General features: G+C 43.5%; 1 protein-coding gene across 2 annotated transcripts; it reads right to left on the bottom strand.

The window, feature by feature from the left end:
* Positions 1-21,004: 21,004 nt before the first annotated feature.
* On the bottom strand, positions 21,005-64,836 carry LOC134607943 (proto-oncogene Mas-like). 2 transcript variants are annotated; one of them, XM_063450540.1, is made up of 3 exons: positions 64,773-64,836; positions 64,576-64,681; positions 21,005-22,858 (listed from the first exon to the last, which is right to left on the bottom strand). In XM_063450540.1, the coding sequence occupies exon 3, from the start codon at positions 22,804-22,806 to the stop codon at positions 21,823-21,825; it is 984 nt and encodes a 327-aa protein (XP_063306610.1). In that variant the 5' UTR covers positions 22,807-22,858; positions 64,576-64,681; positions 64,773-64,836; the 3' UTR covers positions 21,005-21,822. The 2 variants fall into 2 exon arrangements, with proteins under 2 accessions (XP_063306610.1, XP_063306611.1); XM_063450541.1 differs by lacking the exons at positions 64,576-64,681; positions 64,773-64,836 and adding an exon at positions 62,760-62,775.
* Positions 64,837-72,089: the final 7,253 nt, after the last annotated feature.

Genomic DNA, 72,089 nt, shown 5'->3' with positions numbered 1-72,089 from the left:
CCCTAAGAAGGAGCCTGGATCCTTTTGTCTCATTCACCACCTGTCCTACCCGTCAGGTGGATCGGTGAATGATGACATTGACAGGGAGGTGTCGCATGTTCGCTATGCCTCCTTTGATCGGGCTCTGGAGTTGGTCCGGGAGGCAGGGATCGGTGCTCAGTTGGCTAAGTCGGACATCAAGTCCGCTTTTCGACTGCTCCCGGTCCACCCGGACTGCTTTCACCTGTTGGGTTGCCGGTTTCAGGGTTCCTTCTTCGTAGATATGTGTTTGCCAATGGGCTGCGCCATCTCCTGTTCTTATTTTGAGATGTTCGCGTCCTTTTTGGAATGGGTGGTTGCTCAGGTATCCGGGTTGGCGTCGCTGACGCACTATTTGGACGATTTTTTGTTTGTGGGCCCACGGAAGTCGGATGACTGCGTGGGGCTCTTAGATTCATTCCGAGCTGTTGCGTCGGATTTTGGTGTGCCCATAGCAGAGGAAAAGATGGTTGGGCCGGTGGGGGTTCTCTCCTACCTGGGGATTGAGGTGGACTCGCTGTGTATGGTTTTCCGGTTGCCGGAAGAGAAACTGCATCACCTGCTGGGTCTGGTGGATTCGGTTAAGGGTGCAAAGAAGGTACAACTCCGGGAATTACAGGCACTACTAGGGCATTTGAACTTTGCCTGCCGGGTGCTGCCGATGGGTAGAGCTTTTAGCCGGCGCCTTTCCTTAGCGACGGTCGGAGTCAAACAGCCGTTTCACTTTATTCGGATCACCCACAGACATCGGGAGGATCTGCAAGTGTGGAGCTCATTCTTGGGTAGGTACAACGGTCAATCTTGCTGGTTGCGCCCGGCGGCTTCCAACATGGATTTGGAATGGAACACCGACGCGTCAGGGGCAGTAGGCTTTGGGGCCTACTTTCAAGGTCGATGGTGAACGAAGACTTGGCCCCGCCACTGGTTGGAGACCGAATTGGCAGGCAACCTAACGTTCCTGGAGCTCTTTCCAATAGTCGTGGCAGTGGAACTATGGGGTTCAGAACTGGCAAATCGGAAGGTGGTGGTGCACACGGACAACGTGAGTGTTGTCCATGTGATCAACCGGTCGTCATCTTCATCCCCTCTGGTCTTATCGCTGCTTCGGCGCCTAGACTTGCTTAGCTTAGAGTGTAATTTGTGGTTGGTTGCGCGGCACATGCCTGGGGAGCGGAACGTTATAGCCGACTCTCTCTCTCGGTTTCAGTGGGACCGGTTTCGAGAGGCGGCTCCCGAGGCGGACCGGACTGGAACCTCATGCCCGGCGGGCGTCTGGGACCTGGTTTCCACAATCTGAGCCGGTTGGTGAGGGGGTCGTTGGCAGCATCCACTTGGAGATCGTACTCGGCAGTGTGGCAGAGATGGTCGGATGTTTGCAAGGGTAGGGAAGTGTCCTCGGAGGAAGGTAGGTTGTCGGCTACGCTGGCTTTGTTGGAGTTGCTATGTGAGGAGGGTAAGTCAGCTGCGGCGGCCGAGAAGACGTTGGCGGCCTTGTCCTTCCTGTTCCAGTGGTGTGGGTGGCAGGATGCTACTAAGGCGTTCTGCGTGGCGCGGGTCATGAAGGGATGGAAGAGAGATCGCAGGCTGGACGCGCAGCGTCCTATTTCTTATGAGATCCTGTGCAAACTATTGGAGCGGTTGCCACAGATCTGCGTGTCGCACTACGAGGTGCTCCTGTTTCGGGCCACGTTTGCTATTTGTTTTTTTTGCCGCCCTGCGGGTCGGTGAGTTGGTGGCCCTAAGTACCAGGGCGCCAGCTGCCTTACAAATGGCGGATATTCAGGTTTCTACGGGGGACGTCGTGTTGTGCATCCGGAGGTCGAAGACGGACCAGATGGGGGTTGGCGCTTCGGTTCGGATTCAGGCTACTGGTCAGCGGTTTTGCCCGGTCAGGTTGTTGCAGGAGTTCTTGGAGGTACGTGGGAGGACGGCAGGGTCGTTGTTTAGGCACCAGGATGGGTCCGCGCTCAGTCGATTTCAATTCGCCAGAGTGCTTCGGACGAGCGTGCTAAACATTGGCTTGTCTCCCGGATGTTACACTACGCACTCCTTCAGGATTGGGGCGGCTACGCAGGCTCGTATGCTGGGTCTTCCATCAGAGGCTCTCAAGAGGTTGGGCCGATGGCAATCGGGCCGGTTCCAGCTCTATGTGCGCCCTCACTCGCTTTAGGCCAGCGGCGCAGCGTAGTTATGGTTTTGTTTTTCGTTGTAGGTTCTTCCCCGCGTTTCGTATGGATCATTGGACATTCTTTTGTGTATTGGGCAGCTAGACGGGCAGAGAATAAACCCTATGGCCGGAACCTTGGTTTTCCATACGAAATAGCGAGGGTACGTTGGAGGGGTATTTGGGGGCTGTCTTGGGACGGGTTATATGCTGCGCTGGTTCAGCTCAGGCGCTACGTGTCAGGGCCGATTACCCTGGTTGTTCACGTGGGCGGGAACGATGTTGGGCGGCGACGGTCGGTGGACCTGGTGCACGCGATGCGGCATGACGTGGCCCGCTGTGTCGCGTTGTTCAGGGACCTGACCCTCGTCTGGTCCGAGATTGTGCCCCGCCCGGTCTGGCGAGCCGAGGGAAAGGGCAAGGCATTGGAGCGCTATAGGCGGAAGGTCAATATGACCATGGCCCGGTTCGTACGCCGCCTGGGTGGGTTTGTAGTGAGGCACGTTGAATTGGAAGGGGACAATGATTCACTCATGAGGCGGGATGGGGTGCATATGTCCCCCATTGGGCTGGACATTTTTAACACGGGCCTGCAAACAGGAATTGAGGAGGCGCTGTCGGCAGGGGGGCGCGATGCCCGTGCAGTGTAGTGCGCGAGGAGGGGCATCGCGGTGGTGGTTTCCCTGGACAGTGCAGAGGAAAAAAGGACATTGGGGAGACGACAGCCGGCACGGAGCTGATGGCGAGGAGCTGGCTGTCGAGGCTCATGGTATCGAAGGTGTGAGAACTGCCTGTTGGGCAAACACCCAACAGCTGGCAGGTTTTGGACTGAGCAAATTGTTAAGTAAAATAAAGCTGTGGCCGTTGCCCTTATCCACAAGAATCAGGTGTCACGTGTGTTATTGGGGGGCAACGGGTTGATGGTTTGGTATGGTTGGGTCAGCAGCAGAGGCGGCTCTAGACTTTTTGAGGCCTTAGGCGAAAATCAAATATGAGCCCCCCCCCCCCCCCCGCCGCCACGCACGCTAAAAATAAAAAATAAGCAGCCGATATTAAAATTAACTGTATAAATTGCATATTTTAAGGCAAACATTAATAAACCTCATAATCTCACTATTCACAAACTTATTTTTGTTAATAAATTATTCTACAAAATACCTATACACAAACATTGGGTATAGATAAAAGGTTTGTGGCTGACTACTTAGTTATTCTTGTTGATGTCTCCTAAAACTGAAATAAAGTTGTCAACAGTGTATTAAAAGAACACTACAGTATCAGGAGCACAAATGTGTATTCCTGACCCTATCGTGTTTAACTATTTAGCCCCCACCCCCCCCAATTAAGTAAAAACTTACCTAATTTCTATAGCTGCACAAGTCCGTCAGCGCCGGATCCGCCCAATTGGCTAACATAATCTAAACTGATGATCTCAGTCAATCACAATGCTTTCCCATAGAAAAGCATCGTATTGGCTGAGATCTTCAATTTTGATGTCAGCCAAGGAGTCAATACTATACTATAATACTATACTGTAATTATAACATATTACATATTATCATAATATTATTGTTAATATTAACATATTAACAATTAATATATTATTAAAGGGACACTCCAGGCACCCAAACCACTTCTGCTCATTGGAGTGGTCTGGGTGCCAACTCCCACTACTCTTAACCCTGCAAGTGTAATTATTGCAGTTTTTTATAAACTGCAATAATTACCTTGCAGGGTTAACTCCACCTCTAGTGGCTGTCTCCAAGACAGCCACTAGAGGTCACTTCCTCCTTCATAGCACAGATTATCTGTGCTAGAGCGTCGCTGGATGTCCTCATGCTGTGTGAGGACCTCCAGCGTCACTCATTTCCTCATAGGAAAGCATTGAAAATCTTTTTCAATGCTTTCCTATGGGGAGCGCTAATTCGCATGCGTGGCATTGCCGCGCATGCGCATTAGGTCTCCTCGGCCGGTGGGCGGGATCAGTCTCGCCCACCGGCCGATGGAGACAGTAGGAGGAGCGGCACGGAGGAGGAGACAGCGACGAGGGACATCGTCGCTGCCTCAGGTAAGTGACTGAAGGGGTTTTCACCCCTTCAGTAACCGGGTATTGGGGGGTGGGAGGGAGAGGGTACCTCCAGTGCCAGGAAAACTGATTGTTTTCCTGGCACTGGAGTTTTCCTTTAATGATAATAATTAATATAATTATGATAATATATTATAATTAATTATTATATTATTAATAATATTTAAAATTGTTAAGTAATATTGTCATGATATATCACCATTATTCTGGTACAGCTCTCCTGCTTTTTTTTCTCTCTTCTGCTCTGCTCTCCTTCCCTTTTATTTATTTTCCTTTTCTCTTCCCCTTTTATTTATCTTTCTTTTCTCTTCCCCTTTTATTTTCCTTTTCTCCTCCCCTTTTATTTATTTTCCTTTTCTCTTCCCCTTTTATTTATTTTCCTTTTCCCCTTTTATTTATTTTCCTTTTCTCTTCCCCTTTTATTTATTTTCCTTTTCTCTTCCCCTTTTATTTATCTTTCTTTTCTCTTCCCCTTTTATTTATCTTTCTTTTCTCTTCCCCTTTTATTTATTTTCCTTTTCTCTTCCCCTTTTCTTTATTTTCCTTTTCTCTTCCCCTTTTATTTATTTTCCTTTTCTCTTCCCCTTTTATTTATCTTTCTTTTCTCTTCCCCTTTTATTCATTTTAATTTTCTCTTCCCCTTTTATTTATTTCCCTTTCTCTTCCCCTTTTATTTATTTTCCTTTTCTCTTCCCCTTTTATTCATTTTCCTTTTCTCTTCCCCTTTTATTTATTTTCCTTTTCCCCTTTTATTTATTTTCCTTTTCCCCTTTTATTTATTTTCCTTTGCTCTTCCCCTTTTATTTATTTTCCTTTTCTCTTCCCCTTTTATTTATTTTCCTTTTCTCCTTCCCTTTTATTTATTTCCCTTTGCTCTTCCCTTTTATTTATTTCCCTTTTATTTATTTTCCTTTGCTCTCCTTACCTTTTTCTCTCTTCTCCTCTGCTCTCCTGAGTCCTTCCGTTTTCTCTCTTCTCCTCTGCTCTCTTTTCCTCAGCAGCAGCTACTCTTCTGTCTTCTTCTTGGTACCGCAGGCGAGGGAATGCAGGGAGGGGTTACGTCGTGACGTCGTCGCGTCGTGACGTCATCGGCATTGCGGATTGGCCGATAACCAGGAAGTGTGCAGGAGGAGGGGAGGGGACTCACTCCTGCACGGAAACCCATGTGAGAGGGTTTCATCTTTTAATAGCGCCGGCGCCGCGGCATTCTAAATCCGGCCGGCTTTAAAGTATTTATTATTTATTTTTTTACTGGGAAAGAAAGCTCTGCAGCGGCTCTCTAATTATACGGTTTAGGCGGCCGCGAGGCCCCTTCTAGCGCGAGGCCTTAGGCGGCCGCCTAAACCGCCTAATTAGAGAGCCGCCTCTGGTCAGCAGTCAAGATTCCCCCTGGGATAATAAGGAAGGGGGAACATGACTGCTGCCCAAGATTGTGGGATGGATTAATAAAAGATACAATGTTGCTAAAACTGGGGGTTTCTTAAGGAAGGGGAGAGGGAGGGGACTTACCAGTCGGCAGGATCAGTTGAGGGCTCCTGACTGTTTTCCCACCCCCCCTCCCTGTTTCTGGTGTTGTGGTTTGTGTCTCGTGCTGTTGTTTTGTGTTGTCACAGCTTGGCGGTTTCCCTGGACAGCGCAGAGGAAGAAAGGGGAGACATTGGGGAGACGACAGCCGGCACGGAGCTGATGGCGAGGAGCTGGCTGTCGAGGCTCATGGTTTCGAAGGTGTGAGAACTGCCTGTTGGGCAAACACCCAACAGCTGGCAGGTTTTGGACTGAGCAAATTGTTAAGTAAAATAAAGCTGTGGCCGTTGCCCTTAGCCACAAGAATCAGGTGTCACGTGTGTTATTGGGGGGCAACGGGTTGATGGTTTGGTATGGTTGGGTCAGCAGTCAAGCATTCAAAATCTTGGAATGCTCTAAGCATAACATTAGCAATAACCATTTATTAACTAATAGAAATTATATTTTGTAATAGAAAATATTATTTGCTTGTTATCATATTATTTTTAAGATTATATATGTTTTTTTATGTAAACACGTGTTAAAAATAATTTGTATAGAAAATACAATACAGTCCATATAAATATTTTTTTTGCATGTACTGCAGGAAACAATCAAAATTCTCAACACGTAAAACAGGAAAGACAAGTAGAATGTATAATGATATTAAAGGAAGACTTCCCTAATCTTATATAATACTTGGAATTAGAGTTACTGCTATAAGGAATCTAGAGTTATTTAGAGCACATATAGTGCAAGCTGGTCTAGCTAATGGCCCAACTTCTGTATGTTGCTGAACTGCCATTCCCATCACAAACTGCCAAAGAGTTGCTCCACAAGAAAATAGGGGATCTGTGATAATCTAACGTTCGTCAGAAATGGGGAGCCCAACTTTGGGCTTGCCAACATCAACAAAAAAGAAAAGGAGCAGCTGAATTTAAATACACATATTATACAGTGAATATTTCTCACACAGTGATGAATAAATTAACATTATACAAATATTTTCTGGGGACACGTGTTGAACAAGTACACAAATAGGTTCATATTATCCTCACTGGGAAATGCTCCTTACTGACATAAAGGTAACACAGGAAACAATAAAAGATATCTGGAACCCAAAGATGTATTGATTGTTATGTGGAAAGCATGCAAAGGAAAAAAAAGGCAAATATAACAAGGTTATCAATAATAAAACCATTAAAGCCTATTCACTAAAATTTAAGTTCTGGAGACTCGAAAACAGACTTGACAAACATATGCCATAAAAACTAATCTGTAAAGTAAATCTAAAGCTGCATTAAAGATTTTTTCCTGTTTTGCTTGTTTTCTTTTTTTTTTTTTTACCACACTGTGAATTACTTTTGTGTAGAATGCACAATAGATGAAACATTTGCATAAGTAATTAAAAAAAAAATACTTCTATATATACTAATATATTTTCAAAGCTGACCATTATTTAGATCCATTTTCCTACTGCAATTCAAATCACATAAGAATCCTCCTTTAATTTTTTTTAAAATAAAATATAAGCATAGACTGTATTTTACATAGCTCATGAACTCAAAAGGCTTAACAACATTAAGCTTAAGTATGTTTGATATAAACGTCCACGCAGCTAGCAGGGCACAATCCTTTCTGTTAAGGTTATGGATGCTCTTAAGATATGCCTATAATGGTAGCCTAGGATTGGAGGTAGCTTCCACTCTCCTACAGCGTTATTTATTGAAAATTAGAATTTTAGGGAATTCAAAGTGAATTCAAAGTAAAATTTAAATTTAAGGCTTAAGCACTGCTGAATTGGAGGATATTTGCAGTTTGGCTGTTTCGGCTTTGAATTTGAAATTCATTTTTAATTTCCAACATTTCTTACTTTAGTGACTAACCCCAATATTATGGATGTTTCAAGACTTCACCACATTATGATGTCAGCACAGTGTGATGTCACTCTCTCTCTCTCTCTGAGCACCTTGTGAGAAACTCAGTTTAATATTATTTTGAAGTACTTGTGACTTATCTCACAAGATCTGATATTTTCAACTTGCACAAAACATGGTTATTCACTCAAGTTAATTTACAATTAGTTATGCTTTTAGTTTGGCTACTCTGGCTTCAAATTTGAAATTAACTTTAAATTCTCACTTTAGTAAATAACTCTGTAAGTCTCTCCACGACTAGAAAAAGTGGTGGCAACATATTCTGCATCATCTTGAAAAATGTATATTAGGAGAATCCTGAGCCATAAATAATTCAGAATATGATGAACTATTACTACCGTTACATCAACTTATATTAGAATTTTAAAATTGTACTTAGTTGAAAAATAGGTTTATGACAGCACAGTTACAATTGCAATTTAACAACAATAACATATTTGCTCTATTTTAACGATGGCATATAACTTTGTTTTAATGCTCTCTTTCCTGTAGTGAGGCATGCCATATGTCACAAATAAATGTAGAAGATAGAAAGATAATTTACTTTTCAATGAAAATCCTTACCTTTTGTCTGTAGCAGAAGAAGTAGCAGTTGTGCTTGCCTGTGGACAATTTCTAGTTAATGAAATAAATGTGCGTTTTAGTTTTTAGCAGCTTATCAATATTGCATGCTAATTGCAAGTGATAAAAAAAGGTTAGGAGGTTTAATCTGCAAATTTCTGGTAAAATCTCAATCATGGCAGTATCCGGAGTTCCTGTATTTACACATTTTGTGATTTTCCTGGAAACAAATCAAACCATTTCAAATAAATCAGATTTGCAATCCCTTCATTGGAACAAAGCACTAGTAGGGCATATCCATTGCAGAATAACATCAGTGTAGTACCACTCAGATTATATGCAGGTTTGACTGTGAGTGCATTGTATTTCTACCTAGCTCTTGCCATGATAGAATTTGTCTTTATCCAGGAAGTCTTGCATAAGTTGCATTAGAATGTTTATATATGTCATTTTTTTTTTTTTGTACTCAACTAATTGGCACTCTACAGTTGTGCATCTGATACTTCTTAATTGAGAAATAAATAGCATTTTTATAGATTCTATTAATTTTTCAAATATAGATTGATGACTATCATTACATAATACCTTCATCAGGCTAAAACTTGTTTAAAGTTGTTTGTCAAGCATTTTTCTTTAATAATTTTATTTTAGAGAAATGTTTGTATTACAAAACATATTGTTATAGCATTTAACACATCAAAATGTGATCCTTATTTTGTCATCATACCTGGCTTGTCCTCTAAGGAAGCATCCATGAGGTAACACATAAGAGTCCATTTTAGGGGTCTTGGTCCCTTGTTCTTTTTCTTTTTCACCTGTGGCATATCTGTTTCAATAAAGTAGTACTTAAAATTTCCACTCACCCAATAGCCATTTGCGAGTGAAAATTTAACCTTGGCAAGTAGAAATTCACCCCTAACGAGTTTGTTATGCACCTTCAAGGCTTTCATTGGTGAGTAACTGTTAGCCTGGTTTAGTTGCATAGATTTGACATTTTGAGCCCTGACTAAAATAATTATTTATGTGATCCTGCAATTGCTTGTATGTTTTCTTCTGACACCAGCGACTCTTGTCCTCTACTCCTGAAAATTAAGAGTGGCACATAACTTCACTATTACACGCCCTGGCTTAATGTCAAAACAGGAAACCACCACTTTTGTTTAAGTATAACTAATTTCAGTTTGTTAGGGCAGTATTCAAACATTGATGAATTACACCTTTTGCTTTTGCCCACGACCACCTTTTCTTTACACAAGTCAAGAAGGTAAGTTTCATTTTTGTACACACAGTATATCACAGAAACAAAGAATAGTGAATTAATATCAAGAATTTAATACTTTACATCACTCCTTCAGAGAATTAATTTTTGACATTCTTTATTTATTGCATGCAGGGGTAAGCATACATGCACAAAATGACATGTCAGCAAGAAGAAAAAAGACATATAGTATAAGGGAGATATAGCATGACATGTTGAGATCACTGCATTTTTTAGACAGAAGTAGAAGCTGGTATGCAGCCCATCAATATTGATCTAAAACACATAGCAATACAACATGAAAAAGAAAATGGTCTACATAAATGAAAAGAGATAGTAACCACTGGATTACCTGTTAATACATCAATGCCAGCATATTGAGTAAGTACGGCAAACATTGCACGCGCACTGTGAACTTTTCTGAGGGCTGCTTAGTTTATGCCGAGAGATGGGAGGCTGCAGGCACATAATAGCAAGAGAACATCTAGCCTTGTGTCAATGCGCTCCTGTGGCTTCCTGCCAGGACTCTGATAGTGACCATCGCCTGGCTCAGTGTCTCTGGCCCTTTTCAGTGCACGTGGCTGGCCTTGCTGAGCGGGAACCCTCCGACGGCATTACTTGTACAATTAGATTCAGCCCCATCCATAGTGCCATGCTGGAGAGCGACCATGAAGTAGCATGTTAGAATGTCAGCAATGATGCGCAGGCTGCAGGCCCAGCAGCCCCACTGGACCACAGGTAAGCAATCCACTCCAGCTCTTCCAGGGAGGCTGGGTGGATTTAAAATAAAATTTCAAAAAAATATAATTTGTGAGTGTTGGGGGAAATGTGTGTGTGTCTAAGTGAAAGTGTGTGTGTCTGTAAGTGAATGTGTGTGTGTTTGTGTCTGTAAGTGACTGTGTGTATATGTGTGTGTGTGTGTGTGTGTCTGTAAGTGTGTAAGTGTGTGTGTCTATGTGAGTGTGTGTGTGTCTGTGAGTGAATGTGTGTGTCGGTCTGTCAGTGCGTGCATCTGTCAATGAGAGTGTGAGTCTGTCAGTGTGTGTCCGAGTAATAGTGTGTTTCTGTCTATCAGTGTGTCAAATCAGTGAGTGTGTATGTATGTCATTGTTTGTTAGTGTATATGAGAGTGTGTGTCTGTCAATGAGTGTATGCGTCTGTCAGTGAGTGTGCGTCTGTCAGTCAAATGCGGCCTTGACAGGAAGAGGTGGGGAAAGATTAAATCAGGGGTGTGCCCAAGCACCGTCCTGCCTAGGGCAGCACAAATCCTAAATACACCACTGCACACACAGACTGTGAATACATTCACATAAACTGCTGAATATATACACACACAGACTGCTGAATACATTCACATAGACTGCTGAATAAACACACACACAGACTGATGAATACATACAGACATAAACTGCTGAATACACACACACACACACACACATACACACTGCTGAATACAGAGACTGCTGAATACAAACACACAGGCTGCTGAATACATGCAGACTGCTGAATACACACACACACGCTGCTGAACACACACAGACTGCTAATTACATACACAGACCGCTGAATACACACACACACACACACAGACTGCTAAATACATACACACAAACAGACAGACTGCTAAATACACACAAACAGACTGCTGAATACATGCACACACACACACAAAGACTGCTGAAGAAACACACACACACATACTGTTGAATACATATACACACAGACTACTGAATACATACACATACACAGACTGCTAAATACACACAAACACAAATCGCTGAATACATACACACACACACACACACACACACACGTAACTGATCTCAGGACTCAGGTCTTGCTGCCAATCTTCCTTCTGTTTGTCCTGTAGCTCCAGCTCCTCCCACTCCTCCCACTCCTCCAATGCTGACTCTATCAGTGGAGAGGGCAGGGACATGCTGCAACATCCCATCTCAGTCCTCTCCACACAGCCAAGCGCCAATGAGTTTTCCTAGTACGGCTTTAGAGCACTGCACACCATGCTGGCCAGTGCCGATATTGCAGCACATTCTACTCACAGAAAAATACCAGCAATTATACGGTTGGTATTTTTGCAATATCGGCACCGGCCACACAGCATCAAATTCCGGCTGTACCGGTAAAATACTGGCCAGATGGCAATCCTATATGCATATATTTAGCAGTACACTGATTGGCCCATTTTCACACTCTTATGGCTCATCCACATAGTTTTTCCCCGAAATTATTGCATGGACATATATCATCATAACCAAAACAAGAAATGAACAAAACCCAAAGCGCCTGAAACTATTTTTTTTTCATATTAGCCTATTTCTAAAAACCACATTTTTTTGCCACGTACAAGTCTAGTTATTGCATTGTTTCAGGCCTTCTGATACCTATAGTACACCTTTCTTAAGGACACATCTACCTCATATTTGGCGTTGGGGGATGCTAGTGCTAGAATATTGGTAATTCCTGAGGAGGGAAAGAACCCCTAAAACCCTTTCAATGGTATGTCACTAGCAAGTCAATGTAATACTCTTTTTAACAAGATTTTCAATCCATATGTGGCCCATTTTCTCTAGTAAGGAGAGAACATTTACAAATGTAGCTCTATATGACCAAGGTAAAAGCTTGATGATGTTGCTTCTTTAGACACTGAGAAGGCATTGATCTCATTTTGACATATCATAGACAACTTTTGATTTGAAGATTTGAAGATTCCCTACATGCTGGCTGCTCTCTCTATGCCACTCCCCTATATTGTCTAATATTTTTATACCACTTCTACAGGAGTAATAGCTTAGAGTATTTCTAGATTCCATTATTTCCCTACAATGATGGATGCCAATTAGGGTACCATCTCCCTTGGATCATTTGCACTGCAAATTACTTTAGTAGAAAAAAGGGAATTGGAGGCACACCCAGAAATAGCATGTCTCAGCAATAGTGCTGCCATGGAGACCAAAATGTAGACAAAATACAGATTAAGGAACAGTGCACACACACACATACATTTTTAAATAAAATAAAATGAAAAAAGTCTTGTTCTCATCACATTTGGGACAGGAATTGGCTTGTCCCAACATGCAGAATTAAGTCATACCTCACAAGGTAGACCTCACAAGGTAGGAAAGAAATTGTATAGGTATGTATTACCAGTCGTAAGTGGTGGCCAGGGTTAATGTATACATTAGCTGAGAAATGTAAAAGTCAATAAACATAGAAACATAAGCAGAGTTGAGGGATTACAGAAGTACTCTAAATCAAGAGACTAGACAAGGTAATGGATATACAAATCAAAATAGTCAAGGCAAGCCGATATTCAGTAAATCATGAATCAGATATGCAAATGAACACGCCCTTGGTTCGCCACATGGGTAACCACTACAAGGCCAAGGTAGCATGGGAGAACTTAAACAGCCCTAAGTCAGGCGTGATTGGCTTGTCTCACTTCTCCAACTCCAAAAGCGATTGGATAATGTTACAGAAATTACGCAGGGGTAGCCATATTAGAAATTATGCTGGAGTCACTGCATCATTAATAGCCGTGGGGTCTAAGCGAGCAGAATTCGTAATGATGCCAATATGGCATGAGACAAGTGACAGCATCACAGGCACCAAAAATGCTGCAAAAAAGAGGAGGCTGTGACCCAGTTGCCCCCCACCTTGTAACAACCCCCTACCTGTACCAACCCTCCTAACCCAGTCACAGCCCCCACCTTCTCACAGCCCCCCTATCCTGCAGCAGCCTCCAATCCTGTCACAGCCCCCTAACCCTGTCACAGCCCACTAAACCTGTAACAGCCCCACAATCCTGTCACAGCCCCCCTATCCCTGTCACAGCCCCCACCTGGTAACAGGCCCCTAAACCTGTCACAACCCCCTAACCATGTCACAGCCCCCCAACCCTGTTACAGCCCGACCACCCTATCACAGCCCCCACCCAACCTGTCAAAGCCCCCACCCACCCTGTCATAGCCCGCCTACCCTGTCACAGCTCCCCCTACCCTGTCACAGCTTCCCCCACCCTGTCACAGCCCCCCCCCCGTCACACCACACATGCTGTCACCGCCACCCCCACCCTGTTACAGCTTACACACACACCCTGTCACAGTCCTCCCTCACGTGTCACAGCTCTCCCGTCACTCCCTGTCACCCCTCCACACACATACCCTGTCACAGCCCTCCCACACACACCCTGTCACCTCCCCCACACACACCCTGACAACCCCCCAACCACACACTATCATCCCCAGATACACCGACACCCACTCCACACACAAACACTATCACCATCCCAAACACTTTCAGCCCCTTCACCCAGCCACACTTACATTAACACCTCCAAATCTCACCCATATCAACCATACCAAACTCATACGCCCTCGCTTTGCCACTCTTACCCTATCACATTAAACCCCTAATCCTGTCAGACTCATACACAAAACCCAGTCCAATCCTGTCCTCCATACTCACCCCAAACCCTGTCACACTCTTCCCCCCAACCTTGCCACACTGACCTCCCCTCGATCTGTCACACTCCCTCCTCCAAACTTGGCACATTCACCCCAACCATGTGATACATCTCTTAACTATGCCAAACAAACCCTGTCACAGTAGCCATAGTTACCCCGTTACTCACCCAGTCACAGCCACTAACTGAAGTCATTCATCATAGTCACACACAGTCATGAAACGTAGCTTTGCCATAACACAATGCACAAAGGCCACAGGCAGCCCCCCATAAACGCAACACATCACAGGCAGCTACCGCACACACATGCTCACAAAGACACACATTCACACACTAGGATACTCTCTGTAACACACACTTTCAGACACATGCACAAGTAGACAATGCCAGACACACTTAGAAATATACACATCGGCACTTACGTATACACGACTGCCAGGCTATGCGGTCACAATGTCAGGCTGACTTGCGGTCACCCATGCTACAAGAAGTAACCGGCTGCAATCCCCTTTGGTCAGTCAGCCTGACATTTTGCCCCCAGGGCCAGTGCGCCCTAAGGCCGCAGGCCCTGGACCCCCATTTTGATGCTCACTTACCTGCTATCCATTGTCCACATTCCGTAATAGAGGATAGCATAAAAAAAGATTCAGACAATAGTTGCCCAGATTTTTTGTAGCCAAGAAGAAAGACAACAAATCCCTTCCAAAGCCCCACCACATTCAAATGCTGATTCAGATATGAGCAAGGGACCTACTCATCTAGGGATATCACCCCTACTATTAAGCATGTCTTTCAAGTCTTTCTTTGCAAAATTAAAGGCTAAATGGTTTGTAAACTCCATGGTCAATGACCTCAAACACAAAATGAAGGTCATCCAATTTGTGAATACAGTCACTGATAATAGAGACATAAGGCAGCTCCCAAGATGTGCCGGGATACCGAAGTTCCACAGGCAGTACTCCAGTCTCAGGCCAAGTTGGGGCTACATCTTTGAGGTTGCCCGACTGTGGGGCATACCAATATCACTAGACAGGGAAAGAGGGAATAGAAGAGGGAGATGTTACAGGGGAGTGTGGACTGTAGCTGGTGACTAATGTAAACTTCCTCTGCACCTAATGTCAATGTTTAGTTATTAGTTTATATGTTCCCTAAACTTTCACTTGGTATTTGTTCTGTCTGAAACCTGGAATCTCTGACCCATTGGCCTGTATAATCACTCAGTAAACTTTACTGCCTGGACTTTGACCACTTAGACTGTCTGACCCCCCCAGCAAACATTGCTCCCCGACTCCCTACACCTGGTCCCTCCCAAATTCCAACCTTGCACACCTCTAATATATGCATCTTGGCATATTTGGATAGATATATAAAAACACATACTCACAACTGGATACTACATTCCTATTTTTACTCTGTGCAGGTGTGGTTTGTAAACTTTAGCAAGGCCAGTGGCCACAAGTTTCTCTCTATAACATGTACAGCATGAGGGAGAGAAGGGAAAAAGCTGCCAACCCTGCACTTTGAGCCCTCAAATCTCTCAGCTATTTTTTACATGCTGCCTCCCAGGCTCTTGTTAAGCTTGTTAAGACTTTCTCTTTAATTTTTTCTTTTTCTTTTCTTTTTTTTATTTAATTTTTTTTTCTTCCCCTTCTCGTAGTCTTCAATATATCCTGAGGGAAATTATAGAGTGGACACAGTAGTATCCACGAGGTTAAATATAATAAATATGGACAGAATCTATATACTATATACAGGGAGTGCAGAATTATTAGGCAAGTTGTATTTTTGAGGATTAATTTTATTATTGAACAACAACCATGTTCTCAATGAACCCAAAAAACTCATTAATATCAAAGCTGAATATTTTTGGAAGTAGTTTTTAGTTTGTTTTTAGTTATAGCTATTTTAGGGGGATATCTGTGTGTGCAGGTGACTATTACTGTGCATAATTATTAGGCAACTTTACAAAAAACAAATATATACCCATTTCAATTATTTATTTTTACCAGTGAAACCAATATAACATCTCAACATTCACAAATATACATTTCTGACATTCAAAAACATAACAAAAACAAATCAGTGACCAATATAGCCACCTTTCTTGGCAAGGACACTCAAAAGCCTGCCATCCATGGATTCTGTCAGTGTTTTGATCTGTTCACCATCAACATTGCGTGCAGCAGCAACCACAGCCTCCCAGACACTGTTCAGAGAGGTGTACTGTTTTCCCTCCTTGTAAATCTCACATTTGATGATGGACCACAGGTTCTCAATGGGGTTCAGATCAGGTGAACAAGGAGGCCATGTCGTTAGATTTTCTTCTTTTATACCCTTTCTTGCCAGCCACGCTGTGGAGTACTTGGGCGCGTGTGATGGAGCATTGTCCTGCATGAAAATCATGTTTTTCTTGAAGGATGCAGACTTCTTCCTGTACCACTGCTTGAAGAAGGTGTCTTCCAGAAACTGGCAGTAGGACTGGGAGTTGAGCTTGACTCCATCCTCAACCCGAAAAGGCCCCACAAGCTCATCTTTGATGATACCAGCCCAAACCAGTACTCCACCTCCACCTTGCTGGCGTCTGAGTCGGACTGGAGCTCTCTGCCCTTTACCAATCCATCCATCTGGCCCATCAAGACTCACTCTCATTTCATCAGTCCATAAAACCTTAGAAAAATCAGTCTTGAGATATTTCTTGGCCCAGTCTTGACGTTTCAGCTTGTGTGTCTTGTTCAGTGGTGGTCGTCTTTCAGCCTTTCTTACCTTGGCCATGTCTCTGAGTATTGCACACCTTGTGTTTTTGGGCACTCCAGTGATGTTGCAGCTCTGAAATATGGCCAAACTGGTGGCAAGTGGCATCTTAGCAGCTGCACGCTTGACTTTTCTCAGTTCATGGGCAGTTATTTTGCGCCTTGGTTTCTCCACACGCTTCTTGCGACCCTGTTGACTATTTTGAATGAAACACTTTATTGTTCGATGATCACGCTTCAGAAGCTTTGCAATTTTAAGAGTGCTGCATCCCTCTGCAAGATATCTCACTATTTTTGACTTTTCTGAGCCTGTCAAGTCCTTCTTTTGACCCATTTTGCCAAAGGAAAGGAAGTTGCCTAATAATTATGCACACCTGATATAGGGTGTTGATGTCATTAGACCACACCCCTTCTCATTACAGAGATGCACATCACCTAATATGCTTAATTGGTAGTAGGCTTTCAAGCCTATACAGCTTGGAGTAAGACAACATGCATAAAGGGGATGATGCGGTCAAAATACTCATTTGCCTAATAATTCTGCACTCCCTGTACTATTAAAATGCAATATGATAAATGCATAATATTGTATGAACAATTGTATTGCTAAATTGATTTAATGCTACTGACTGTACCCCCATCCCTTTTTCCTCTATGTACCCCTTTTTTCTTTTTCGTAAGTATTTTGGAAAATAAAGAAAAAAAAAAAGCAAATTGCAGAAAAAAATAAGACGGGAGTGGAAGAATAACAGTGACAGAGATGTGTAAAACTGGTATTATATTCACTATGCATCCATGAAATTTGTGCTGCTTCCACTCCTGGAGACTGGAACAAGGTGACTGATGCAAGCATCTTGGCAGGGCCCGTATAAGATAGTAGCTCAGGTATGTGATACTACCTACCTTATAACCAGCTGTGCAGATGAAAGGATTCAGCGATCCTTTCATGTGAATATGCTGAAGGAGTATCAGGAGAGACCGGAGGATGTCGCTGCAGTGTGTGCCCCGGCTGCAGACGACCCAGAGAATTTACCCCTGCCTGACTTATTAGAGAAGGACCCCCAGACTGACCTCACTAGTCTTGTACAGCTAGGGGATCGGTTAAGTCCCACAGAGAAGGTACAGTCAAAACAGCTTCTGTGGGAGAAGCAGGCGACGTTCTCCCAAGAACCAGGCTACACTACCCTAGCTGTACATAAAGTAGAGACCCCCAGACAGAATCCCTTATGACAGCCACCCTGAAGCAGTCCGGGAAGGAATGCGGAAGGAGATACAGGAGATGACTCGGCTTGGAGTTATTGAACACTCTGACAGTCCTGGGGCCTCGCCTGTAGTCCTAGTACCTAAGAAAGCTGGGACCACCCAGTTCTGTGTGAACTACAGGCGGTTCAACGAGCGGACCACCACTGACGCCTACCCGATGCCCAGGTAGACTATAGTAACCAGAACAACTACAGCTTATTGTATTTGTTCTGGTGAAAATAATCATTCCCTTCAGGCTTTTTGCAGTAAACACTGTTTTTTTCAAAGAAAAGGCAGTATTTACATTATGGCCTAGGGATACCTCCACTGGCCACACTGGCACAGTGTACAGCACTGACATTTAGTGTCTCCATCCTCTGCGTGGAGACACTGAACCTTCCTCATAGAGATGCATTGATTCAATGGGAAAAGACAATGTGGGGGCTGGCTAGGGAGAAGCATCTTACATTGCACACACAAAAACATTATTATGCACACACTGACAATGCATTTACAGAAACGCAAACATACACACATACAGACACTTTTTGCAAAAACATAGGAATACCAACATACACACTACTACTACTAATACACAATACTGACATTGCATGCTGAGGAACACTACAATTTATACATACTGACACAAATTACACAGATACTTACATTGCATATACAGGAACACTAACATCTAAACATGCTGACATTACATACACATACAAACACAGGAACACCAACATACATACTGTGTATATTGACATTGTACATACACAAACACTGAAGTGCTGATGGGGATTGTATCCTGTTTTAACTTTGTTTCTTCTTTATTTTTTAGTAGTGCACAAACTATCTCTGAAACTATGAATGTTTTATTATTTTTTTTTTTTAAACCCTCTCATCATATTTTTCATTCTCCAGCTGTCCCCTATTTTATCGTAGCTCTCTTCTATTTTAAGCTGTTAAGTTTGAAATTTCTTTGAATATAATATTAAAAAAAGTTTAAAAATAGCTACAAGAATACCAAAAATATACACACACTGGCACTGCATGTACACACAAGTACAAGAACACAAACAAACATGTACTAACATTGTACATAAACAGAAACATTACGTGAAGTCTCTTGTGCTCAGTTGTTTGAATGTATGTATAAACTGTATACATTTAGTCTTATTATTTATAAAGCGCCAACAAATTCTGTAGCGCTGTACAATAGGAGGCCTAACAGGCATGTATTTATAACCAGACGAGTTGGACACACAGGAACAGACGGATTGAGGGCCCTGCTAACATTACATTCATCCCTCCATTCCTATTTTCATGTACAATTTAGCCCTCCACAACACACAATTTCGACACCAATGCTCTAAAGTGTATAACATCCACAAATGTAAATGTTTTATTTCAAACATAAGCAAATACAATTTACTTTTTGATCAATTAAGAACTAAATTTCAAAGTCAGATCAAAAATAAATAGTGATTTAAAAAAACAAACAAAAAAAAACTTTAACATATTTATTAAGTTTAATTAAGAAGGCAGGAATAATAGTTTCTTAGTAAATAGTCAAACTGAAAAATTGTGTAAAACCTAACTTTTATTAAAAAGTTAAAATAAAGTAAGCTAGTCCACCAAAAATGTAGCTAAAAGATATATGTATTTGTTGGTAATACAAAATTCCACAGAGCTACTGTAGTACTGCTATTTATTAACATATGTCACTTCAAGCAAAGAAACATAATATTAAGGGGCTCACTGTTAATTTCCTTACTCTGAACGAGATGCATTCAGAAGACATTTATATCCTCCTTACAAGGCATCTCCAATCACGGGTAGTGGGGTTTGGGAATTATTAGACATTAGTATATTTCTCCTCAACATTGCAGTTTAGTTTAAGGAGACTATAAGTAATTTTATCGTATCATTTAGTAGATTGGTGCCCTTGAAACCCCAATAGAGAGAATTTGAGGGGGGAGGGCGTGCACACAACCCTATAATACAGATTAAAGACCAAGTTTCTACAATTTTTCATACAAATATATGGTTGTATATAAACTAGTCTTTTTTTTAAATAAACTATTTGTATGTAGGTCGATACTAAAGAATTTAAATGTTTATTCAAGGATTTTAAGAGCATGCACCACACGTTTATAGTTAAAGAAACACTCGAGGCACAATAACCACTACAGCACACTGTAGCAATGCAAAGCTTAGTTCATTGGCTGAGAGTGATCAGCTTACGCTCTAAACAAGGGGTTCTTAACCTTTTTAGTCTCACAACTCCCCCTAAAGTAAACTTACAATTATCACCCCCCTCCTTTCAGAAAGCAATGGATAATGGATAAATGATGTAATTGACATGACATTTTTATTCTTATAATATATTATCATTTTTCGCATCCTTTTTTTTAATATCTATATATAATATAGTATTCATTTTTGTATATACAAAACACTGCAGTGTTGCAATTCCATTACAGCCAAGGTAGCATGTGAACCTATATTTAACCCATATTAGTCACTGTACTTCCTATTTTTTTTTTTTTTTTGACATTTTCTCTTAGGGCACAACATTGTAATATATACTCTTCTAGCAGCAGTGTTAATAATTGCATAGCTTCTGGCATTAAAGAAGAAAGAAACACTGTTAACTAAGCTAGCAATAATTAAAATTAAACTGTCTTGGAAAGTCCATTGTTGCAATCATTCAGCTAACAATAACAGTTGCCGAGTGCGGAGTTTTCATGTGACTGCTCTTCTACAGTTCTTGTGATTGTTGTAAGCAAATGTTTTGTGAGTCAGTTCTAGCACAGAGGTTTGGTACAAGATTAAATTTAATTGACATTTGGTCTTCATTTTACAAAACACAACCATACACAATAACAGCAGTCTTTGTTTTACTGAACATTTAGATTGTACGATTTCTGATTATCCAGAAGTCTGACATTTTTTTTAATCCAGATATCACACCTCCCTACTAATACCCCCACGAGAGACATACCTCACAGGTTAAGAGCCCCTGCTAAGCTAATGAGCTAAACCCTGCATTGCCATGATAATAGAGACAGTACCCAGCAGAAAACAGGTAATAATTTATACTTTTTAAAAACAGTTTGACTTCTTACAATGGAACAGATGCTTCCATGACACGCCTGGCGTCATAACCACTATAGTGGGCTGCATAATTCAATGTGCCCGGTGTGTTCATTTAATGCAGTGCTAGAGACACATTTTTATGTAAAGGACACATGGCAGGGTATCATCTTAAGTGAATAAACAATGCAAACATTTTCAGTGAATGGGGGATTTTTATTCCCAATAACATATTGTATTAGTCTATAGAACCAATACTCAGTCATATTTTAGATGGTCATTGAGATTAGGGCCTGTAGGTGATTATGGTGATTATTGTCAATAAGCACAGTACATTATAACATTAATGCAGTGATTGGGAGGCAATTAATAAAGATAAATTCAATACAAAGCTAGTGGAGTGTGGAATTCATCGATAAATTTAACATTTATATTGTTACTGCTTTGGAACAATCAAAGCATGGGCCTGGAGCTTCTACTCCCATAGCCCCTTTGTTAATCTGGCCCTGGGTGAGTTACTAACCAAGCTGCAATTAATGAACAATTCCCAATTTATGCTATTTTTCTCTTTTTTTATTTTTCTATTTTGATTTCAGTAATAGTGCGGGCTGTCCAGTGATTGGTGAGTTTGCACTACAATAACAAAAATCATGCAAAGAGCAGTATTATTTTAAAGGTTCTTTGCTACGGTATTGCCCTCTTAATGAGGTATATAACTTTATTTACCTTTTCAAGCCTTTATGTAACTGATACTTGAGTTATCTTTAAACGTTTTCACTGCCTCATCCTCTTCGACATGAAAAGCAGAATGAAGAGCAGAATGAATCGATCCTTTGGATTTCAATTTCTTCTGCTTTTTTTGCCTACCCACCATGAAGTATATATATGGATTGACAGCACTGCTGAGAACAGTGCATAAAATGCTGGCAAAAAAGAAAAGCATAGTTTGGAATCCATTTGGCAAATACCTTAAGTGCAGTAGTAGCCACATAAATTTCACTGGCACAGTAGCTATAAGAAATACAAAGACCGTAATTATTATGATAATGTAGAGTTTAGGAGTACGACACCTTTTGGACGTCTTTTGAATTCTTATAAGTAAAATGGTGCTGGAAAAGATCATGAGTGGAACAGAAATACAAATTGATATTACAAATGACATTGCCTGAACCCCTGTGCATTGCACAGACTCAATTGAAAAACATTTGGGGGAGCACACAATATTTTCAAGGCAGCTAATTAGACAGGCAAAAAACCACATGGTTAAACAAACTATTAATGATTGGTGTTTTGGGCGACGGCAACGGTACCAGATTGGATAATAAACAGATACACATCTCTCTATGCTAATAGCAAGGAGGAAGAACATACCTCCTTGGTAGGAGCTATCACAGACAATCTCTAAAACTAGATGAGTATTAGCTACTCCATGTGAATAGGGATGAATATCCATTAATTGATCGACTTGTAGCATCATAAGAATAGCATTGGAGAAAAGGTAAATAATGTCGGCAATCATCAGATTGATTATATACACCGTGTAGGTGTTCACTGGGATTCTAAAGCAGAGGAACCAGAATGCAACACCATTCCCAAGCATTCCAAAAAGACAGACTACAAAAATGCAACAGGCAGCAATTGTAAAATGTATGTCAGGTGAATCTCTTGGTTTATAAAGTCCATGTTCACTTGCTTCGATGTTGAACGCAGACATGATGTTTTCTGACTCTGGACTATGTGCAGTTTCTTCAGTATGCAGTGGCTATCTAGAAGAAAAAAATGCAAACATAAAATATTTTTCATACAACTCACAGAGAGATAGCAGTAGAATGTAAAATCATTTTTAATTGTTTAGAAATTATTAATATCACATTATACAGAGGATGGAAACAGATATAATATAAATAACAGGAAAAAAAGCATGAAAAACTCACCTTATTTCCAGCGCCGCGCGGGTCCGCTGGCACTGGCCCCACCCCCTTGGTGACATAATCAGAATTGACGATTTTTAGCCAATCCAATACTTTCGCATGAGGAAAGCATTGGATTGGCTAAAATCGGCAAGGGGGCAGGGTCAAACACCATTTTGGCCAATCAGCATCTCCTCATAGAGATGCATTGAGTCAATGCATCTCTATGAGGAAAATTCAGCACCCCCATTCAGAGTGTGGGGAAGCTGAATGGCAGAGCTGCCTACTGTGCAGCACTGAGCCAGGAAGCACCTCCAGTGGCCATCTAAGGCGTGGCCACTTGGAGGTGTTCCTAGGGGCAATGTAAACAATGCATTTTCTTTGAAAAGGCAGTGTTTGCATGAAAATGCCTGCATATAATGATTATATTCACCAGAACAACTACATTAACCCCTTCAGGACGGAGTCAATAGTGCACGTTCTGATCAAAACAAAACGTAAACAAAAACTGGAATTTGCGCTATATGTCTGTTCAACCGTAATTCACCGCTGTCACATTAAGTGCACCCACACTTATTATATATCATATTGTTCAGGAGAGACAGGGCTTTAATTTATCATTAACTATTCATATATGGAACATAATGTATTTTGAATAAAATTTTTAAAAAATGTGAGAAAATAAGATTTTTTTTTAAATTTGTATTTTCGTCTGACATTTTAGCTGTGAATGTTATAATACTGTTACATATTTGTAATCAGCGATGTCTCACGAGTACAACAGTACCCCCCATTAACAGGTTTTATGGTGTTTTGGAAAGTTACAGGGTCATATATAGAACGTTCCATTTTCACATTGAAATTTGCCAGATTAGTAATGTTACCTTTGAGATGGTGTGGTAGCCCAGGAATGAGAATTACCCCCATAATGGCATACCATTTGAAAAAGTAGACAAGCCAAGGTATTGAAAGTGGGGTATGTTTAGTCTTTTTTAGTAGCCACTTAGTCACAAACACTGGCCAAAGTTAGCGTTCATATTTGTTTTTGTGTGAAAAAAGCAACAAACTAATATTTGGCCAGTGTTTGTGACTAAGTGGCTACTAAGAAAGACTGGACATACCCCACTTGCAATATCTCTTTTGCAAATGGTATGCCATCTTTTGGGTAATTCTCATTCCTGGGCTACCATACGCTCTCAAAGGCAACATAACCAATCTGGCAAATTTCAATGTGAAAAAAATGAAATGCATGCCTTATATGTGACTCTCTAACTTTCCAAAACGCCATAAAACCTGTACATGGGGGGTACTGTTATTCTCAGGAGACTTCACTAAACACAAATATTAGTGTTTTAAAACAGTAAAACATATTACAACAATAATATAGTACATAAAAGTGCCGTTCATTTGTAAAAAATGCAAAAAAACTTCACTTTTACTTAATATATCATCGTTGTAATGCAATTTACCAGTTTAAACACTAATATTTAAATTCAGCAAAGTCTCCCGAGTAAAACAGTACCCCCAATGTGCAGGTTTTATGGTGTCTTGGAGAGTTACAGGGTCAAATATAGTGCTTGCAAATTAAATTCTCTGCACTTTCCTCCTGTGTTTTCAGGCATGTCAATCAAATTTGAATTAATCAAATCACATAATTATGTTAAAAGATTACTTAAATATACATGTAGAATTTTAATATATAAACATATATATGTTTTTAAATTCTACATGTATACTAATGTAATCTTTTGTGTAATTATATGTATTTATCTATATATATATATATATATATATATATAAAATGTCATTCTAAGTGTATTTTGTTACCAATATATATATATATATATATATATATATATATATATATATATGTAACGTCATTCTAAGTGTATTTTAATACTAATATATAGTGATGTCGCGAACACGAAATTTTCACGAAATGTCGCGAACCGGCGAACCGGGCGAACCGCCATTGACTTCAACGGGCAGGCGATTTTTAAAACCCACAGGGACTCTTTCTGGCCACAAAAGTTATGGAAAAGTTGTTTCAAGGGGACTAACACCTGGACTGTGGCATGCCGGATGGGGATCCATGGCAAAACTCCCATGGAAAATTACACAGTTGATGCAGAGTCTGGTTTTATTTTTATTTTTTTAAATTCTTTATTTATGCCAAGGTAGAACAGCACAGTGAAAACACATTACATTGAAACATTGGAAGATATAGTAACAGTTTGTAGGCCCTGTCTCCATTGCATCTTTAAAGACAAAAGAGTGACACTCCTTACATACTTTTCCTACACCGACATATCTTGGAGTGAATAGAACAATCAATATAGCGTGGACACACTGTCCTCCCTGGTATATTTTAATTTATAACATAAAAATAAAATCAGATAAGACGTGAATAAACTATAAATCACCACATATACATTTCTTTAGTCGATAGGACATGCCCTATTCTTTCTCTGGTTTTCATATGCGGGTTCCAAAAATCCGCCTCTGAATCACCTAAGAATTGCAATCAGTCTGTTTCTGTGCGTACAGGTCCATGTCCCATCGTAGTGTATATTAGTTACGTATTGAGTGGTTATATTTCAACATTTGCGTTGAGTGCTCATGGTGAAAAAGAAAATAGAAGTAAAAGGATAAGAGGAGTAAGTAGGAAGATAGAAAAAGGGAGTACGAAGGGGGTGAGGTGGAGGGGGGGGGGTGCAGGTAAGAACCGGCCAGTGCATATCTAATCTATCTAATCCCCGCCTTGGTTGTATCGTTAGCGCGTACCTCAGGCATTCGCTGCGCTGGCTTTCCAAGGGCCCCAAATTTTTTCAAACTTTTTTGTCGAGCCTCTAACCCTGGCTGTTAGGTCATCCATCAGATAATGATCTCTAATCTTCCGAATCACCATGTCAATTTCCGGAGCCTCGCTCCGCAGCCACACCTGTGCCAATGCTCTCCTAGCGGCTAGGTTCACCTTATGCAACAGGGTCTGTTCCGCTTTTGTCCAGTTCTCCATAGATCTAGCCAGCAAGAACACCCACGGGTCCAGCTTAACCTCTCTCTCAAATATGTCTTGTATCAATTGCGCAACCTGCCGCCAAAAAACCTGTGCTATTGGGCATTCCCACCACATGTGAACGTAAGTGCCCTTGAGGCCGCACCCCCGCCAGCATAAGTCCGTAGTAGTTTGGTTCATACGGCTCAACTTAACGGGGGTAACATACCATCGAAACAGCGTCTTGTATGCTTGTTCTTGTAGTGAGACACACATAGAGGACTGTGCGGCCGCCTCCCACATTTCCTGCCATTCCACTCCTTCCAGTGTCTCCCCCAAGTCCGCCTCCCATTGATCTATATATGTAATTCCTCCCCATTCTAAAGTGTTATTGCACAACTGTGAGTATAGAAGCGAAATCAGTTTGCTCGGGAATTGTTCTTTCGCGCACATTCTTTCAAAGAATGTCATCTTTGCTACTGCGGCTTTTTTAACCTGAGTGTCTTGGGCGTAAGCTCTAATCTGGAGGTATCTAAAAAAATCAAAGGTTGCTCAAATCCTCAAATGTCACCAACGACCCTCCCTCATACAACTGGTGCAATCTCTGCACCCCCGCCCGTTCTATGCCTCTAAAATCCCGGGCCGTCATTCCTGGTAGAAATGCCGTGTTCCTCAAGAGAGGGGTCATCGGAGAGGGAGAGGACGCCAGGCCATACTTAGGGGCGGCCGCGTCCCATATCCTCAGAGAGTTGACAATCGCAGGACAGGGCACTGTGATGTGTGGTCTGTGCTCTCTAGGGGTCCACATATAGAACTGAGGCCTATCCAGTCCCATAAGTGATGCTTCCAGGTCTACCCATCTCCTTTCCTCCGGTGGAGAGTGCCACATTGCCACCTGGGCTAGTTGGGCAGCCTCATAATAAAAATGTAAGTGTGGAAGGCCCAGTCCGCCCCTGTCCCTAGCTCGGTAGAGGATGTTGCGTGAGAATCTATGTTTTTTGTTTTGCCATATGAATTTGCCTATCGTTTGTTGAAGTGGCCCTAAGTCAGACCTAGTTACTTTAATCGGGAGTGCCTGAAACAGGAATAATATTCTGGGGAGTACATTCATTTTAATAGAATGGATCCTCCCTATCCAAGAAATCGCCTTATCAGTCCAGTTCTCCATGTTGGCTATCAACGTCCGTATCAGCAGGCAGGGCCGGATTGGGAACAGAAAGCAGCCCTGGAAAAAATGATTCCAGCCCTCTAATTCATTGTGTCACATAGTATGCTTGTATTGTTTATATGTATGTACTTTGGAAGACTTTTGTCTTAACTGCAGCCCCTCGCTCCAGATGATCCATGGGTGTTACAGTGCTATAACCGCCACCCTCCAGGACGCCCCCTGTCCGTTGTGACTGGCTCTGCATGGGGACAATTATTTAAGCAGGGAAATACACCATGCCGATATCAGCATATCGGCATCAGTGTGTCAATTATATAATTTCAGAAAATATATATATTAAAAGGATGTTCCACAATAATAAATCACACTAGTTCAATGGCACACACACACACTGACTACAGAAAAGCTCACTGACACAAACAAGCTCACTACAGACAAGTTCACCGATACACACAAATGCTCTCTGACCCATGTACAAGCTCACTACAGACAAGCTTACGTTCAGTGACATTCAGTCAAGCACACTAGAGACAAACACAACCCAACTACAGACAAGCTCACGACACACACAACCTCTCTGACCAACACAAGCTCGCTAATGACAAACACAGAAGTGCTCTGACCCACACAAGCTCACTGAGACACAGAAGCTCTCTGACCCACACAAGCTTACTACAGGCAAGCTCACTGACACACACAAGCTCACCACAGACAAGCACACCAACACACACAAGCTCCCTACCCCATACACAAGCTCACAACAGTCAAACTTACTGACACACACAAGCTTATTACAGGCAAGCTCACTGATACACACACACACTATGAACTCACTGACAAACACAGGCTTACTACAAGCTAGTCCATACACACAAGCACACTACAAGCTCATTGATACACACAAGCTTACTGACACACACACAAGCCCACTACAAGCTCACTGATACACACAAGCTTACTACAAGCTCGCTGATACACACAAGCTTACTACAAGCTCGCTGATACACACACAAGCTTACTAGAAGCTCGCTGATACACACACAAGCACACTACAAGCTCGCTGATACACACACAAGCACACTACAAGCTCACTGATACACACAAGCACACTACAAGCTAGCTGATACACACACAAGCACACTTCAAGCTAGCTGATACACACAAGCACACTACAAGCTCACTGATACACACAAGCACACTACAAGCTAGCTGATACACGCACAAGCTCACTGATACACACAAGCACACTGCAAGCTAGCTGATACACACACAAGCACACTACAAGCTCACTGATACACACAAGCACACTACAAGCTAGCTGATGCACACACAAGCACACTTCAAGCTAGCTGATACACACACAAGCACACTACACGCTCACTGATATACACAAGCACACTACAAGCTAGCTGATACACACAAGCACACTTCAAGCTAGCTGATACACACACAAGCACACTACATGTTCACTGATACATACAAGCACACTACAAGCTAGCTGATACACACAAGCACACTTAAAGCTAGCTGATACACACACAAGCACACTACACGTTCACTGATACACACACAAGCACACTACAAGTTCACTGATACACACACAAGCACACTACAAGCTCACTGATATACACAAGCACACTACAAGCTAGCTGATGCACACACAAGCACACTTCAAGCTAGCTGATACACACACAAGCACACTACAAGCTCACTGATACATACAAGCACACTACAAGCTAGCTGATACACACAAGCACACTTCAAGCTAGCTGATATACACACAAGCACACTACACGTTCACTGATACACACACAAGCACACTAGAAGTTCACTGATACACACACAAGCACACTACAAGCTCACTGATACACACAAGCACACTACAAGTTCACTGATACACACACAAGCACACTACAAGCTAGCTGATACACACACAAGCACACTACAAAGCTCACTGATACACACAAGCACACTACAAGCTAGCTGATACACACACAAGCACACTTCAAGCTCACTGATACACACAAGCACACTACAAGCTCACTGATACACACAAGCACACTACAAGCTAGCTGATACACACACAAGCACACTACAAGCTAGCTGATACACACACAAGCACACTACAAGCTCACTGATACACACACAAGCACACTACAAGCTAGCTGATACACACAAGCTTACTACAAGCTCGCTGATACACACACAAGCTTACTAGAAGCTCTCTGATACACACACAAGCACACTACAAGCTTGCTGATACACACACAAGCACACTACAAGCTCACTGATACACACAAGCACACTACAAGCTAGCTGATACACACACAAGCACACTACAAGCTAGATGAAACACACACAAGCACACTGATTCACACTACAAGTTCACTGATACACACACAAGCACACTACAAGTTCACTGATACACACAAGCACACTACAAGCTCACTGATACACACAAGCACACTACAAGCTAGCTGATACACACAAGCACACTACAAGTTCACTGATACACACACAAGCACACTACAAGCTAGCTGATACACACACAAACACACTACAAGTTCACTGATACACACAAGCACACTACAAGTTCACTGATACACACAAGCACACTACAAGCTAGCTGATACACACAAGCAAACTACAAGCTCACTGATACACACACAAGCACACTACAAGCTAGCTGATACACACACATGCACACTACAAGCTAGCTGATACACACAAGCACACTACAAGCTCACTGATACACACAAGCACACTACAAGCTCACTGATACACACAAGCACACTACTAGCTAGCTGATACACACACAAGCATACTACAAGCTCACTGATACACACAAGCACACTACAAGCTAGTCAATTATATAATTTCCGAATATATATATATTAAAAGGATGTTCCACATTAATAAATCACACTAGTTCAATGGCACACACACACACACACTGACTACAGAAAAGCTCACTGACACAAACAAGCTCACTACAAACAAGTTCACCGATACACACAAATGCTCTCTGACCCATGTACAAGCTCACTACAGACAAGCTTACGTTCAGTGACATTCAGTCAAGCACACTAGAGACAAACACAACCCAACTACAGACAAGCTCACGACACACACAACCTCTCTGACCAACACAAGCTCGCTAATGACAAACACAGAAGTGCTCTGACCCACACAAGCTCACTGAGACACAGAAGCTCTCTGACCCACACAAGCTTACTACAGGCAAGCTCACTGACACACACAAGCTCACCACAGACAAGCACACCAACACACACAAGCTCCCTACCCCATACACAAGCTCACAACAGTCAAACTTACTGACACACACAAGCTTATTACAGGCAAGCTCACTGATACACACACACACACTATGAACTCACTGACAAACACAGGCTTACTACAAGCTAGTCCATACACACAAGCACACTACAAGCTCATTGATACACACAAGCTTACTGACACACACACAAGCCCACTACAAGCTCACTGATACACACAAGCTTACTACAAGCTCGCTGATACACACAAGCTTACTACAAGCTCGCTGATACACACACAAGCTTACTAGAAGCTCGCTGATACACACACAAGCTTACTAGAAGCTCGCTGATACACACACAAGCACACTACAAGCTCGCTGATACACACACAAGCACACTACAAGCTCGCTGATACACACACAAGCACACTACAAGCTCACTGATACAAACAAGCACACTACAAGCTAGCTGATACACGCACAAGCTCACTGATACACACAAGCACACTACAAGCTAGCTGATACACACACAAGCACACTACAAGCTCACTGATACACACAAGCACACTACAAGCTAGCTGATGCACACACAAGCACACTTCAAGCTAGCTGATACACACACAAGCACACTACACGCTCACTGATATACACAAGCACACTACACGCTCACTGATATACAAAAGCACACTACAAGCTAGCTGATACACACAAGCACACTTCAAGCTAGCTGATACACACACAAGCACACTACACGTTCACTGATACATACAAGCACACTACAAGCTAGCTGATACACACACAAGCACACTACACGTTCACTGATACACACACAAGCACACTACAAGTTCACTGATACACACACAAGCACACTACAAGCTCACTGATATACACAAGCACACTACAAGCTAGCTGATGCACACACAAGCACACTTCAAGCTAGCTGATACACACACAAGCACACTACAAGCTCACTGATACATACAAGCACACTACAAGCTAGCTGATGCACACACAAGCACACTTCAAGCTAGCTGATACACACACAAGCACACTACAAGCTCACTGATACATACAAGCACACTACAAGCTAGCTGATACACACAAGCACACTTCAAGCTAGCTGATACACACACAAGCACACTACACGTTCACTGATACACACACAAGCACACTAGAAGTTCACTGATACACACACAAGCACACTACAAGCTCACTGATACACACAAGCACACTACAAGTTCACTGATACACACACAAGCACACTACAAGCTAGCTGATACAGACACAAGCACACTTCAAGCTCACTGATACACACAAGCACACTACAAGCTCACTGATGCACACAAGCACACTACAAGCTAGCTGATACACACACAAGCACACTACAAGCTAGCTGATACACACACAAGCACACTACAAGCTCACTGATACACACACAAGCACACTACAAGCTAGCTGATACACACAAGCTTACTACAAGCTCACTGATACACAGACAAGCTTACTAGAAGCTCTCTGATACACACACAAGCACACTACAAGCTTGCTGATACACACACAAGCACACTACAAGCTCACTGATACACACAAGCACACTACAAGCTAGCTGATACACACACAAGCACACTACAAGCTAGATGAAACACACACAAGCACACTGATTCACACAAGCACACTACAAGTTCACTGATACACACAAGCACACTACAAGCTCACTGATACAAACACAAGCACACTACAAGTTCACTGATACACACAAGCACACTACAAGCTCACTGATACACACAAGCACACTACAAGCTAGCTGATACACACAAGCACACTACAAGTTCACTGATACACACACAAGCACACTACAAGCTAGCTGATACACACACAAGCACACTACAAGCTCACGGATACACACAAGCAAACTACAAGCTCACTGATACACACACAAGCACACTACAAGCTAGCTGATACACACACATGCACACTACAAGCTAGCTGATACACACAAGCACACTACAAGCTCACTGATACACACAAGCACACTACAAGCTCACTGATACACACAAGCACACTACTAGCTAGCTGATACACACACAAGCATACTACAAGCTCACTGATACACACAAGCACACTACAAGCTAGTCAATTATATAATTTCCGAATATATATATATTAAAAGGATGTTCCACATTAATAAATCACACTAGTTCAATGGCACACACACACACACTGACTACAGAAAAGCTCACTGACACAAACAAGCTCACTACAGACAAGTTCACCGATACACACAAATGCTCTCTGACCCATGTACAAGCTCACTACAGACAAGCTTATGTTCAGTGACATTCAGTCAAGCACACTAGAGACAAACACAACCCAACTACAGACAAGCTCACGACACACACAACCTCTCTGACCAACACAAGCTCGCTAATGACAAACACAGAAGTGCTCTGACCCACACAAGCTCACTGAGACACAGAAGCTCTCTGACCCACACAAGCTTACTACAGGCAAGCTCACTGACACACACAAGCTCACCACAGACAAGCACACCAACACACACAAGCTCCCTACCCCATACACAAGCTCACAACAGTCAAACTTACTGACACACACAAGCTTATTACAGGCAAGCTCACTGATACACACACACACACTATGAACTCACTGACAAACACAGGCTTACTACAAGCTAGTCCATACACACAAGCACACTACAAGCTCATTGATACACACAAGCTTACTGACACACACCCAAGCCCACTACAAGCTCACTGATACACACAAGCTTACTACAAGCTCGCTGATACACACAAGCTTACTACAAGCTCGCTGATACACACACAAGCTTACTAGAAGCTCGCTGATACACACACAAGCTTACTAGAAGCTCGCTGATACACACACAAGCACACTACAAGCTCGCTGATACACACACAAGCACACTACAAGCTCGCTGATACACACACAAGCACACTACAAGCTCACTGATACACACAAGCACACTAGAAGCTAGCTGATACACGCACAAGCTCACTGATACACACAAGCACACTACAAGCTAGCTGATACACACACAAGCACACTACAAGCTCACTGATACACACAAGCACACTACAAGCTAGCTGATGCACACACAAGCACACTTCAAGCTAGCTGATACACACACAAGCACACTACACGCTCACTGATATACACAAGCACACTACACGCTCACTGATATACACAAGCACACTACAAGCTAGCTGATACACACAAGCACACTTCAAGCTAGCTGATAAACACATAAGCACACTACACGTTCACTGATACATACAAGCACACTACAAGCTAGCTGATACACACACAAGCACACTACACGTTCACTGATACACACACAAGCACACTACAAGTTCACTGATACACACACAAGCACACTACAAGCTCACTGATATACACAAGCACACTACAAGCTAGCTGATGCACACACAAGCACACTTCAAGCTAGCTGATACACACACAAGCACACTACAAGCTCACTGATACATACAAGCACACTACAAGCTAGCTGATACACACAAGCACACTTCAAGCTAGCTGATACACACACAAGCACACTACACGTTCACTGATACACACACAAGCACACTAGAAGTTCACTGATACACACACAAGCACACTACAAGCTCACTGATACACACAAGCACACTACAAGTTCACTGATACACACACAAGCACACTACAAGCTAGCTGATACACACACAAGCACACTACAAAGCTCACTGATACACACAAGCACACTACAAGCTAGCTGATACACACACAAGCACACTTCAAGCTCACTGATACACACAAGCACACTACAAGCTCACTGATGCACACAAGCACACTACAAGCTAGCTGATACACACACAAGCACACTACAAGCTAGCTGATACACACACAAGCACACTACAAGCTCACTGATACACACACAAGCACACTACAAGCTAGCTTATACACACAAGCTTACTACAAGCTCACTGATACACACACAAGCTTACTAGAAGCTCTCTGATACACACACAAGCACACTACAAGCTTGCTGATACACACACAAGCACACTACAAGCTCACTGATACACACAAGCACACTACAAGCTAGCTGATACACACACAAGCACACTACAAGCTAGATGAAACACACACAAGCACACTGATTCACACAAGCACACTACAAGTTCACTGATACACACAAGCACACTACAAGCTCACTGATACAAACACAAGCACACTACAAGCTAGCTGATACACACAAGCACACTTCAAGCTAGCTGATACACACACAAGCACACTACACGTTCACTGATACACACACAAGCACACTAGAAGTTCACTGATACACACACAAGCACACTACAAGCTCACTGATACACACAAGCACACTACAAGTTCACTGATACACACACAAGCACACTACAAGCTAGCTGATACAGACACAAGCACACTTCAAGCTCACTGATACACACAAGCACACTACAAGCTCACTGATGCACACAAGCACACTACAAGCTAGCTGATACACACACAAGCACACTACAAGCTAGCTGATACACACACAAGCACACTACAAGCTCACTGATACACACACAAGCACACTACAAGCTAGCTGATACACACAAGCTTACTACAAGCTCACTGATACACAGACAAGCTTACTAGAAGCTCTCTGATACACACACAAGCACACTACAAGCTTGCTGATACACACACAAGCACACTACAAGCTCACTGATACACACAAGCACACTACAAGCTAGCTGATACACACACAAGCACACTACAAGCTAGATGAAACACACACAAGCACACTGATTCACACAAGCACACTACAAGTTCACTGATACACACAAGCACACTACAAGCTCACTGATACAAACACAAGCACACTACAAGTTCACTGATACACACAAGCACACTACAAGCTCACTGATACACACAAGCACACTACAAGCTAGCTGATACACACAAGCACACTACAAGTTCACTGATACACACACAAGCACACTACAAGCTAGCTGATACACACACAAGCACACTACAAGCTCACGGATACACACAAGCAAACTACAAGCTCACTGATACACACACAAGCACACTACAAGCTAGCTGATACACACACATGCACACTACAAGCTAGCTGATACACACAAGCACACTACAAGCTCACTGATACACACAAGCACACTACAAGCTCACTGATACACACAAGCACACTACTAGCTAGCTGATACACACACAAGCATACTACAAGCTCACTGATACACACAAGCACACTACAAGCTAGTCAATTATATAATTTCCGAATATATATATATTAAAAGGATGTTCCACATTAATAAATCACACTAGTTCAATGGCACACACACACACACTGACTACAGAAAAGCTCACTGACACAAACAAGCTCACTACAGACAAGTTCACCGATACACACAAATGCTCTCTGACCCATGTACAAGCTCACTACAGACAAGCTTATGTTCAGTGACATTCAGTCAAGCACACTAGAGACAAACACAACCCAACTACAGACAAGCTCACGACACACACAACCTCTCTGACCAACACAAGCTCGCTAATGACAAACACAGAAGTGCTCTGACCCACACAAGCTCACTGAGACACAGAAGCTCTCTGACCCACACAAGCTTACTACAGGCAAGCTCACTGACACACACAAGCTCACCACAGACAAGCACACCAACACACACAAGCTCCCTACCCCATACACAAGCTCACAACAGTCAAACTTACTGACACACACAAGCTTATTACAGGCAAGCTCACTGATACACACACACACACTATGAACTCACTGACAAACACAGGCTTACTACAAGCTAGTCCATACACACAAGCACACTACAAGCTCATTGATACACACAAGCTTACTGACACACACCCAAGCCCACTACAAGCTCACTGATACACACAAGCTTACTACAAGCTCGCTGATACACACAAGCTTACTACAAGCTCGCTGATACACACACAAGCTTACTAGAAGCTCGCTGATACACACACAAGCTTACTAGAAGCTCGCTGATACACACACAAGCACACTACAAGCTCGCTGATACACACACAAGCACACTACAAGCTCGCTGATACACACACAAGCACACTACAAGCTCACTGATACACACAAGCACACTAGAAGCTAGCTGATACACGCACAAGCTCACTGATACACACAAGCACACTACAAGCTAGCTGATACACACACAAGCACACTACAAGCTCACTGATACACACAAGCACACTACAAGCTAGCTGATGCACACACAAGCACACTTCAAGCTAGCTGATACACACACAAGCACACTACACGCTCACTGATATACACAAGCACACTACACGCTCACTGATATACACAAGCACACTACAAGCTAGCTGATACACACAAGCACACTTCAAGCTAGCTGATAAACACATAAGCACACTACACGTTCACTGATACATACAAGCACACTACAAGCTAGCTGATACACACACAAGCACACTACACGTTCACTGATACACACACAAGCACACTACAAGTTCACTGATACACACACAAGCACACTACAAGCTCACTGATATACACAAGCACACTACAAGCTAGCTGATGCACACACAAGCACACTTCAAGCTAGCTGATACACACACAAGCACACTACAAGCTCACTGATACATACAAGCACACTACAAGCTAGCTGATACACACAAGCACACTTCAAGCTAGCTGATACACACACAAGCACACTACACGTTCACTGATACACACACAAGCACACTAGAAGTTCACTGATACACACACAAGCACACTACAAGCTCACTGATACACACAAGCACACTACAAGTTCACTGATACACACACAAGCACACTACAAGCTAGCTGATACACACACAAGCACACTACAAAGCTCACTGATACACACAAGCACACTACAAGCTAGCTGATACACACACAAGCACACTTCAAGCTCACTGATACACACAAGCACACTACAAGCTCACTGATGCACACAAGCACACTACAAGCTAGCTGATACACACACAAGCACACTACAAGCTAGCTGATACACACACAAGCACACTACAAGCTCACTGATACACACACAAGCACACTACAAGCTAGCTTATACACACAAGCTTACTACAAGCTCACTGATACACACACAAGCTTACTAGAAGCTCTCTGATACACACACAAGCACACTACAAGCTTGCTGATACACACACAAGCACACTACAAGCTCACTGATACACACAAGCACACTACAAGCTAGCTGATACACACACAAGCACACTACAAGCTAGATGAAACACACACAAGCACACTGATTCACACAAGCACACTACAAGTTCACTGATACACACAAGCACACTACAAGCTCACTGATACAAACACAAGCACACTACAAGTTCACTGATACACACAAGCACACTACAAGCTCACTGATACACACAAGCACACTACAAGCTAGCTGATACACACAAGCACACTACAAGTTCACTGATACACACACAAGCACACTACAAGCTAGCTGATACACACACAAACACACTACAAGTTCACTGATACACACACGCACACTACAAGTTCACTGATACACACAAGCACACTACAAGCTAGCTGATACACACAAGCACACTACAAGCTCATGGATACACACAAGCAAACTACAAGCTCACTGATACACACACAAGCACACAACAAGCCAGCTGATACACACACATGCACACTACAAGCTAGCTGATACACACAAGCACACTACAAGCTCACTGATACACACAAGCACACTACTAGCTAGCTGATACACACACAAGCTTATTACAGGCAAGCTCACTGATACACACACACACTACAAACTCACTGACAAACACAGGCTTACTACAAGCTAGTCCATACACACAAGCACACTACAAGCTCATTGATACACACAAGCTTACTGATACACACACAAGCCCACTACAAGCTCACTGATACACACAAGCTTACTACAAGCTCGCTGATACACACAAGCTTACTACAAGCTCGCTGATACACACAAAAGCTTACTAGAAGCTCGCTGATACACACACAAGCACACTACAAGCTCGCTGATACAAACACAAGCACACTACAAGCTCACTGATACACACAAGCACACTTCAAGCTAGCTGATACACACACAAGCACACTACAAGCTCACTGATACACACAAGCACACTACAAGCTAGCTGATACACGCACAAGCTCACTGATACACACAAGCACACTACAAGCTAGCTGATACACACACAAGCACACTTCAAGCTAGCTGATACACACACAAGCACACTACAAGCTCACTGATACACACAAGCACACTACAAGCTCACTGATACACACAAGCACACTACAAGCTCACTGATACACACAAGCACACTACAAGCTAGCTGATACACACACAAGCACACTACAAAGCTCACTGATACACGCAAGCACACTACAAGCTAGCTGATACACACACAAGCAAACTTCAAGCTAGCTGATACACACACAAGCACACTACACGTTCACTGATACACACACAAGCACACTACAAGTTCACTGATACACACACAAGCACACTACAAGCTCACTGATACACACAAGCACACTACAAGTTCACTGATACACACACAAGCACACTACAAGTTCACTGATACACACACAAGCACACTACAAGTTCACTGATACACACACAAGCACACTACAAGCTCACTGATACACACAAGCACACTACACGTTCACTGATACACACACAAGCACACTACAAGTTCACTGATACACACACAAGCACACTACAAGCTCACTGATACACACAAGCACACTACAAGTTCACTGATACACACACAAGCACACTACAAGCTAGCTGATACACACACAAGCACACTACAAGCTAGCTGATACACACACAAGCACACTACAAGCTCACTGATACACACAAGCACACTACAAGCTAGCTGATACACACACAAGCACACTTCAAGCTAGCTGATACACACACAAGCACACTGCACGCTCACTGATACACACAAGCACACTACAAGCTAGCTGATACACACACAAGCACACTACAAGCTAGCTGATACACACACAAGCTCACGACACACACAACCTCTCTGACCAACACAAGCTTGCTAATGACAAACACAGAAGTGCTCAGACCCACACAAGCTTACTACAGGCAAGCTCACTGACACACACAAGCTCACCACAGACAAGCACACCAACACACACAAGCTCCCTACCCCATACACAAGCTCACAACAGTCAAACTTACAGACACACACAAGCTTATTACAGGCAAGCTCACTGATACACATACACTACAAACTCACTGACAAACACAGGCTTACTACAAGCTAGTCCATACACACAAGCACACTACAAGCTCATTGATACACACAAGCTTACTGATACACACACAAGCCCACTACAAGCTCACTGATACACACAAGCTTACTACAAGCTAGTTGATACACACAAGCTTACTACAAGATAGCTTATACACACTCTCTCTCTCTCTCTCTCTCTCTCCAACTCTTTCAGTGTCACTCATGCAATTACCTGTCACTGGCAGTGTGGATTCTAAGCCTGGTGTGAGGTTCCTTCATGATATGCTTCCTCTTCCTGTGTGAAAGTTCACCAGGCTGAGGCTGGGGGCGGAGCTCCAATGCAGGGGTTAGACCCTACCAGACTGGCTGTGCAGAGGAGATGGCAATGTGTGGGAGACTCTCACTGCTCCCTGCTGCAGATGGCTGCTACCTGTCTGTGTACCAGCCTCTAGCAGCCACCTCGGTAATTATCTGACCCAGCCCCCAAACAAAACTCAGAGGAGGAAAAAATATTTTTTCAGGTGCTGCACTGCCGGCCCCAAGTCTACCGGCCCACCGGGAAATTCCCCGGTATCCCGGTGGGCCAGTCCGGCCCTGTCAGCAGGGTGTAATTCTGTTGAAACATTTGAGATGGGTCTGCCGTTAATCGGACGCCTAAATATTTTATGTAATCCCTCGCTATTCTTAGACTATGTGTCATCCTTATGTAAGTGACGTCCGTCTCTGGCATACCTATAGGTAGTACACTAGACTTGTCCATATTCACTTTGTATCCGACCAACTCCCCAAAATCCTTCAGTACGGTCGTTAATGCTGCCATAGAGTCTCTCGGTTCAGTCAGAGTCAATAATACGTCGTCCGCAAATGCCGATACCACATATCTTTGCCCACCTACATCTATCCCTTTAATGTCCGAAGCTACGCGTATTGCCTGAAGGAGTGGTTCTAACGATAAAGCAAATAACAAGGGGGACAATGGGCAGCCCTGTCTAGTACCGTTGCTCAGATCGAATGGCTTCATCCTTGCGCCCGAAATGCGAATTTGCGCCCTGACGTTGGTGTACATGGCTCGCACTGCCGTCGTAAACTGGGCTGGGAAGCCAAAATGATCCAGCAATGTAAATAAATAAGGCCATTTAACCCTGTCGAACGCCTTTTCGGCGTCCAACGACAGTAACATTGTCGGTATTTTCCTGATGTTTTGTCTCCATATGAGATCCACATTATGCCTGGTATTCTCAAAAAGCTGTCTATTTGGTATAAACCCCACCTGATCTGGGTGAACTAATCGAGACAGCATTGGGTTAATCCTGGCGGCCAGAATTTTCGCCAGTAGTTTGGAATCGTGGTTGATAAGGGATATCCGGCGAAAGTTTTCCGGGAACGACAGATCCCGACCTGGTTTTGGCAGTAGTACAATATCGGCTAGTGACATGTCTCTATCAGGAGGTCCTCCCTCCAGTAACTCGTTAAACCAAGCTTCAATATGCGGGACTAGTTCTTCCCTAAAAATTTTATAATAAGAGCCATCAAAGCCATCCGGTCCTGGTGCCTTATTGCTCTTCAAAGCAGAGGTTGCTACGTCCACTTCCTCTGCCGAGATAGGTTTCCTCAAGTATTCAACATTCGCTTCTTTTAGTTTTGGCAAGTGCAGCCCGGTAAGAAAAGTTTGTAATCTGTCCCTCTCACTTTGTACTCTGGTCGGGTCTGTCATGGAATGATTGTATAATTGAGTAAAAAATTCTGTAAATACCGTTGCTATGTCTGTTGGGTCTGTGCGGCTTTGACCCGAGGCATCCCTGATTTGTGTGATGTGGGTCCTCCGCTGTCGTGGTCGGAGCGACCTCGCCAGCAGGTTTTCCATCCTGTTAGCTTTTTCGAAGTAGGTCCGTTTAGACCAAATGATAGCCCGCGCTGTCTCGTCAAGTAGCGTTCCTCTGACCGAGGCCCTCAGGTCCTGGACCGCCCGCAAATTAGCGAGTGTAGCGTCCGTCTTATGTTTTTGTTCAGCCTTACGCAAAGACTCCAGAAGGGATGATAGCAATAGGGCTTTGCGCTTTTTCTTTAGTGTAGCTTCGCGGATCAAAATGCCTCTAATCACCGTTTTGTGAGCCGACCACACCGTCACCTTAGACAGTCCTGATTCGGCTTCTCTGGCAAAATAGTCAGTCAATTCCCCCCTTACCGTCTCAACAATCTCAGAATCACGAAGCATAGACGTATTCAATTTCCAGGACCACGGGGACGCCACTCTTAGTCTATCTAGTGTTAAGGACACATCTGCGTGATCCGACCAAGTGATGGAGCCTACAGTCGACTCCGACACCTTGGGAACCGAGGAGGGACTGACCAAATAGAAATCAATTCTTGAGTAGGTACCGTGGGGTGCTGAATAGAACGTAAAGTCGTCCTCATCAGGGTGTTGCACCCTCCAAACATCAACAAGGCCTGTATCCTGTATGAAGATATGTAGTAATTTGTCTTGCCCGCCTCTGTTGTGTGATCTAGGGAGATTTTTACCAGATCCCCTATCTCTCGCTGGGCATGGAGCTGCATTGAAATCGCCCCCTACTATCATTATTCCATGTGGCAATGCATTAATTACCTGAGTCAATTCCGCCCAGAACTCCTTGGAGGGGTCGTTCGGGCCATAAAGATTAAGAATATGTATACTATGGGAGTATAGCGTTCCCGACAGGAGTACGAAGCGGCCTCCCGAGTCTGTGTGTATCTTTGTAACAGTGAGCGGGCATCTGTGATGGATCAAAATTGCTACCCCATTCCTCTTATTTAAAGCTTTAGACTCATAAGTGGTGCGGTATGTATGGTCCCTAAGCGCAAACTTCGCTGACGCTTGAATGTGTGTCTCCTGCAGGAAGGCTATGTCTGGGTTTAATCTTTTGAGGTCCCTAAACATAAGGCGCCTTTTTTTGGGTGCGTTAAGTCCCTTAACATTCAGTGACAATATCTTTACCGGCATGGGCCCGCCCTACTGGTTTCGCTATGATAGGGCACATTGTTACGCATGCGCGCTAAATTGACCCCAGATACCTTTCTCGTTGGTGGAAGGACCATGGTTCGCCAGTATGCTCTAGTCTGCTCAGTGTATGCGACATCAATCAATATTTTCTCACCGGCCGTCTCGCTTCCTTTCCTTGATTGGACTCGCACATCCCTCGGGTGAACTCCATTCAATCTCCGGACAATCCTTAGGGGTGTCTCCCGTACGCCCCCCTCCAGGGAAAAGTAGGGTAGGGAATGCAAAGGGAACAGAAAGGGAAAGGAAAAAAGTAAAGTGGATAGAAGGAAAACAAGAATCGAGAAACATATTATATACAACAGGTGCCTGGTCTTAACGGTAGCCAGGCATGTGTGGGGTGTGAGTCCCCGTTCCTCCAGTAGTCCTTCAAGGTCCTATAGGAGCAGGGACTCAGACCAACCTAAATTTTAAATTGTAAATGAGACCGTATTCTTTTAGTAAAGCATCGTAAGCCTCCATTGCCGTTACATTCGCCTAGTAGGGGCGTCTCACCACAATCTGCCGAGGGTCAGTATACTTGTACACCATGCTGGGCTCTCCCCTTCCCCCATCCATCCACCCATCCCGCGATATTCCCGCCCTCCCGATCCCCTAAAAAGCATAACTTTGCCACCATAGATGAGAGCTGTGACGTAAACCCCTGAGAAAGCCCAGCCAGGAGAGCTATGGCAAGTACAGCGTAACACTTCAGGAATAATGTAGAGCCCAAGAAAGTATGGTACAGTCCCCGTAATCGAAACTGAGAATTGGAGCAGCTGAGACTCATGAGAACCCTCCTCCCATCACAAAATCGCAAATCCCGCGCCTTGCAACGTGTTTAACCCCCTAAGGACTCATGACGTGTGATACATGTCATAATCACCTTTCATTCCTTGAGTTCGGTCCTCAAGGGGTCGAAGGGCCCCCTGAGACAATGCTCTACTAGGTGGCGCGGGTGACACTGACAAAAAGATAGCGAGAAGCAATGGTATCCCCCCGCCACCCACCACTACGTATCTTGGTAGTTAGCCTCGGTTTAAACTAGATGGCAGCAATCTAACATATAAATACATAGAAGGATATGAAAACAGGCAATGCAATAAAATAAAGCAATAATTGTGGAACAGAAAAAAACAAGTTATCTCCCTGCCGTAATCCGTCCCGCCGCCCTCCATAACCTTCCCGTCACCCGCCGGCTGTTTTGAAAAAATTAAGTTCAGGTCCCGAAAATCATCCATGCATCTGCAAGCATCTGCACCGTGTTTCAGTCAAAACCTAGGTGCGGGTATGGATGAGCACTGACCCGAAGTCCCCAAAAGGGCCCAAAAGAGGGGGATACTACCCTCAACTTCGCCTTAGCTAGATCCTGCCAGGAGATAGAAACCCTAACCCTCCCCATGGTAAATCGGAGCCCCCCCCGAGAGAGAGCCTCAAGCTGAGTGTAGAGGGCCCAATTTTAACAGGTATAAGAGCCCCCAAGCCCCCAAAAAGGATCAAGAAACTGAAGAACTTGCCCGCAAATAGAAAAAACACCTCCTCCCAAAATCAGGATGCAGAACGCCCCCCACCAGCCATCCCCACGAGGAGTTGGCTCCAAAATGGATTAGAACACCCTTCAGACCTCACTCGCCCGCCGTGTACCAATCTCGGGGGAGGGGATGTACCGTCGCCATCGCTTCATCTGGGATCGTGATTCCTCCTGTTTCTTGCACCCCTAGCTCGTGCAGAAACGACACCGGGTCGCCCCCCGGGAGTAAAATCTTAGAGCGGCCGTCCTTAAACGCCATCAGCCGAAACGGATATCCCCATGCATATTTAATCGAATGCCGCTGGAGCAATTCCGTTATAGGCCGCCATTCCCGCCGTCGCCTCAGGGTGTCCGGCGTCAGGTCTTGATATAAGGCCAATTCCGCTCCCTTATACTTAATGTGGCCCTCTCTCCCGCGTCTCATCAAAGCTTCTTTCGTTTGAAAAAATTGAAACTTGATGATGACATCTCTGGGCCTGTTATCTTTTGCCCGGCGGGCTCTCAATGCGCGGTGCGCTCTCTCTATGTGCCAGTGATTTTCAGGTATATTTGGGAGGAGCGGTTTAAATATGGAGGAGACCACCTCAATCAGGGAGCCTTCCCCCTCCTGTTCTGGCAGACCCCGCAGCCTAATGTTATTCCTGCGCGAGCGGTTACCCAGATCATCTAACGCAGATTCAGCCTCCGCTAACCTGGACGTTAAGAGGTTAATTTGGGCCGCAGCCGCGTTGTGGGCTCCCACCATGGACTCTGCACGCTGTTCTAAGACTGCAGTTCTGGTCCCCAGGGCATGAATTTCCGCCTTGACCTCAGCGGTATTCCTGGCTATTTCCGTTGCCAGGAAGGACCTTACCTCTGCCAAGGTAGCCAGTATCTGCTTTGCATCTGGCTCTTGGGGTCCGGGTGTCGCGCTGGAGCCAGGACTGGACGGAGATCGAGGCCCTCCTGTGCTCTCCCGTCTGCCATCTTGTGTGGAATTCCTCATGACGCGGGAGGCTGCAAATAGATCCGACACCGTCGCTCCCTGCTCAGCGTGTTTTTTTGTCTGCTTCTTAGGGGCCCGCTTGTCCATCTCGGGTTCCCCCACTGACAGCTGCCGGTAAACTCACGGTCTGATTGCTGTAATGCGCTGTTGGTCCGGCGATCCCGGCGGAGCTTCACTCAGGTACGTCCAGCTCGCTCCGACCGCCCAGAGTCTGGTTTTAATCCATAAAGCGCAGAAATCACTTAACATTCCTAAATCACAATGGATATGGATTGACACCTGACATATGACATATTGACACCTTGACATATGGATTGACACCTGTCCTCAGAGACCCTGATAAACACTGACACAGAGCAGAATAGGGACTATTCCTCCTACATAGGGTCACTTGGCAGATATGGATTGACACCTATCCTAAGGATCCCTGATACACACTGACACAAAGCAGAATAGGGACTGTTCCCCCTACATAGGGTCACTTGGCAGATATGGATTGACACCTGTCATCAGAGCCCCTGATACACACTGACACAGAGCAGAAGAGGGACTGTTCCCCCTACATAGGGTCACTTGGCAGATATGGATTGACACCTATCCTAAGGATCCCTGATACACACTGACACAGAGCAGAATAGGGACTGTTCCCCCTACATAGGGTCACTTGGCAGATATGGATTGACACTTATCCTAAGGATCGCTGATACACATTGACACAGAACAGAATAGGGACTGTTCCCCCTACATAGGGTCACTTGGCAGATATGGATTGACACCTATCCTAAGGATCCCTGATACACACTGACACAGAGCAGAATAGGGACTGTTCCCCCTACATCGGGTCACTTGGCAGATATTGATTGACACCTATCCTAAGGATCCCTGATACACACTGACACAGAGCAGAATAGGGACTGTTCCCCCTACATAGGGTCACTTGGCAGATATGGATTGACACATATCCTAAGGATCCCTGATACACACTGACACAAAGCAGAATAGGGACTGTTCCCCCTACATAGGGTCACTTGGCAGATATGCATTGACACCTATCCTAAGGATCCCTGATACACACTGACACAGAGCAGAATAGGGACTGTTCCCCCTACATAGAGTCACTTTGCAGATATGGATTGACACCTGTCCTCAGAGCCCCTGATACACACTGACACAGAGCAGAATAGGGACTGTTCCCCCTACATAGGGTCACTTGGCAGATATGGATTGACACCTATCCTAAGGATCCCTGATACACACTGACACAGAGCAGAATAGGGACTGTTCCCCCTACATAGAGTCACTTTGCAGATATGGATTGACACCTATCCTAAGGATCCCTGATACACACTGACACAGAGCAGAATAGGGACTGTTCCCCCTACATAGGGTCACTGTTGCGGTCACCGGCCCGCCGAGCCTCACGGTCGTGCCCGACCGGCACGACCGCTCCGACTACACGAGCTTACCTGCTCGTCGGCGAGCCGGGAACCGCGCGTGTAGTTCTTCCGGGCATCACGCCCGAATCCAATATGGCGCCGACCACGTGGTCGCGTCTATGGATAGCCCCGCCCCCGAGAATTATACTAACGTGTGCGTGACGTCACGACGTCAACGCACACGTACGTTCTGGGGTCAGAGGTCGCCCTCTGACCAATCATAGCTTAGAGAGGGGTATTTAAACCCCTAATTCACCCTAGTACTTTGCCATGTCGTGGTTTCAGTTTCCTGGTTTCCTGAAAGTGCTGATTCTGTGTTTCTGATTTCCTGGTATCCTGATCCTTGGCGTTTCCCTGGTTATTCTGATCTCTGGTTTCCCTGACTTGGCTTGTTTTATCGGTATTGAGTATTTTCTGGCTTCCTTGACCTCGGCTTTCCCTTTGACCATTCTCTGTCTCTAGCGTATTAGTCCGGCCATTCTAAGGTCCGGTTTACGCTCTATCTTATTATTTTCCTTTTCTTACTTATGTATATGTTTACATAAGTTCTGCGTGCTGGACCACATTACTAGTCGTGACATTACGACATGGCCATGGATCCTGCAGAACTATGCAAACATATGATCGCCTGTGAAAATAGGGTGGAGGATATGGACCACAGGTTAGACCAATTTGCCCAGGCATTTCAGATCTTGCTCCAGAGGACTGCCTCTTTAGAGGTCCCTCCTGTACCACCTGTGGTTCCGCCACCTGTAGTGGTTCCCGTACCACATAAACCACCGTCCATAACCTTGTCACCGCCCCCTCGTTATGGAGGTGATTCTAAGGAATTCAGAGGTTTTTTAAACCAAATAGAATACCACTTTGAGGCCTCCCCAGGTTCATTCCCAACAGATAGATCTAAAATAGGCTATCTGATGAACCAATTAACTGGAAAAGCCTTGACTTGGGCTAACCCCTTATGGGAAAGTGGTGACGCAGTAGCCCGTGATTACAGTATCTTTCTTACGGCCTTTAAGGCTACATTTGAACCTAAAGGCAGGGAGAAGAACGCTGCCAAAGCCCTTATGAGAATCAAACAAGGCAGTCGTTCGGTAGCCGATTATGCAATAGAGTTCAGGACATTAGCGTCTGAGGTTGATTGGACCAATAGCGGTCTGGTGACTGCTTTCTCTGAAGGTTTAGCTGAGAATATACAAGATGAGACTGCAGCTAGAGACCTTCCGGTTAATCTTAACGAGTTTATTGCCTACATGATAGACATTGATAACCGGCTCAGAGAGAGAGAGAAAAACAAACAACGTAACAGACGTTCTAATTCGTCCATAGCTCCTCGTTTCTCTAACCCAGTGGTGAGTAGCCAAACGCCTCTTCCAGAACCTGAACCCATGCAATTGGGTAGTGCTAAACTCACTGAGGCAGAGAGACAACACAGACGTAACGAGGGGTTATGTATGTATTGTGGCAAGAAGGGACATCTAAGATCGTCATGCCCGGTTCGGCCGGAAAACTTGCACACCTAAGGCACGTACGGGGACCGACCTTAGGTGTGATGTATATGTCCCCTAAATTGACTAAGAACCGTTTCCTTATCAAAGTAACCTTATCTTTCGAGAACACTGCTGTTCAATGTAAGGCTATGATTGACTCTGGGGCAGCGGAGAATTTCCTAGACAAAGAATTCTCTGCAAAACATCTCCTGCCCTTAAGACATAAAGAGAAACCTATAGCAGTCGAGGCCATTGATGGAAGGCCTCTTACCCAGCCTTTCATCACACATGAAACTCTGCCAATCACTGTTTCAGTGGGTATTCTCCACTCTGAAGAAATGACCTTTCAAATTATATCTTCACCTACAGTTCCGATAATACTCGGTTTCCCTTGGCTCCTGAAACACAATCCACATTTGGATTGGATTGAAGGAGAGATTGTGAGTTGGGGTGAGAGATGCAAAGGTGTTTGCTTTAAGCAAATCCCACAACCTATTGGCACCATTAATGTTCCTGTTACACCTCCCTTGACCACACAAATTCCACAGCAGTATATGGATTTGAAAGAGGTATTTAACAAGGTCCAGTCAGAAGGGTTACCTCCTCATAGACCTTATGACTGTACTATAAACTTATTACCAGGGACTATGCCTCCCAAGGGAGGAGTCTATGCCTTGTCCCCCCAGGAAAATCTTTGTTTGGAGGAATATATTAAGGATGCTCTCAGAAAGGGTCATATCCGTAGGTCCTCCTCACCAGCCGGGGCTGGATTCTTCTTTGTCTCTAAAAAAGAAGGAGACCTACGCCCTTGTATTGATTATAGGGGTTTGAATAGGATTACCATAAAAAATGCCTACCCTATTCCCCTTATATCAGAGCTATTCGACAGATTAAAGGGAGCTCGAGTCTTTACCAAGCTCGATCTCCGAAGTGCCTACAATCTAGTCAGAATTAAGGACGGTCACGAATGGAAGACCGCATTTAACACCAGAATGGGACATTACGAATACCTGGTTATGCCGTTTGGATTATGTAACGCTCCAGCGGTATTCCAGGATTTTATCAACGAGGTCCTAAGAGAGTACCTTCACATGTTCGTTCTAGTGTATTTGGACGACATTCTCATCTATTCCCCAGACCTAGAGACGCATCACGAACATGTGAGAATTGTACTGAAAACCCTGTTACAGAACGGCCTTTACTGTAAACTGGAGAAATGCCAGTTTGACCAAACGGAGATACAATTCCTTGGATACGTTATATCTCCGTCTGGTTTCCAAATGGATCCTCGTAAACTGGAGGCAGTCTTACAGTGGCCATTACCCAAGGGCCTTAAAGCTACTCAACGCTTTATAGGTTTTGCAAATTACTACCGCAAATTCATAAGGGGATTTTCCTCCGTGATTTCCCCTATAACCAATTTAACAAAAAAAGGAGCAAATTGTATATCTTGGCCCAAAGAAGCAAGAGAGGCATTTGAACGATTAAAATCTTTATTTTCCTCAGCACCTGTCCTGACCCATCCTGATCCATCCAAACCGTTTATCCTAGAGGTGGATGCATCAGAGACAGGAGTTGGAGCCATTCTGTCTCAAAGAGAAAGTCCTGATACGCCTTTACATCCCTGTGGATTTTACTCTCGCAAACTCACACCTGCAGAGAGGAATTACGACATAGGGAATAGGGAACTTTTGGCCATTGTACTTGCCCTTAAGGAATGGAGGCATCTCTTGGAAGGCTCCAAAGAGCCACTTTTGATCTTTACTGATCATAAGAATTTGGCTTATATTGGGGACGCTAAGAGACTGTCCTCTCGTCAGGCTAGGTGGTCATTGTTCCTCTCCCGATTCAATTTCGTAATTACATACAGACCTGGTACTAAAAACACCAAGGCAGATGCTCTTTCTCAGCAGTTTGAGACAGATGAAGTTCCGGAACAGGTGATATATCCTATTGTACCTCCTGAATGCCTCATTGCCACTACAGTTTCCGAAGTGTCTTCTCCACTCTTCTGTGCCATAATAGCAGATCAAACTCAGGCACCTGTGGGAAAACCTCCGGACAAACTGTATGTGTCACCTCAGTTTCAAAAGAAGGTACTAGATTTGTTCCATGACAGCCTCACAGCGGGCCATCCTGGAGTCCATAAAACTCTCTCTGCCATCTCCAGGAGATTTTGGTGGCCTGCTCTTAGAAACGATGTCAAAGATTATGTTGGGGCATGTCAAATATGTGCTGTTTCTAAAGTTCCTCCCAGGTCACCTCCTGGACTATTACAACCACTGCCCATACCTAGTGCTCCATGGACCCACTTGGCCATGGATTTCATTGTGGATCTACCCAGTTCAAAACGGGTTTAATACAGTCCTTATGGTCATTGATAGATTCACGAAGATGGCACATTTCGTCCCACTTAAAAAATTACCATCTGCTCAAGATCTAGTTCAAATATTCTTGAGAGAGATCTTTCGGTTGCACGGTGTACCCAAAAGCATAGTATCTGACAGAGGTACCCAGTTTGTTTCTAGGTTTTGGCGTTCCTTTTGCAAACAATTGGGCATCGAACTCTCCTTTTCGTCAGCATATCACCCTCAAACAAATGGAGCAGCAGAGAGGGCGAATCAGTCTTTAGAAGCCTATTTACGTTGCTTTATAAATGCCAATCAATCTAACTGGTACGAGCTCTTACCCATGGCTGAGTTCGCCAGAAACAACGCCACTCATGAATCTTCTAATCACAGTCCATTCTTTGTTAATCAGGGTTATCACCCCACTGTTTTTCCTTCTGCATTCTCAGACACAGAAATCCCCGCTTTGAACACCCGTTTAGATTCGATTCATGATACTTGGGATTCCGTCCATTCAGCTCTGCAAAAAGCCTCATTACGAGCGAAGGTCCAAGCTGACAAGAAACGGGGCGCTAATCCTGTCTATATTCCAGGTGACAGGGTGTGGCTCTCCACAAGACATATCAAGCTTAAGGTCCCGTCCATGAAATTTGCCCCTCGGTACATTGGTCCCTTTCGAGTTACCCAACGTATTAATCCAGTGACCTATACTTTGGCACTACCGGCTCATATGAGAATAGCGAATACTTTCCATGTGTCTCTGCTCAAGCCCCTTACTTGCAATCGCTACACAAGGGTATCCACTCCTCCTCCGCCCTTGGTAGTGGGTGATCAAGAGGAATACGAGGTCCGTTCTATCATGGACTCCAAATTATCCAGAGGTGTCTTGTCCTATCTCGTTGACTGGAAGGGTTATGGTCCCGAGGAACGTTGTTGGGTTCCTGCTGACCGGGTCCATGCGCCCCGTCTTATCCGGTCATTTCACAACCGCTTTCCTCTTAAGCCGGGTCCTTCCCGCTCGGTGCGCGGTCTTCGAGTGGGGGGTACTGTTGCGGTCACCGGCCCGCCGAGCCTCACGGTCGTGCCCGACCGGCACGACCGCTCCGACTACACGAGCTTACCTGCTCGTCGGCGAGCCGGGAACCGCGCGTGTAGTTCTTCCGGGCATCACGCCCGAATCCAATATGGCGCCGACCACGTGGTCGCGTCTATGGATAGCCCCGCCCCCGAGAATTATACTAACGTGTGCGTGACGTCACGACGTCAACGCACACGTACGTTCTGGGGTCAGAGGTCGCCCTCTGACCAATCATAGCTTAGAGAGGGGTATTTAAACCCCTAATTCACCCTAGTACTTTGCCATGTCGTGGTTTCAGTTTCCTGGTTTCCTGAAAGTGCTGATTCTGTGTTTCTGATTTCCTGGTATCCTGATCCTTGGCGTTTCCCTGGTTATTCTGATCTCTGGTTTCCCTGACTTGGCTTGTTTTATCGGTATTGAGTATTTTCTGGCTTCCTTGACCTCGGCTTTCCCTTTGACCATTCTCTGTCTCTAGCGTATTAGTCCGGCCATTCTAAGGTCCGGTTTACGCTCTATCTTATTATTTTCCTTTTCTTACTTATGTATATGTTTACATAAGTTCTGCGTGCTGGACCACATTACTAGTCGTGACAGTCACTTGGCAGATATGGATTGACACCTGTCATCAGAGCCCCTGATACACACTGACACAGAGCAGAATAGGGACTGTTCCCCCTACATAGGGTCACTTGGCAGATATGGATTGACACCTATCCTAAGGATCCCTGATACACACTGACACAGAGCAGAATAGGGACTGTTCCCCCTACATAGGGTCACTTGGCAGATATGGATTGACTCCTATCCTAAGGATCCCTGATACACACTGACACAGAGCAGAATAGGGACTGTTCCCCCTACATAGGGTCACTTGGCAGATATGGATTGACACCTATCCTAAGGATCCCTGATACACACTGACACAGAGCAGAATAGGGACTGTTCCCCCTACATAGGGTCACTTGGCAGATATGGATTGACACCTATCCTAAGGATCCCTGATACACACTGACACAGAGCAGAATAGGGACTGTTCCCCCTACATAGGGTCACTTGGCAGATATGGATTGACACTTATCCTAAGGATCCCTGATACACATTGACACAGAACAGAATAGGGACTGTTCCCCCTACATAGGGTCACTTGGCAGATATGGATTGACACCTATCCTAAGGATCCCTGATACACACTGACAGAGCAGAATAGGGACTGTTCCCCCTACATCGGGTCACTTGGCAGATATGGATTGACACCTATCCTAAGGATCCCTGATACACACTGACACAGAGCAGAATAGGAACTGTTCCCCCTACATAGGGTCACTTGGCAGATATGGATTGACACATATCCTAAGGATCCCTGATACACACTGACACAAAGCAGAATAGGGACTGTTCCCCCTACATAGGGTCACTTGGCAGATATGGATTGACACCTGTCATCAGAGCCCCTGATACACACTGACACAGAGCAGAATAGGGACTGTTCCCCCTACATAGGGTCACTTGGCAGATATGCATTGACACCTATCCTAAGGATCCCTGATACACACTGACACAGAGCAGAATAGGGACTGTTCCCCCTACATAGAGTCACTTTGCAGATATGGATTGACACCTGTCCTCAGAGCCCCTGATACACACTGACACAGAGCAGAATAGGGACTGTTCCCCCTACATAGGGTCACTTGGCAGATATGGATTGACACCTATCCTAAGGATCCCTGATACACACTGACACAGAGCAGAATAGAGACTGTTCCCCCTACATAGAGTCACTTTGCAGATATGGATTGACACCTATCCTAAGGATCCCTGATACACACTGACACAGAGCAGAATAGGGACTGTTCCCCCTACATAGGGTCACTTGGCAGATATGGATTGACACCTGTCATCAGAGCCCCTGATACACACTGACACAGAGCAGAATAGGGACTGTTCCCCCTACATAGGGTCACTTGGCAGATATGGATTGACACCTATCCTAAGGATCCCTGATACACACTGACACAGAGCAGAATAGGGACTGTTCCCCCTACATAGGGTCACTTGGCAGATATGGATTGACTCCTATCCTAAGGATCCCTGATACACACTGACACAGAGCAGAATAGGGACTGTTCCCCCTACATAGGGTCACTTGGCAGATATGGATTGACACCTATCCTAAGGATCCCTGATACACACTGACACAGAGCAGAATAGGGACTGTTCCCCCTACATAGGGTCACTTGGCAGATATGGATTGACACCTATCCTAAGGATCCCTGATACACACAAACACAGAGCAGAATAGGGACTGTTCCCCCTACATAGGGTCACTTGGCAGATATGGATTGACACTTATCCTAAGGATCCCTGATACACATTGACACAGAACAGAATAGGGACTGTTCACCCTACATAGGGTCACTTGGCAGATATGGATTGACACCTATCCTAAGGATCCCTGATACACACTGACAGAGCAGAATAGGGACTGTTCCCCCTACATCGGGTCACTTGGCAGATATGGATTGACACCTATCCTAAGGATCCCTGATACACACTGACAGAGCAGAATAGGGACTGTTCCCCCTACATCGGGTCACTTGGCAGATATGGATTGACACCTATCCTAAGGATCCCTGATACACACTGACACAGAGCAGAATAGGAACTGTTCCCCCTACATAGGGTCACTTGGCAGATATGGATTGACACATATCCTAAGGATCCCTGATACACACTGACACAAAGCAGAATAGGGACTGTTCCCCCTACATAGGGTCACTTGGCAGATATGGATTGACACCTGTCATCAGAGCCCCTGATACACACTGACACAGAGCAGAATAGGGACTGTTCCCCCTACATAGGGTCACTTGGCAGATATGGATTGACACCTATCCTAAGGATCCCTGATACACACTGACACAGAGCAGAATAGGGACTGTTCCCCCTACATAGGGTCACTTGGCAGATATGGATTGACACCAGTGGCGTACACACAACCCATGGGGCCCCGGTGCGAAAACTGATCCGTGGGCCCCCCCGCGCGCGCGTGTGTACTCTGCGCGGGCTGGGGCCGCAACACATGGCGGCGGAGGGTTAATCCAGCCTCTAGTGGCCGTCTCATTGACAGCCGCTAGAGGATTTTCTGCGATTCTCACTGTGAAAATCACAGTGAGAAGACGCTGAACGTCCATAGGAAAGCATTGAGTAATGCTTTCCTATGGGTGGTTTGAATGCGCGCGTGGCTCTTGCCACGCATGCGCATTCGGAGCTGAGAGGCGGAGAGATTCCCAGCGCCAAGGGAGTCCAGCGCTGGAGAAGGGTAAGTGCTTAAGCCACACACACTCTCATGAACAGACGCACACATTTACTGACAGTCACACACTCAGTGACAGACATACATACACACTCACTAACAGATGCACACAAACATACTCAGTAACAGACACACACACTAACACACACAAACTCACAAACACACACTCACAAACACACACACACACACACACTAACATACACTCACACTAACATACACTCACACTAACATACACTCACACTAACATACACTCACAAACACACACACACTAACATACACTCACACACACTAAAATTTTTTTTTAAATCCCCCCAGCCTCCTTACCTTTTGGAGTGCTGAGGGGATTCCCTGGGGTCCAGTGGTGCTGCTGGGCTCCGGTCACCCGGCGGGCAGTCAGGCTGGCGGGCACGTGAGGGAGCACTCTCTACTGAGTGCTTCCTCTTCAGCTCCCTCGCTCGCCGCGTACTGATGCAGGAGCCGGAAGATGACGTCATCTTCCGGCATCGCTATCATTGCGGTGCGCGAGGGAGCTGAAGAGGAAGCACTCAGGAGACAGTACTCCCTTGCGCGCCCGCAGGACCGGCCAGCCGGGTGACAGCAGGGCCAGCCTCGGGGGGCCCTGAGGTGGCCGGCTCCAGGGCCCCCCAGGAGAAGAGGCTGGCCCAGTGACATACATACCTGGGTCGCAGGGCGGCCGGGCCCCCTGGTGGAACGGGCCCGGTCGCAGCCGCGACCCCTGCGACCCCGGTATGTACGCCACTGATTGACACCTTGTAACGAGAATATACCCCTACACGCAGGATTCAGCCAAACAGAAGACAGCACAGAGGAGAGATACATCTACCGGACCTTAGAGTGGCCGGACTCGACGTAATAGGAGAAGTACAGAGTCAGGAACGATCCGAGGTCAAGGGCACAAAGAGACAGCGTAAACGAGAACTAGCCGGGGACTGGTACACAGGAATCAGCAAGCCGGCAAACAGTACAGACAAGGATAGAGCGAAAACGAAGTCAGAATACAAAGCCAAGGTCAAATACGGAGGAACACAACTGAACACAACAAGCACTAAAGGGAACTGTAGCAGAAACCACGATAGGGCAAGGAACTAAGGGAAAAGGGTAAGTATAAATAGGTTCAAAACTAATGTGATTGGCTCCTGTCACTTCCACCCCCCCAAAAGGTAAGTGTATGGGGTGTGTGGGATGACAGGGGCCAATGGGAGCCTTTTGTCAATTTAGGCTCCCACTGTCTCTTTAAGAGCGTGCCCGAGACTCGCGGCGCGCTCTTAGATTCAGACGGGACATGTGACCGCATCTCGCGGTCACTGCCCGCCTTCCTGCCTGAAGCGTCGGATGAGCCGCGCGCGGCTCGTGCAGCCGCAGGACCGCGGCCGGCCCCTGGGAAAGGTGAGTAACGCTACAGTACCCCCCGAGGACACGCCCTCCGGGCGGGCAGGACTAGGTCGGGCAGGAAAACGTGAATGGAAAGAACGCACAAGGCGAGGAGCATGAACAGCATCAGCAGAAATCCAACTGCGCTCCTCAGGCCCATAACCCTTCCAATGCACCAAGTACTGAAGCCGACCCCTAAGGAAACGAGAGTCAAGAACAGCAGACACTTCGAATTCCTCATGACCCTCCACAGAGACAGGAGGAGGAGGAGGAGCATGCCGGGTATAGCGGTTGCGCACGTAAGGCTTCAACAACGAGGTGTGAAAAACATTAGGTATGCGCAGATTCTTAGGCAGGCCCAAGGCATAAGAAACGGGATTAACCTTATGTATAATACGATAAGGACCAATGAAGCGGGGAGCCAATTTCATAGAAGGCACCCGGAGACGAATATTCCGCGTGGAAAGCAAAACTCTGTCCCCCACAACATAGGAAGGAGCCGCTCTGCGATGCTTGTCAGCCTGAGCCTTCTGGCGAGCAGCAGAGTTAACCAAAGAACGCTGAACCTGCTCCCAAGTATTACGCAAACCAGCCAAATGTTCATCCAGAACTGGCATGCCCTGTGAGGAGAATGCAGCCGGAAGAACAACGGGATGCTGGCCATAGACGACGAAATAAGGGCTTTGGCCGGAAGAATCATGAGTGGCGTTATTCCGAGCAAATTCAGCCCAAGGAAGCAGGTCAGACCAATTGTCCTGATGGTGAGACACAAAACAACGGAGGTACTGCTCCAGAGACTGGTTGGCACGTTCAGCAGCTCCATTAGACTGGGGATGGTAAGCGGAAGAAAACGAGAGAGAAATACCCATTTCTGTACAAAAGGCCTTCCAGAACCTGGAAATAAATTGGCTACCCCTATCGGACACAATAGATAAGGGAATGCCATGTAACCGAAATACTTCTTTAGCGAAGATAAGGGCCAGTTCCTTGGATGTGGGCAACTTGCGAAGAGACACATAGTGAGCCATTTTGGAAAACCGGTCAACTATCATCAGGATGACTGTGTTACCCTTCGAAGGGGGTAATTCAACAATAAAATCCATAGATAGGTTGGACCAAGGTCTCTCGGGAACGGGTAACGGATGCAACAGCCCACAAGGAACTCTACGAGAGGATTTCATACAGGCACAAGTAGTACAAGCACTTATATAGTCAGTGACATCCTTTCGTAAGGAATCCCACCAAAAATACTGAGAAACAGCTGACACTGTTTTGGAAATACCAGGATGTCCAGCAGTCTTAGTATCGTGATATAGTGACAGAATATCCCGTCTCTCGGGAACGTCAACGAACAATTTATCATTAGGCCTCTCGCTAGGTGCCATGCTTTGTTTCGCTTGTATGGCCTGCAATAGGGATGAGGAAATAGATAATACAGTAGTTGCTATTATCCTGTCTGGGGGAATGACAGGAGTAATATCAATCTCCTGTTTGTCAATAGTTTCAAACTGTCTGGACAGAGCGTCCGCTTTAGTGTTCCGATCACCTGGCCTATAGGTGATTATATAATTGAAATGGGACAAGAACAGTGACCACCTAGCCTGCCTGGAAGACAATCTTTTAGCTTCGCTAAGGTAGGACAGGTTCTTATGATCCGTGAATATGAGGATGGGATCCTTAGTGCCTTCTAACAAATGTCTCCATTCTTTGAGTGCTAAAATGATAGCAAGGAGTTCGCGATTACCCACATCATAATTCTTCTCTGCTTTGGACATTTGTTTAGAAAAGAAGCCACAAGGATGCAATGGCTTTTCAGGAGACTCTCTTTGAGATAAAACAGCACCTACCCCGATATCTGAAGCATTAACTTCAAGTATATAGGGCAATGAGGGGACAGGATGCTGTAAAATAGGTGCAGAGGCGAACGTAGTCTTAAGGAAGTCAAAAGCTTGAAGTGCCTCGGTAGACCAGACACGAGTATTGCCATCCTTTTTTGTCATACGAGTAATAGGTGCTACAATAGACGAAAAACCTTTGATAAAACGTCTATAATAATTAAAGAAACCCAGAAAACGCTGGATGGCTTTTAGACCTTGCGGCAGAGGCCATTCTATGACAGCAGCGAGCTTCCGGGGATCCATACGAAAACCCTTAGCGGAAATCACATACCCCAAAAACTGGACTTCGGATTGGTCGAATAGACATTTTTCTAATTTACAATAAAGACCATTAGCAAGAAGGGTCTTCAGAACGGTCGTAACATGTCTGTGATGAGTGTGTAAGTCTGTAGAATATATTAAAATGTCGTCTAAGTACACAATAACGAATGAGTGAATAAAGTCTCTCAAGACATCATTAATAAACTCTTGGAATACTGCTGGGGCATTGCAAAGCCCAAATGGCATGACGGTATACTCATAATGACCTGACCTAGTGTTAAAGGCTGTTTTCCATTCGTGGTCCTTTTTTATACGTATCAAATTGTATGCTCCTCTAAGATCTAATTTGGTGTATACCGTAGTATGTTTGAGCCTGTCAAACAATTCTGTTATTAATGGTATAGGGTAAGCATTTTTTATGGTGATTTTATTAAGACCTCTATAATCAATGCAAGGTCTTAAATCACCTTCTTTCTTCGATACAAAGAAGAACCCCGCTCCAGCCGGAGAAGAGGATCTCCTAATAAATCCCTTATCTAATGATTCTTTAATATATTCCTCCATGACACGGTTTTCTTGAACCGATAAGGGGTGCACCCTGCCCTTTGGAGGTATAGTGCCAGGCAACAAGTCAATAGCACAATCGTAGGGTCTGTAAGGCGGTAATTTGTCAGCCTCTCTTTTATCAAAGATAAATACTGAGAGGGTATAGCCGTAGACAAAGGAGGAGTGGTAGGAACATTAATAGAATTCACAGGCGTAACTTCAATAGTACACGATTCATGGCAGGCCTCACTCCATGATTTTATCTGCCCTGTCTCCCAGTCAAAAATGGGATTGTGGGCACGTAACCATGGATACCCTAACACTAACTGTGAAGAGGGAGAGGTGATGACCTGGAACTGAATAGTTTCATAGTGTAAAACCCCTGTGTACATGTGTAACGGTGCAGTTTCACGAGTAACAACTGGAGATATCAATGGTCTACCATCTATGGCCTCAACGGCCAAGGGTATCTCCTTCTCCCTGATGGGAATGTTGTTTTTCTTTACAAAACCAGAGTCTATAAAATTCTCAGCTGCCCCAGAGTCAACCAAGGCGTATATATTTTCAACTATACAACTCTCTCCCATATGTAACGAAACAGGGAGAAGCAGTCGGTTAGGAGGCAATGTAGGAGACTTAGAAATCACACCCAAGGCCAGTCCCCTATAAGGTCTTAGGTGCGAGAGTTTTCCGGGAGCAAAGGACATTCCTTTACCATATGGTCTCTCCTACCACAATATAGGCAGAGTCCCTCCCTTCTCCTATGTAACTTTTCATTATCAGAGAGTTTGGCAACCCCTAATTGCATAGGTTCCTCTTCGGATACTTTTACACTCTCCGGTGTATCAGCTCTGTGGTGAATAGGTGTAACAAAACGTCTATTTCTGTTCTTGGTATAGAGCCTATCACGAATCCTATTATCTATATCGATGAGGTAGTCAATAAGGTCCTCTAAAGCAACAGGAAGCTCCTTAGCTGCTACCTCATCCAATATAGAGTCTGATAAGCCTTCCATGAAGGCAGTAGTTAACCCATTGTTGGTCCAATCTACCTGTGAGGCAAGAGTACGAAACTGTATAGCGTAATCAGCCACAGACCTAGAACCCTGTTTAACCCTCATTAATGCTCTTGCGGCATTTTTAGACCTTTTCATAGTGTCAAAAGTTCTGCGAAATGCTGTAAGAAAACTTTGAAAGTCATGCACCATAGGTCCATTAGCCTCCCAAATAGGGTTTGCCCATTCAAGTGCTTTGTCGGTAAGTTGGTGCATAAAGAACCCAACTTTAGACCTCTCTGTGGGAAATGAACGTGGATACATCTCAAAATGAAACTCTATTTGGTTAATGAACCCTCTGCAAGTCTTAGAATCCCCTCCATACCTAGGAGGAGGTGTTAAATGGGCCGAAGTAGTAGGCAAAGTGGATACTTCAGGAAACAGGGGTGTGGGGGGGTTAGGTGCGGTTGCTGGAATGGTTCTAGCTAAGAGCGTCTGGAGAGCCTGAGCTCTCTGATCCATACGGTGATCCTGCTCTACAAATCTAGCCTCATGGGACGCCATCTGTTGAGCTAAATCTGCGGGGTCCATGGCCCTATCGTAATGTAACGAGAATATACCCCTACACACAGGATTCAGCCAAACAGAAGACAGCACAGAGGAGAGATACGTCTACCGGACCTTAGAGTGGCCGGACTCGACGTAATAGGAGAAGTACAGAGTCAGGAACGATCCGAGGTCAAGGGCACAAAGAGACAGCGTAAACGAGAACTAGCAGGGGACTGGTACACAGGAATCAGCAAGCCGGCAAACAGTACAGACAAGGATAGAGCGAAAACGAAGTCAGAATACAAAGCCAAGGTCAAATACGGAGGAACACAACTGAACACAACAAGCACTAAAGGGAACTGTAGCAGAAACCACGATAGGGCTAGGAACTAAGGGAACTAATTAACAAAAGTTGTTAATTGATACAGCCAAGAGATTTTTTTTAAAAAAACATCTATCAGAAAAATATATAAATGATAGATGTTTTTTAAAAAAAAATCTCTTGGCTGTATCAATTAACAACTTTTGTTAATTAGTTAATTAAATCATGGATTGATTTCCTGTTTGTTATTTGTTTGCTATATAAGCACATTTTTCACTGTGTGGTGTCAGCTTGAAAAAGACCTTTGTTGGTCGAAACGTTGCTTGGCGTTGCATTTTTTCCTAATAAATCTGCATACGGTTTCAATTTGGAGTGCCTGTGGTCCTTTCTTCTTTCGTGTATAATTCTGGGATTGCTGGTCCTGATCCGGAGCACCCTTGGCCGCTGGGATTGAGTGCGGTTCCCACCATCTACTTTGCGTAATACTAATAAACATAAGCCTAATTTTATCTATAATATAAATTTTTATTCCTGTCAGTTGTGTGTAGGGAGGGCCCCAGTGCACTGCTTTGCCTGGGGGTCCATAATGTTGTTAAGGTGGCACTGGTGGGTGAGATGCAGGGCTGCGAGGGAGCACTGACTCACGTGCTGTTCCAGCACTGCTCCCTCCGCTGATGCCGCCGGGAGACAGAAAATGATGTCAATCAGGTGCCTCCGCCTGATTGACGGAATTCCTGTTTCCCGGCGGCATCAGCAGAGGGAGCAGTGCTGGAACAGCACGTAAGTCATTGCTCCTTCGCGCACTCACCCCCTCACAGCAGCGGGAAGGAATCGGATCCACCAGGTACGGAGCCTGGGTGGACTTCAAACCCATACCTGCACCAAAAAAACCCATTATTTATGTGCTGGGAGAGAGAGGAGATATACTGGGGGAAGGGGGAATGCTGGGGTAGTGAGGGGAAGATGCTGAGGGGAGAGAAGAGGATAATATGGGGGAGAGAAGAGGAGATGCTGCGGGGAGAGAAGAGAAGATGCTGGGGAGAAAGGGAGAGGAAGAGGAGAATCTGGGGAGAGGAAGAGGAGAATCTGGAGAAGATGAGGAGATGCTGGGGGAGAAAGGGAGAGAAGAGGAGGAGAAGGAAGAGATCTTGAGGGGAGAAGAAGAAAGTAAGAGGAGAATCTGGGGGAGAGGAGGAGGAGAATCTGGGGGAGAGGAGGAGGAGAATCTGGGGGAGAGGAGGATATGCTGTCAGTAGAGAAGGGAAGATGCTGGGGGGAGGGGGGGGGGAGAGAAGAGGAGAATTAGTTCGGACAACTTTATGAGTTGTTTTTTTTCTAAACTTAAACCTCAGTATTCACTTTTAATTGCCGTGTTGGCACTTTGAGGATAAAAAGTTGGCATATATTGTGGTTTGGTCCTCAGGCTCAAAAAGGTTCGTCACCACTGATGTATTAAATGCATGTTTAATGTAAAATAACCTATCTGCTTTAAAACCAAGGGAGTGTAACCAGCTTAATTTACAAATGTGCCAGTTTCTATTGAAGTCTGCACTTTTTGCAAAATGAAAAAAAGAGGACACACTATTCACACATAATGCTTTTCAATAAACTAAAGTTGTTTAGGGGTCTGGAGTAACAGTTTAAGGAATTTTGATTGTACTGTGATAATATAAAACATTTATAAATCTGTAAAAAGTGAATGTGAAAGAAAATGAGAGGTGTATCACATTTCACAGATGGTGTTTAATTACGTACAACCTCTATAGAATTTGACGTATTACAAAATCTAAATGTATTCATGGGCTTTTCTTACCTGTCTCTCCCTAAAGATCTATTTTTTTTTCTGAATGCCTCTTCTGACAAAAGAAAACAGGTACATCAACATATTCCATCAAAGATACTTATTCCTATAATGGTCAATTACAGTAACCCCTTCCAATCTTTCCAAACTTATTTAGTTATATAAAGTATTGTAACTGTTGGCTGAATGTTTTACTGCTAACCTTTATTGCTTACAAAAAGAGTATGAAATACATTTTATTTTAGATATTAAAAAATTATATTATTATTGATATGGTAACATATAGAAGAAAGCATTACGTAGTTTAATAATTTAGAAATATGTGAGCAATACGTTTTTGCTTCCACTGAAAAAGTGCCTTCTCTGAGAGCAGGAAAAAGGGAAGATGCAAATATTAAAGTGAACAAAATAGTGTTATTTTCTCTTATAAGGTCAGAGGCTTGACCTGTGACTGGGAAAGCAGTTTAGGTGATGACATGGACCACTGATGGATAATTTTTGGAGTAATTTAGTAATGGAGGCATTTAGAATAAAAACTTTTATATACTAGATAATTTATAAACATGCATGGATGTTTAGACAACATTTTGTGAGTGTAATTGCTACAGAGCTTGATGACACACTCTTACATGGCAAAGATTTGGGGAAACATAAAAAGAGGGTTATGTAGTTTCAAGTCAAGATGCAAAATAACATTTTTAAAGAGATACTGAGTGCACAAACTTAACATGTATGTATTTCAGCATTCAGCCTTCATAATGAACTGTATTTATCAAAAACTTTACTTTTAAATAGTTTCTAATTTTGTATAGTTTATGCAATAGATAGAAGTTTTAAAGCATTTTGCACATTTAAATTGTATCTCCTACCTCCCTATTTCTAAAATACTTGCTTCTTGGCACTTTCGAGTCTTTACTCAAAAAGCAGCCCAATTTTACCAGATAGTGGTGCTTGGTGGTTTGAAAACATGTGTCATTTATGCATAACATGGTACAACTCTGAGAACTTTGAGCTATGTGGTACTTCTATACCCATAAGAATTGTTTTTAATAAGAGACCTTCCACAAATGATGTGGACCAATATAGTCTGCATCCTAGTCAGTGGGTCTAGAACTCAGAGAGCTCCCAAACACAGTGTAAAACACAAATCTGTGAGTAATTAAAGCTGTTTCAATGCAGTACTTCTAGACAATAAGAATTTACATTTGCTATTTATATAGTTTACAACATCAAAAACATGACCCCATAAGAATGAATAAAATTCCTTTAACACAAACTGTTCTTTAAAGACTCTGTGCCAGCACTAAACTTCATATTTATTTGCGAACAAGAAATCATTGGCCCTTAATGCACTAAACTAGAAATATTGTGTTCACAGTTATGTTAATATATATGTATGAGAAACATGAAAAAAATATTGAGATGAAAGATGCAATAAAATGCTATATATGCTTTTAATGCATTACACAAGAATAAAACAAATAATACGCACAGAATATTTGTAGCAATGAATGAATAATGATGGAAAAGACAACTTTAGAAAGGATAAGCGAAACCTAGAAAACTCTTACAGCAGAAGTAGCAATGATAAAAGGTAAGCTAAGCTTTTACAAAATTCAGGAATAGCTTGGATTTGTATTAGGTTAGTCTAAGGAAAAAACATGTAGAATCTTCCAGAGGCTTCATATTGATCGAACAGGCCAATGGGTTCCTTTTATCAAAATCTATGCTTCCATGATTCAAGGATAGAACAGAGTGAAAAATCAGAAGACATATTATATTATTAAGAATATATATGATTTTCATATAATATCATAAATATACTAACCAGACTCTGATATCAATGTAGCATACTTTATGTTGCGTCTCCAAGGAAGTGATCTATCGTACCCAAAGAGTCATGGAGTATTCCTGTCCATGTATTCTGACAGTATCTGTAGTTGAAAATACCATTAAATATATTTTATTCCAATATACAAAAATAAAATAATGATAAAATCAACAAAGAATTCTTAGGAACCATACCACATGAAACCACAACTTTAACAGGAGTTGTCTTTACAGGAATAAAGTGAAGAAAGTTGTGGTGTCAAGGTAAATGACGTTGACTTATCCTGAGAATTGCTTTTAGCAAGTGGACACACCTTCAACCCAGACCTGGAAAACTAGAAATCTGAGTATACCTCCTTCATTACTAGTCAATAAACATAGCTCAGGACAAAATGCCAATACAATTTTCTAACATTGTTTTTTTTTTTCTCTCAGAACATAAAAGTCTCGGGTTTCCCTTTTTTTTAAAGGACCTAAGATTAATGGAATGAATGTATTTGTGCAGCAGATTCTATAATGTCTAGGATATAAACATGTTCATTTTTCATATTGTTTTTCAATTACTTTTTAATCTGTCTTTTTGAAACAGTTTTAAGCAGTTTTAATTAAAAATTATTAAAAAAGTTACCAAAAAAGATTATGTGGTACAAATTTGATATTGGTGCCCAATTCTTTTCTTTCAAAGATTCGGTACATTATTCCATGCTTATAATAAATGCAAAGGCTATTAATGTCATGTGATTGTGGGAGAGGATTTAGGATTACATTTCTGACCTTCACCCACAGAGGGCAATACGTAGGTGGAACTGACCCCACCCTATAATTCCCACCCACCATTTAGAAAACTTTACTCAAGATGGGTGCTTTTCAGCTTCATTATGTCATGTTAGTTTTTTTCTCTCTTTAAAATCTTTCTTCCCAACTAAAATGTCTGATTACTATGTCAATGCTGATCATACTATGATAATTCCTTACCCACAACCACAATAAACAGTTCTGGCCACTTAATGTAGAATGTGGATAGGGAAGAATCTAAAATTTAACAACCAACTTTAGCCATAAACAATATTGAAACTGTTGGGAAAAATTAATATCAAAAATCACCTGCCCACTTGCCACTCTATTCTGTGTCCATTCTAATAAACAGTCGTAACATCAGTCTTACACTAATGTTACCTCCTACACCTATTACTGCTCTCACACAAATATATTGTCTGCATTAAATAACTGCTTTATGTTTTTAATAAGCACATTAGTTATGACATTTAACCACCGGCTTTAAGCTTCCAGTAGAAAAATAATAATAATAATAATCATAAAAAACATTTCTAATACAAGGATTGAGCAGGAGCTAACAAACCATTTATCTGTTTTTCTTCAACATTTCCCTTATCTGTTGATTTTTCCAGAACATCACTGAACCCTGGGTGCAGGATTTTCATTGCAACAAAATATAGTTACATAGCTAATCCCTTTTCCCCATGTTGTTCCTTCCATTTTTATATACCCACTTACTTCACAATACATGGCATCATAGGAAACAGACCTTGATTTAATCATAACTGATCATGTTTATCAGCAGTTTTTGCTTCCGATAATCGATTACATGGTTTGGTTTGATTTAATTACAGCAATTAAAAGGCTTATGAATGAAAGACATTTGTTCGCATATCAAATCTGCTTCAGCTATTCAATTCCAAATTCTAAAAGCTGTTGAAATTTTTTTTTTGACTGTTCGCCCACTGGCAACACTGACAAACCAGCAGGCAAATAGTTAAAAAAAAAAGCATGTGGGTATATGACCGTTACATGTGTAACGAACCGCCTGGCAACCCGACTGTTTACCTCCATTACTGGATGCTCCTAGCGCTTCCCAAGAGCTCCAAGTGCTCCGCCAGACACCACAACCACAGCAGACCCCACGAACCGCCGTAGCTTGGTTGGGGTCTCGCCGTCTCCTACCCACCCTGGACCTACGACAAGGCTCCAGGCTCCAGTGGGTGAACCACTTCTCCAAGAGAGAGAAGCAGGTACAAGCTCTTAAAAGAGCTTAGAAGTGATTATCCAAGGGAGCATGCAGAGCATAGCAATCCCTTGTAGTGATAGAGCAATTCCCCCAATAAGAGACAGGACTCTAGATTAAGGGTTAAGCAGGAACTGAATGCACTGAGGCTTTATTGCTCTTATATACACATTTCTCCACAAGGTTACCACCCCCGTGGGCCTTGTGGAACAACCAATCATAAACTGACACACAGTTAAACACTCCCATTCATTCCAGCAAAAATCTTACCCTCTGCCTGTGATATAATTACTGAACACAATGGGTTAACGTAATTATCACAGGCAGGAAAAAACATTTTTTATACAATTTTTATAACTTTAAAAATATACATCCAATCTTAATAAAACTTATTTGTATAACCAGCATAACTATGGGAACAACATATCCAAAATTCGTGAGAATTGGTCCAGTGGTTCGGGAGATAGCTGGAAGTCATATTTTGACCGACCGCACGCACATTTTGATGCCCAAAACAGTTCCAGAGAATCAGGCTGTGTTAACTATAGTTCATATAGGCGAACGGCAACCGTTCAAATTGTCGAACGGCATTCAAATTGTCGAATGAGTTGAAGTCTGGAGAAGGTAAAACTTCCGCTGAATTAAAATGGCTGCCGCCACGTGTTCGTTTGTCGAATGGCGGCACTTCGACTACTTCGGCACCTCGGCTGTATCCGAAGTGCCATTTCAAGAGCACAGATCCTTTCCCATAGGATTTAAAGGGGCAGTAAAAGTGTAAATAAAATGTAATATGCCAAAATAATGTTTTAAAAGGGCAATGCTTCCAGGGGCCATAGTCACAGGGCAGGAGGCTGGCAATTAGTCCTCTCCAGGCACAAGTGGCGAAGGGCACTTCGTCACAACATGATATAGCAGAGGTTTCAAATATAATTATTATAGAAGGGGTGAACTCCTCGCCTGATTGTGTCCATGTCCCCTTTCAGAGGGACACTAGCCAACCCATAACTCTAGTTAACCCACAATAAAAAATAAAAACACCTTGTCACCTCCCTCTATCTAATAATAGAGGGGCCCAATAAATCTTGTACATGCAAATAAAAAAAAAAAAACATATACACTTACCATCACATATCTTTCTTTATAAATGTTCTTTTTTACAGGCTAAAAAATGCCCAAAGTAAATTCCATAAAGTTCCGACACAACACTTAAAATAAAAAAAGACCAGATCTCCAAACAAAAATCTTCACTTTACAAAAAATAAATATATGTTGGCTCTTCAATCTCAGTCAGTTCCGATTGGTTGGCTTGTAAGTGAGCGTTCTGTATCCAAGCACTCTTCTTGGCATAGAAGACAACCAATCAGAGTGCTCTGTCTGAGTTTGCATAGCATTAAAAAGTCCTTACTAGTGTTTTTCCCATGATGCAAGTTCACCCTGCATTAAGCACTTGATGGGACACCATGGAATTTTTTTTAAAGAAATATTTTTTCATCGAATACCTTCTTTTTAGATCCCTAGGCAACATGGTATCCATAGAATGGATCCGGTAAGTATGGATCCCGTAAGTTTTTTCTTTTGCAATAATCTTTTATCCCTTCTGTTGGGATTGTACATCCTGGGGTGATACATTTTCTTTTCCCATCATGGATTCAGGTGTATCTTTAGACTGGCCCCCAGTTCCTTTCCCAACAGAAGGACTTGTTTTGAATATATCTGATGCAACACTGAATGCTTGTGAGGCAAATATCCATATAGTTATGTAATAGTAAAGCGAGATGTCAAGGATCTTGAGACTTCTGCTCATGACTACCATCTCTCCAGTCTCAGTAAGAAAGAATGGCTCACCGCGAAATCTATTAGGGACAATAAGAATCTCATTATCAAACCTGCAGGTAGGGAAGGAGCAATAGTGGTCATGCATAGAACTGATTCTAAATGGTTGAAACTCTGCTGGGTTTGTTGCTTAAAAAAAAAAATTGTTGGAAGAAGTTGAGTCACTGGTTAAGAGTAATCTCAAAACAAAACAATTTTGATTTTGACACTTTTAAACAAATGTTTTAAACACATACATAAAAGCTTGACCTCTCTTCTGGATAAAGCAATTGTGGCAAGTACTTATTGTGTCTTTCAGCCATTAGTACTTATTCTAGTCAAATGTTTTCAATCTTTTATCTGCCAGTCTAAATCTTACATTCTGCACAGTCGTGATGGTCTTTGCAAACTACTCTATTGAACTGCTGAGGAACATTGCTTGTTTTTTTGTTATTGTAAGCTTATGCACCTAAATAACCAATGAAGGGGGGCATGCAGGCTGTTCGACATGTGTTACTAGTATCACTAGTACATATACTAATTCACATATTGGGTTTCTCATGTCTATTTTGGAATTTGTGTTACAGAAAAAAACTTTGTTCTTTTTGTGGCCACCTATTATAATCAATTGAGGTGCACTATGATGGAGTCCATCTTATGCCAACCTCTTGATGAGTGATTTGGAAGCCTGCCACATATATACACATGACAAATTTTGGAAGCATGTACATATTTGGTAGCATTTTATAGATGACCCCATTGGGATCTGGTGTGGTACTGAATTAGAACTGCATGACTTCCTCACTGAGATGAATTCTGTATGTAATGACATACCGTTTACCATGACATGTAGTGAAACTGCAGTTTCTTGATCTAAAAATCATGTCTGTGAGGAATAGCTTCTCCCAGGGCCAGACTAGCCAACCTGGTGGGCTGCTGCACAAATGCTGCACATTATGCTTATTTATTATTCCCTTTCCATTAAGAACCAGGGCCGACGGTTGTCGACCCCGGCAACTGGGATGTGCCGCACAACCACCGGAGCCGCACGTTTAAGGGTCTATCGGATGGCCCATGCTCTTAGGGCCACCCAATGCAATGTATTTCCAGGGGCCTGGTCAGCACTGTGGCTGGGGGGGGTCCAGGACAATTTTGGCATTGGGGCCCCGTGGTTTCTAGTTACACTTTTGTGTGTGTGTGTCAGTGAGCTTGTCTGTAGTAAGCTTGTGTATGGGTCAGTGCGCTTGTGTCTGTCAATGAGCTTGTCTGTTGTGAGCTTGTGTATGGGCCAGTGAGCTTGTCTGTAGTGAGCTTGTGAATCTGTCAGTGAGCTTGTGTGTGTGCCAACGAGCTTGTCTGCAGTGAGCTTGTGTATGTCTCAGTGAGCTTGTGTGTGTGTCAGTGAGCTTGTCTGTAGTGAGCTTGTGTGGGTGTGTCAGTGTGCTTGCTTGTAGTTAGCTTGAGTATGGGTCAGAGAGCTTGACTGTAGTGGGTCAGGTAACTTGTGTGTGTGTATCAGTGAGCTTGTGTCTGGGTCAGAGTGGCAAAATATGTATCAGACAAGGGTGTCTTGACCACACACCTGGATGAGATAAGGTATACATTCATCATGTGGGGCTACCCTGTTGTCCTTTGGAGAAAGTGAGAGCTAGTAATTTGAGGGTGAATAGAACTGATCTCCTACATCCTAGAAGCCCAGAAAGGAATAATATTTAATTTATGTGTGCCAAATAATAGTCCGTGTGGTGCGTAAGTACATCTTAAAGAATTCCTTTTCTCAGATCCAGGATTTTACAGTATACTCCACTGTTTTCCTACAAAAGTACTTGTAATATTTTAGATATGCGGGTATGGTCTGGCACTATCCTTTTCAAGAAGGTAACTCAAAAAATCTTGTCTAAACCCAATGACTGAGACATTCCCAAGTCTGAATTGCAATTCATGCAATTTCATTATCAAATGTGACACTTTTTAACATCCTCATTGGTAAAAGTTTAAAGGTCAAGGGGTATTTCACATTTTAATCTATACATCCTGAAGTGCCCCTGTGGTCTCCTGTATGTGGAACAAACCACTGCTAAAATGTAAGAAATATTCACTAAGCATAACTCTACCATCAAAACAAAACAAACAGATCTTCCGTTACAGGCCCATTTTTTTTTTTTTAATTCTTTATTTTTGCTATTACGGTTATCAATGGTCATGTCAGTTACAATCAGGCAACCCAATACGCAATTAACATATACAATAAAATATATGTTGTAATACAGAAAAGTATGCCAACATCTCTTCAAATACAAATATTATAGACATTGATAGTTATACATAGTGCATGAGCCCTGGACCTGAAGATGATCGGTCAGGGTTTTTTAATATAATATGTAAAAATATTACCGACATAGAAGAAAAATGATAACTTGGTGCCTAGCTTAAGAACACTGGTGAATAGTAGAAAAGGTTTAGGCATATACGATCCCATTTCCACCAACCTCAATGCCTTTTATCCTGCTGGTAGACAAACAAGAAAACCACAAACCCACCTTAATTTGAGGCCCCACCAAATGGATGGCTGGCACCACAAAAAGAAAGTGCAGGGAAAGAGAAAGGAGAAAGAAATAAGAGGAAGAGGAGGGAGGCCACAGGGGTACTCGAAGGGAGGCCAGAGAGGCACCCAAAGGTGATCACTCCAAAGAGCGATCTATTTACAGGCCCATTTTGTATCTTGTAACCATAATATATTACAATAGCATAGTCATAGTCCATATGTCACCTTTAAGAAGAGGGGGAGACTTAAAGATTATTGAGAAAAAGGAAAATTTGCTTCATACTTACCGTAATTTTCTTTTTCTGATCATTATTCATGGCAGCATTTACTCATGGGTTAGCTCCTCCCCTCACAGCAGAAAGGACAGGAAATAGAACTCTGAAACTGGTATAAATAGATCCTCCCCCTTCCCATCAGGCAGTCTTGGTAACTAGCATCACATCTTATAGTATATGGGTGGGACCGTAATGCTGCCATGAATAATGATCAGAAAAAGAAAATTACGGTAAGTATGAAGCAAATTTTCCTTTTTTCCTGACATTATTCATGGCAGCATTTACTCATGGGGAATGCCCAAGCAGTATATATAGAGGGAGGGACAGAGTTCAAAAACAGCTAATAGCTTTAAAACCATTATTGAGCTGCATAAATCTTAGAAGACTTTAAAAAGCCAAACAAGACTTCAATAGGATATTGTCATACATTCTGCTCAGACAAGTAAATTAACCTAGAGGCTGCAAGGTCAGCAACCTCCTGGCATTCAATATCTGAAATATCCTGAATAATGATAGAGTCCGAAAGGAATTAAGGCCATGATAGCCTAAGTTAGATAAAGATAATGCTATTTTGATATAAAATGTAAAACCAAATTGATGACCTCATCAGATCAGAACATTGACAAAGGCATAACAGAATGTTGGATGAGAACAGACACACCATGCTTTTCAACACGGGGAGAATTACACTGAGAATCCAATTACTTCCTGGATGTAATTATTAAGGACGGTTCACACTGCTTCCTCTTGCCTTGTAAACTACTTACCTGTGGATACAGGAAACAAATCAATACCTGCCTGTCAGAAAGAGGCAGAGCCTAGTAGAGAAATAAGTGTTATTAAAACACTGCAATAAT

The sequence above is a fragment of the Pelobates fuscus genome, chromosome 4 (genome assembly GCF_036172605.1).
Source record: "Pelobates fuscus isolate aPelFus1 chromosome 4, aPelFus1.pri, whole genome shotgun sequence".
Classification (NCBI taxonomy): Eukaryota; Metazoa; Chordata; class Amphibia; order Anura; family Pelobatidae; genus Pelobates; species Pelobates fuscus.
Note: the sequence above shows the minus strand (reverse complement) of the source record. Positions and strands in the feature narration are given on the sequence as shown.

Bases quoted from the DNA above. Each gene is read 5' to 3' on its own strand.
- LOC134607943 (XM_063450540.1), bottom strand. From the start codon at position 22,806: ATGTCTGCGTTCAACATCGAAGCAAGTGAACATGGACTTTATAAACCA.